This window comes from Calliopsis andreniformis, chromosome 7, assembly GCF_051401765.1.
Source record: "Calliopsis andreniformis isolate RMS-2024a chromosome 7, iyCalAndr_principal, whole genome shotgun sequence".
NCBI lineage: Eukaryota > Metazoa > Arthropoda > Insecta > Hymenoptera > Andrenidae > Calliopsis > Calliopsis andreniformis.
Window position 1 is genome coordinate 131 of NC_135068.1, and position 72,089 is coordinate 72,219.

Sequence of the window (72,089 nt, forward strand, 5' to 3'; positions counted from 1 at the left end):
ATGCACGTATCTTTAGTAACATTAATACAGATCGTACGTCCGCCTCCACATGAAAACTTTAAAACTTGCTCCACTACATTACGCAGTGACTTAAACAATTGCTTTTTATTTGCTCTTTCCTTCCCTGTAATTACTTTTAATTGCTCATTCGTAATCTTCTAAAACTTTCGGAAAAATGCTCTTGCAATTACAACTGCGTTTAGTTGGCAGTACATATCAGTTTACAATTATACAAGTTTCCAAAAAATTGCCCTATCTTACTGCAAAATGGCTTAAGAAATTGCTCTTTCCTTGCCCATTATTGCTCTGTAATTAGTTTTAATTGCTCACCTCTAGTTTTCGAGAAATCTGTGAAAAAAACATCGTGCTATTCGCACCGACGCGAAATTGGTCGCACGTGTCAATCTGCTAGGTTACACCGACGCATAAAATTTGTCGTTTCTCAATAAATGACAACTTAAACAATTGCTCTTTATTTCCTCCTTCCTGTCTTGTAATCAATTTTAATTATTTAGCTAAATTTTTGCGAGGGATGTCCAAAAACCAATCTGGGGGTTATGATCAATTGAAGTCGGTAACGATGCAAGTCTGGTATTTTCAAGAGTTTTGGACTATGTGCACATATATACTATGTTTTTCTACTAATTATTTAATGTGCAATAATTGAAGCTGATTGAGTAAGTTAACGATGACTGATATGAAAGATATGTGTATTGTGTCGAATTTTTAATGTTGTGTTACATAAATAAGGTTATATCTAAAGATCATGTTTATGTATGGTATGAGGTATTCTCAAAAACAAATAAAACGATTGCATCTATTAACTATAAAATGTAAGCTACAAGTAATTAAGGTTTACCGTATTATGGAAAACCAGGAAACTTTAAGCATCCTGTTGGAGTCAGTATTTTGTCTAATTGCAATAAATGATCTAATACAGTTAAATCTTTTGGATGAAAAGGAAAGGAACAGACAGAATTTAGGACAGAGTTTGAATATAGTTTTTAGTAGAGTAATGGATCATTTAATAAACAGTTGTTTTAATATTATTAAGATACATAATATTTTTTGCAAAGGTCGTATTATAGTAAAATGTTAAATGATATGTGAAAGCTTATATAAAAAACTTGATAAAACCTTATATAGTTTACGCTTGACATGCAAATAAGATTACCAACAAATGTTTTACAGGTATTTCATTTAGGTACTATTATTTCTAAGTTAATTTTAAATGAATCTAATATTTAACTTTTTCAGAGTAGTTTTAACTTTTTAACTTTTTTAACTTTTTCAGAGTAGAGTAGTTTTTCGTAGTTCAAGAGTTATTTGAACTCAGCAGAGATTTCAATTTCAATAACTGAGATAACATGGAATAATGAATTTATTTTTTTACTGTGTGTGCTGGTAACACTGTGCAAGGTGCATGAATAAATATACTAAATCAAAGTTATTTTTATTGTAAAATATTTTTATTTATTATTTTTGAATATTTGTCACATGTAAAAATAGTCTTAGTAAATTTTGCTGATTCTTTTGCGCCTGACGGTGACGCCATCTGGCGTAACTTTGTACGCCCCTTCGTTGATTTCCTGCACAGATAAAAGCACTGATATTATTAAGAGGGCATACACTACGAGCAATATAGTGATGTAAGTTAACAACTTGCACACTCGCTCTTTTGAGGACAAATAATAAAGACTTAAAAGCAAGATCCACAAAGAAAGAAGTACATTAGCAGTAAAAAATATAAAAGGTACTCACGATTTCGCCTCGGCTGCTGCTGCTGCTGTCGCTGCTGTTGAGGCTGCAGCTGCCGTCGCTGCAGCTGCTGTTGCTCCTGCTGAGGCTGCAGCTGCTGTTGCTGCTGCTGAGGATGCAGCTGCTGTCGCTCCTGCTGAGGCTGCAACTGCTGTTGCTGCTGCTGAGGCTACTGCGGCTGTTGTAGCAGCCGTAGCTGCTGCAGCTGTTTGCTGATGTCTTCCTCCTTTTTCAGCTGTTCCTCCCTTTCTTACTGCAACCGCTGCAGCTGGCTACGTATTTCTAGCTGCGGCAGTTGCAGCTGCTCCAGTGGTGTCTTATGCGACATTTCTATATCTTCAGTATCGGTCATTTTTTCTGAAACAGAATACATATGTACATACATTAATCAGTGAAAATCGTTTACTACAAATATAAAAAAAAAAAAAAAAAAAAAAAACGAAAAGGTTGCAAAAGTCGGACACTTTTTGGAGTAACATTTTGGATTTTTTTCAAAGGGCCTAGCCGAATAAGGAGGTCAAAAGTGATTTTAAAAATGTATCAGATCGAATTTAAGAATGTTATTGATCTCTTTAAGGCAACAGACACTAATATTATTTTCTTTATCTACAAGTTCTGCTAAATACGAAATCGCTTGTGATAACTGATAAGAACCGATAAACAGAATTTTGAAATCTTTCTCGGTTATTTCCGGAAAATTAAGTACTTCGGAAGCTGAAAGCAGTTTGAAACCTATCCTTATCCCCTCCTGATGGAAAGAAACCCACCACCTTACCGTGGTTTCCATCGAACAATAATACTTTTTCCACAAATAAGTAACGAACAATAAAACATGTAGTGCAAAATGTGATTATTTTAAGAAAGTGTTATTGGCCGAGAGGGTAAATATACAGATTAGGGGAGCCACCTCCGATTTCAGTGACCTTGGAATATGTTGTCAAGGTCATCATTCTGAACTACTTTTCCCTATACATATACAAGGAGATCTCTTTTAGTTTTCGAGATATTCGCAAAGAAAGTTTTCAATATTGAAAAGAGTGATCGAAATAGGTCTGGGTTGTTAGATTCGTTAGCGAGAGCTGTTTATTGAAATCGGAGGTGGCACCCCTAATCTGTATATTTACCAACACCTATAACATACATTTTTCGAACAGAGAGGGAGAGAGGGAGAGATTGATTTAAAAGAACACTAGAAATAACAGCAAAATACACAATTAAAGTTGTAATTCGTTCATAATTTATGTGATATGAATTTAAGTGACAATATATATGATAAGAAAAATGGAATCGTGAAAAGCACTCCAAAATTATTTTTATAGATATTTCAGATTACAATATTTTTAAATGCTCTCAAAAAACATTTAAAAGTTAATGTTGATCATTATTAGATGTTTACGATGTTACGTACCGAACATAAAAAATTTAAATTTCTTTTTTTTATATATATATAACTCGGTTGAATTGCGTCTCGATAATGCAAAGCATTGTGGGAACTTCCCTAATCGAGCGTAATCTTGGCCTTTGAGTTTACGAAATTAAATATCTCTTTCGGCGGCGCGATCGACTTGTTAACATAACGCATTCCTTCCTTGAAATCAACGTGGTCCTATTGCGCAGCGTATAGTCTCACCAAAGCGTAATCTCACAAATGCGTAGTATGAAATTAAGAATCATATTGTATACGCGGTGACACGTTCTGAATATAATTTTTCATTTGTCAAATATGTATAAATGAGATTCGGAATTTGACACTCTTAGTTAAGGTCATACTTTTACAATTCTTGGTTATTGAAAATTTGGCAACGCATAAGCGTTGTGGGAAACCTTGCCAAATGAATATTTAAATTTAAAATTTAAAGAACACCCGTTAGACCACTGAGGGTCAGCTTCCTCGAATCTCTGTGGACGATGTTTAAAAATCTTTCGGCTAATTGGTTATTGTAAAGCGATACACCAGATATATACAAAAGATTGTCATGGGTTGGGTGGTGCGTCGCGTGAGAAAATTTATAATGTGAAAGAGAGAATTGGAATGTTCACACATACACATTACTCAGACTTCTTTAACCTTAGAACTTGACCAATCACGGGCTCGGTAGGGCCAAAAGCACACTCTAATTAGCTAATGAAGCAGCGGCATAACCCTTCCATAATCGGAATGATTGATCCTGGATCCCTCCGAAGGCGTGATACCGCTTCACTTGTCGACGTAGAATCGCGAGGTGCGTGTCGTAAGTCCGCGATCTTCTAAAGATAGAGTTTTCTTCTATTTCTTAAAATCACTAAGTAGGAAGAAAAGGACTTAGGAAGTTCGTGTGAATTCAAATTTTTTTTGTTTGTTCTTTTGTTATAATTTGGTTTATATATATAAATATATATATTACACTGTTCAACAAATTTTGACTTTTTTTCGATTTTGTAAACGTGAATAAACATTTCTTATAGATTTTGACGTGCTGATTACGAATCTGCAAACCGTTTTGTTCCAGAACGTACAGTTTTTGAAAAAATCAATTTTGAAAAAAATGACAAATTTTCAACTTTGGGATTTTTCTGTGCTTTTGCCGTAGTAGTTATTTAGTTGCTCTTTGCACGAAATGATTCTGTGAACTCTCCCGAATAAAATAATATAAATAGTTATTAGATTATAAACATCTAAATAGGTTTAAATAACAATTAAAGTGAAAAGGACACCCAAAACGCACCCATTTTTGCTGATATTTTTCACTTTATTTCAGAAAGTAAAGGTCTAGGAGAAAATTTGACTATAACACGCGATAGAGCAAACCTTTCTACTAAGGAAAGCATCAAGCGAATGTTCAAAATTATTTTTGTTTTCAATATAGAAATAAAATAGTTTGGCGAAACGCGCGCCGGCGGCAGTGGTACTCAATGACGTCAATGCGTATAGGGTCCGCGGAACGGCAGGCGATAGGCGAGGCGTCCACCGGCGCGCGCCGCCGTCATTGAGTACCACTGTCGCCGCCGCGCGTTTCACCAAACTATTTTATTTCTATATTGAAAACAAAAATAATTTTGAACATTCGCTTGATGCTTTCCTTAGTGGAAAGGTTTGCTCTATCGCGTGGTGTAGTCAAATTTTCTCCTAGAGCCTTACTTTTTGAAATAAAGTGAAAAATATCAGCAAAAATGGGTGCGTTTTGGGTGTCCTTTTCACTTTAATTGTTATTTAAACCTATTTCGATGTTTATAATCTAATAACTATTTATATTATTTTATTCGGGAGAGTCCACAGAATCATTTCGTACAAAGAGCAACTAAATAACTACTACGGCAAAAGCACAGAAAAATCCTAAAGTTGAAAATTTGTCATTTTTTTCAAAATTGATTTTTGCAAAAACTGTACGTTCTGGAAAAAAACGGTTTGCAGATTCGTAATCAGCACGTCGAAATCTATAAGAAATGTTTATTCACGCTTACAAAATCAGACCCGTGTTGAACAGTGTTATTTTCAATCTATTCCATATAAAATAGCTGATTAATTAAGAATTAAATTCATAGTGTGTGTATGTGCGAATAAGTGTCTAATTCTTTCTTCCATACAGGGTTAACCAGTATCTAAAAATTTAAAAGTGAGACGTCAAAATTATTTTTGAGATTTTTTTTTTTTTTTTTTAAAAAAAGGAAAAGAAATTCTACTGGTGAGTCCTTTAAATTAATATTGTTTCCTTCTTTCGTTTTGAAATTTTAAAATTAATCATTTTAGAACGAGTGGCAATAGTTTCAGATAGTCTAAAGACTGTGGGAATTTCTCTGGTCTGAATTATTCCACTATAATTTCTGATATTTCTGTTCCTATACTCTTATACGTATATATACTTTTTATATTATCTATCTACATATTTTTATATATATTCATTTTTATACACGTTCTTATTAAAACATTTTACTATTCGATCTTTAATTAGATTCATCAATAAATACAATTTACGTATTTTATATTCTTTATTTTTAATTTTTTTTCGGCCTTTATCCTGTTCGGATTTGGAATACAGCTGATCAAGGACCCGTATGGGACTGTAGCACCACCGATCCCTTTAACTACTCGAAATAATCTCTCAAGTTTTATTTACTTTTAAATTCAAACCCTTCTCATCCTCTCTTACGTACATTAGAAACAAGAATTTTATAAATGTTCGCGCTCGGGCGTCTCAACCAGCTCGGCGCGTAACAATTTCATATTCTCCGTCATGAACTATCACCGGATTTATACCAAGCTGCATTAATAAGACAACATTATGCACAAAAGTATAGAATAGTGTTTCATCTCAGATCGTTACGCTGCCACATTTAATGATAAAAGTTTCAGCCACAAAGCTAGGTACGTTAGACAGCACTTCAAGTAATATTTCTGTAGGATGTGAGCACTGACGCGAGTGCGAGTGTGTGTGTTTGAGAGTGTGCGTGTGTGTGTGTGCGCGCTAGAGTATGTGTTGTTTGTGTATACGCCGCGACATCATCATCGACGCGTAACGACCGGTTACGCACCTAATTCGAAAAGGATACCGAGAATAGGCGAGAATATGCGAGAAGATGCGAGAACGTTCGATCGGCGGAAAACAAAAGGCCGCACCCGCGGCGCGCGGGGTCAGAGCTACGCGAGTCAACGAACGAGTACGAAAACGATACGGTAGATCGATCACGACGACAACGACTTTGAAGTTCACGGGACGGTTTCGGCTTAACGGCGGTGCTTGAACGGATTTTTGCCGATCGCATACGCATATTAATCCTACTTTTCTGTCGCGTGCTTGCCCAATAAATAGATACAAACAATTCTATTCCTACAAGTGGGGGCTCGTCTGGGATCAAAACAAGTAGCGAGTTCGCGACGGGAAGTTACAGTTAGGAAAAGTGATTAGTGCAACGAGTCAAACCACCCACGGTTTGAAACGAAATGGAGGACGTGAACTGGCAAGACCTCACCACCGCACGCTTGAAAGAGATGCTGAGGGAGCGATCTCTCTCAACCAGTGGAACAAAGAACGAGCTGGTCGCAAGGTTACTTGAGCACGGCGGCGAGACGGACGGTGTTTTCGATGGAGCTGGGACGTCGGACAAAGGTGACAAAAAAATAGGGCCGACACTCCGCGACTCAGCCCAAGCTACGGAGTTGGAGCTATTGAGGCTGCGACTGGAGCTTGTGGAGAAAGAAAGGGAGATGGCCATCCGGGAAGCAGAGCTGGCCAAACGCGAGCTGGAACTTTTGCGACTGGCACCAGCTAGTGACGAGCTGCGGTCAACGAGAACAGAGGTTGCAGCCGCGACGTCCGAACCCCTCCGCATGAGCATCACGGCCATTGCGGAGCTCCTGAGTTACTTCGATGGTTCGGAGGGCACGTTCGAGACGTGGACGAGGCAGTTCCGACTCCTAAGCAACGTTTATGGGTTGCGAGACGACGCGTGTCGCATTCTCATCGTGTCCAGGCTGCGAGGAAAGGCCCTAGATTGGTTCCATTCTCGACCGGAGTACACGGTAATGGCGATCGAGACCTTGCTGGAGCATATGAGTTCCATGTTTTATCAACGACCCAACCGGCTATTGGCAAGGCGACGATTCGAGGAGAGGACGTGGCAGCGGGGAGAAACCTTCGCCGATTACCTCCACCAAAAGGTGATCCTGGCGAACCGTATCCCCATAGACGGAGAGGAACTCATCGACTGCATCATCGATGGGATACCCGACCCTGTCTTTCAGGACCAGGCGCGCCTCCAAAGGTTCCGGACGAACGCCGATCTGCTGGAAGCGTTCGGCAAGATTTCGCTCAGGCAGAAGACAGCCAGCGCAACGCCTAAGGGAGGGGACCCGATGTCGAGGACCAAGGGCGACGGTCCAGCGAGCTCAGCGACGGCAGCGAAAAGATGCACCAACTGCGGCGACCGAGGACATCCAGCGTCGAAATGTCCCACACAGAACAGAGGTCGTAAGTGCTTTCAGTGTAACGATTATGGTCACATTTCGCGCGATTGCCCGACGAAAAAACAGGCCCCGAAGAACGTCCTCGCTGTCGCGGAATCGGCGGAAACTAAATTCCGAAAAGATGTTCGTGTAAACGGGTGCGCCGCGGTGGCCGTTCTTGACACAGGTAGCGATGTCTCTCTAATTCGGGAAAGCGCATACTTCGACGTCGGGGCACCGCCGCTGACAAACGAAATAATACATCTCCGGGGAATAGGCTCGCAAGAGTATCGGACTCTCGGGAAGTTTGACGCGGAGATCATAATCGACGACGAGATACGCGAAGCTACATTGCACGTTGTAGAAAACACGGTCCTGAATTATGGAGTGTTGCTCGGCTATGATTTCATAAATGCCGCGGAGTGGACGGTAAGAGACGGCACGATGACACTGGCGAAACGGTCGAATACGCAGACTATCGTACCCGAAGTTTTATACGTTGGCCACGAACAGGAACACGACGCGATCGACCTATCTCACGTGAAAGACGCGAAATTACGAAAAGAGATCGAGACGGTCGTTCGCGAGTACAAGCTCGACAAAAGCCACGACGTCGGGGTAACAATGAGAATTATTGTCAAGGACGACGAGCCGGTGTATCAGCGACCGAGGAGACTATCTCCCTCTGAGAGAGAGACGGTTAATCGGCAAATAAACGAGTGGATATGCGACGGCATAATACAACCCTCTCTTTCGGAGTATGCAAGCCCAGTGGTTCTCATAAAAAAGAAGGACGGTACTTCTCGCTTGTGCGTCGATTACCGACAACTGAACGCTAAAATCGTTCGCGACCGATACCCCCTTCCACTGATCGAGGATCAATTAGATTTTTTACGGGATGCAACCATTTACAGCACGTTAGATTTGCGAAACGCGTTCTTTCACGTCACAGTCGAACCAGAAAGCCGAAAATACACGTCCTTCGTAGTACCCGACGGGCAATACGAATTTCTAAAAGTACCATTCGGCTTATGTAACTCGCCTGCTGTTTTTCAAAGGTTCGTGAACGTTGCGTTTAAAGACCTCATTGCGGAGAGGGTCGTCTTAACGTACATCGACGATTTGGTAGTACCCGCGACAGATTACGAAAGCGCCAAGCAACGATTGAAAAGCGTCCTTAAACGAGCGTCGGAATGCGGTCTAGTAATAAACTGGTCCAAATGCGAAGTTTTGAAAACGCGGGTGGAGTACCTCGGACATGTAGTGGAGGGAGGTACGGTGCGCCCTTCGGAGAACAAAACGAAGGCTGTAGCCCGTTTCCCCGCACCGACGACGATTAAACAACTGCAGAGCTTTCTTGGGCTAGCCGGATACTTCCGGAAATTCATTCCGGAATATTCTACAATGGCGCGTCCACTAACACGACTATTAAAAGCCGATGTGCCCTTCCGGTTCGGGTCGGAAGAGCAGAACGCATTTCAATCGCTCAAGGAAGCTCTACTCAAGAAACCAGTTCTGCGAATTTACTGGCCCGAGCGGGAAACAGAGCTACACACAGACGCATCTATACACGGCTACGGGGCAATATTATTACAGCGTGATAGCGAGGACGGTGCGTTTCATCCCGTATATTACGCGAGCGGGATGGCAACAGCAGCGGAACAACGATATCCGAGCTACGAGCTAGAAGTGCTGGCAATCGTGAGGGCATTAAAGAAATTCAGGGTTTATTTGCTCGGCATTCCATTCAAAATAGTGACAGATTGTCGGGCATTCGCGTTGACCATGCGGAAAAAAGACCTCTGTGTTCGGGTGGCACGCTGGGCGTTACTGCTCGAGGAATTCGAATACTCGATCGAACACCGACCCGGAACCGCGATGAAACACGTTGACGCGCTTAGTCGTAATCCCACGTTGGGCTGTCTCGCGGTAGAGAGCGAAGACAGTGTTACGGCGCGAATCCGTAAGGCCCAGGAACGCGACGACGACCTACGGAAAATAATACAGGGCGTTAACGAACGAGGAATCGACGGCTACGTGACGAAACGAGGGCTTCTCTTACGCGAAGTAGACGGCGAGTTGCGCATCGTGGTACCTAAGGAAATGCAAACGCAGGTCACTCGCAGGGCACACGAGAACGGACATTTTTCGATCGCGAAGACGGAGGCGCTATTACGACGCGACTATTGGTTCCCCGCCATACGTTCAAAGATCAAAAAAATCGTGAATAACTGCGTGGATTGCATCCTCGCGGAGCGTAAGAAGGGATGACAGGAAGGGTTGTTGCACGCGATCGAGAAGGGAGACCGACCGCTCGAAACGTACCACGTTGACCATCTCGGCCCCCTTCCCTCCACCAAGAAACAATATGCGCATATCTTCGTCGTGGTAGATGCGTTCACGAAATTTGTGTGGCTGTACGCTACGAAGACGACGAATTCCACGGAGGTCACGGACCGATTACGAAAGCAGGCGACCGTTTTCGGAAATCCGCGGCGGATAATTTCCGACCGGGGAACGGCATTCACCTCACAGGTCTTCAAGGACTACTGCCGTGACCAAGGGATCGAACACGTCCTTATCGTTACCGGCGTACCGCGAGGAAATGGGCAGGTGGAACGAGTAAATCGGACGTTGATACCGCTCCTGACGAAAGTGTCCGCCCCGCACCCCGCAGAATGGTATAAGCACCTCCCAACGGTGCAGCAGTTCTTGAACAGCACCACCCACCAGAGTACGGAAGTATCCCCTTTCTCCCTGCTCTTTGGGACGCGAATGCATTTGAAGAGTGATCCGCAGGTAAAAGAGCTCATCGAGGATGAGCTAACGAACTTGTTTCAGGCCGACCGCGATGAAATACGCCAGCAGGCGAAAGAGAGACTGCAACGTATCCAGCAGGAAAATCGTAAGCAGTACGATAAGCGACGGAAAAGAGCCAGAGTCTACCAGGAAGGCGACCTGGTGGCGATCCAGCGGACGCAGTCCGCTCCCGGGCTAAAGCTGGCCGGAAAATTCCTGGGTCCGTATGAGATCACGCGGGCACTGCGAAATGACCGCTACCTGGTGGCTAAGGTTGGCGAGCATGAGGGACCACGGTCAACGTCAACGTCCGCGGACCATCTGAAACCGTGGATCGAGGACAGTGACGATAGCGGGGAAGGAGACGAAGACAATGAAGTTGAAGACGGCATCTGAGACCATATGCCTCTTCAGGACGGCCGAGTGTAGGATGTGAGCACTGACGCGAGTGCGAGTGTGTGTGTTTGAGAGTGTGCGTGTGTGTGTGTGCGCGCTAGAGTATGTGTTGTTTGTGTATACGCCGCGACATCATCATCGACGCGTAACGACTGGTTACGCACCTAATTCGAAAAGGATACCGAGAATAGGCGAGAATATGTGAGAAGATGCGAGAACGTTCGATTGGCGGAAAACAAAAGGCCGCACCCGCGGCGCGCGGGGTCAGAGCTACGCGAGTCAATGAACGAGTACGAAAACGATACGGTAGATCGATCACGACGACAACGACTTTGAAGTTCACGGGACGGTTTCGGCTTAACGGCGGCGCTTGAACGGATTTTTGCCGATCGCATACGCATATTAATCCTACTTTTCTGTCGCGTGCTTGCCCAATAAATAGATACAAACAATTCTATTCCTACATTTCTGCTTTTTGTTCAAATGATACTTTACCCTTTAAAAATTCGCTACTTCTCATTTTTTTATCTTGTAAACTTGAAAAACTTATCTCTTTACTTGATTATTTTATGCTTAACACGGATGCTTATTTGATGAATTGACACATTCACATTATTAATCCATTTTTGAGTATCTTCTAGAATGGCATCTAGGCCTTCTTGACTCACCCTATCTATTTTTGTTAGCACAACGTTAAAGTTAATATTATTATACATTAACCGATAAATGAAGTCTTTGTCTATTCCTTTTAATTCTACCTTGCTATCTATCAACACAAACACACTTCTTAAATTTTTTCTTTGAATTAGATAATACTCAATTAAGTTTAAATATTGTATAATTTCCTCCTTACCTGTATGAGAGTAACCATACCCTGGTAGGTCTACAAGTCTGAACATATCCTTGTACATAGAATAAAAATTTATTTGTCTAGTGCATCCAGATTTAGCGGAAACTCTGGCAGCTTTTTTGCTGTTTATCAGTAAGTTGATCAGACTGGATTTTCCTACATTTGTTCTACCAGCAAATGCAATCTTTGAAGCCGACTCATCAGGTAATGATTTTATGTCCGAAGCTCCAAATATGAAATTGCAGCTTGATATTATCTGTCTTGCCATTATACTCAAGTAGGAGGTAGTAGATATATTATAGTGTTATTGCTTGATATAAGAAATTTTTTATTTCAGTACATATTACTTAGTTAAAATACTAGATCTGTACTATATGAATATAGCGAATAATTTACAAGACTTAAAAAAAAAATTCAGTGATATAGAAAGGAACTTGAAAAACCCTACCAATTTAAGTCAAAAAGAATTTATTACCCTTTCAAAGGAATACTCTGAGCTCAGGCCAATAATCAAAATAATTGATGAATATAACACGCTGAAAGGGGAAATCTTAGACTTAGAGGAAATAATGAAAGATGAAAACAGCGAAGGTCATATACAAGAGTTAGCAAAAGAAGAATTTTTCGAAAAGCACAAGGTATTATTACCAAATGTAAAAGCAAAACTAAAGTTAGCATTATTGCCTAAAGATGAAGATGACTCAAGAAATGCAATATTGGAAATCAGAGCAGGTACAAGAGGAGAAGGAGCAGCATTATTTGCAGCAATGTTATTTCGTATGTATCCAAAATATGCAGAAAGAAGAAATTGGAAGTTCGAGCCAATAAGCATTTCTAATACAGGTTTAGGTGGCTATAAGGAAGCTTCTGCACTCATTAATGGAACAGAAGTTTTTGCAAGGTTGAAATTTGAATCAGGAGCACACAGAGTACAGAGAGTGCCAGAAACTGAATCCTCAGCAAGGTTAGATACTTCTGCCGCTACTGTTGCGATATTACCTGAAGTAGAAGAAGTTGAGTTTAAAATAGAAGAAAAAGACTTACGAATAGATGTTTATAGATCCAGGGGTCCTGGAGGGCAATCAGTGAATACAACTGACAGCGCAGTAAGGGTCACCCACTTGCCAACAGGGATAATTGTAATACAGTAAAATGAAAAACCGCAGCATAAAAATGAAGCTAAATCGCTTAAAGTATTGAGGGGAAGGCTATACGAAATTGAAAGACAAGAAAAAGAAATGGAAAGGTCAACATTGAGAAAAAGTCAGATTGGCTCTGGTGATCGTTCCGAGAGCATAAGAACATATTATTTTCCACACTCCAGAATAACAGATCACAGAATTAATCTAACTTCACATCGGCTAGAGCAGATTATAAAAGAATGTGAACTAGGTGAATTTATTGAGGCATTAATTTCAGGTAATGAGGCAGAAAGATTGGCCGGGGAAAGTTAATCGCTCACATCTGTAAAAAGATCAATAGTTATACCGGATCTTTTAAAAACAATAAACAGGCAGTAAAAACAAGTTTTAGTACTATCGCGGATAGAACAAGCACAAGGACACTAATTGCTTGACCATTGTAAACGAAGCTTTTTAAGCCGGTAAAAATAGCCATGATAAATGCTCTAATGAACGAGACTGTAGAAGAAGCTGTGCCTTTAATTTCAGGGAAAACATTTATTGATGCATTAAAAATCACTGGCTGGCAAATTGCACAACCGATAGAAAAAATAATCATAGGCAGTGTTACTGAATAGAAAGAGTGGGGTACAATTATACTGAATATTACAAGCAATAGAGACCCAATAGCACCCACGCTCGGACCAGAAATTACACACTTTATTGTTCGAAGTTTCTGCAAGGTTTTGCCATCAAATAGACTGATGAGTGAGAAGCACCAAAATATTGCACCCTGATGTAGTGCATAAGTAGTCCTAGATAAACCAAAAGTCTTCATATACAGAAAAGGTGCACAAATGATGAATGACATACAAGCAGCAGAAAAGAGGCTTGACATCAAAGACAACGTAACAAACTTCGGAGTAGATAGTAGTTTTCTGTAGTCATTCATTATTGTTTTCAAACTGAAAGCATCGCGATCCCTTTTTGTTTCTGGTAACAGAAAAAGCAGCAAAACCCAAGAGATTAATCAAATTACCACAACACTTACATAACTGCCACACTATCCTACAATTTCATTGAAGAAACTGCCTAACACAGGCGCAATTACCATGACAGCTGTAAGAACAGAATATAGCTGCCTGCAGCGATTGCAAACACAACTACAAATGTGCTGACACCAATGCCCTGAACAAAGCGAGATATTAAAAGCCAAAAAATCGACGGTGCAAAAACGCAACCAACAGCGCCGATTAATAACAAAGTGTTACCTATGATCATAATCCCTCTTCTGCCATAGCATTCAGACAACGGACCAAAAAACAACCCTCCTATGCAAAAGCCTAGGAAATTATAAGCAATAGTTAACTGAATTGTGCCTTCTGATACGTTAAAATAGCGCACCATATAAGGAAAACTAGGTACGGAAATGTCAATTTTAATGAACTTAGCAATTAGAGACAGGATTAATAAAAAGGGTAGTAACATTTGCAATTTTTAATTAATGAATGAAAATATCACATTTAAAGCGTTAAAGGAAGAACATACTTTACTGTTATTAAAATGGTTAGAAATACCTCATGTGAAGTTATGGTGGGTAAATTGGACACTAGGGTTAATTAAAGAAAAATATGACAACTATGTTAAAGCCCTTACTCTCTGTCCTAACTTTACTTATTTCCTCTTAATTTTTCAACAGTCCGTCTACATTACCAAAAGCAGTTTAATTTTTCATCATTATTCAAAAATATGCAAGAAGCTTTATAGAAACTTAACATAATTTTATCACAAAAATGTCATCCTTAAGTCCAATGTAAAAATGAATTTTGGCACTAAGTAAATCTTTTTTAATTAACTATGAGCTGGATAAATTGGAAAATAAATTTTGATTACTTTTATAATACCTTAAGATCGAATATCACTTTATCAGTCAAAATTATCACAATAGGCTAGTATATTCCTTACTTTTTTCCTAAAAATATTACCTATTTATATTACAATATTTATTGGTTATTTAGAAGGAAAATGTTTTAAAATTGACAGAAACGCTATATCTCAAGTACTCTTGTATATAGCTAATCCAATAGTGATCTTATATGGAGTTTCTCATACAGAAGTTAATTTAAAAGTAATTTCTCTGCCGATTTTTGGATATGGTCTATAGGTAGCACTGTGTCCTTATCATTATCTTTCTTCTTCTTTATTTAAGGATAATACGAGAAACATATTAACGTTTAGCTGGGGCAGCACAAGTATGGGTTATTTTGTCCTGCCGATTGCCATGGCTTTGTATGATGAAGATTCAAAATCTGTATATGTTGTTTGTTATATAGCAATGGCGTTGTTTGAAAATAGCTTAGGATTTTACATATCTGAAAACAGTATTTATACCGCAAAAGAATGCATATTAAAGTTGTTCGAACTTCCTTCGCTTTATGCGATGGTTCTGGGCTTCTTTTTAAGTATATATGATATACAAGTACCTACTTTTTTAACAGATGTTATGATGAATATTAGAAGTACATTTGTCACATTAGGGACGATGCTACTTGGTGTAAGCATTGCAAATATTACAAGCTTTAAAGTAGATTGGAAGCTTGCTTTGATCATTATAAAGCAAAGTACGTATTTTGGCTACTGTTTGTTTTAGGAATTGTTCTTCTAGACAAACATGTAATAGGTGTATACGACGAGAGCATATATAAAGCACTGATGTTGCTGGCTATTATTCCATTTTCTGGGTCCAGTATAATTGTTTAAAAAATATTAATATAATGAACTGTATCTCGTTCGCGAAAACCGTTGTATGTTGATCTACGTGACCAACCGAAGGTCGTCTTCTATTACAGTTGAATTCGAACAGGTGAACGACCTGTGTCAGCTGTTTGAATTTCAAGCCCGACGTCGAGTGGGAACGTCGAGCCTGAAAGTTGTCGAATATTGGAAAAAGATAAAGTATGATAAGCGAGTGCCGCGTAGCGGCCAATTAGCGTATTCCGCGCATTCGCGGAGACACGCGCAAGTCTCGCAGTCAGTCCTGTTCCAGTCTTTGACAGGAAACATTTCGATCAGCAGAAGTCTAGCCATTTGGACATTACTTCGAATAGAGCTTCTTGGTTTCTCCAACGAGTTCAAAGTGCTCGAAGAGCAGAGTCCTCACTGATCGAAGGACTTTCTCTTGTGGCTTAATCTATTCGTCTGTTTGGTTAACACGTGTTACACGTGTGACAGACGAATCAGCTTGCAAAAAAGAGATTGCTGTAGCGATTGAATGCCTTCTTGGAATCGGTGATTTTCACGATTCTTTGAGTTTGCTTATCGCCGGAAGAGCATCGACCCCACTGCTCAGGAGCATTGGTTGACGGGTACATCCAGATAGAGTAAACGTAAGTGCTTATCACCTCTGCGTTACTCGCGCTTTACTACCCGTTTAGAAGCAACCCCCGTGTGACGAATAGATGCACACGGAGCGGCGAACGGCGTCGTATTGCCTCTGGCCGTCACCAGCCTCGGAGCCTAGCACCAGCTAGGAATAGTGCATCTCACAGCTCGGGAATCTCTGCTCCCGCAGGGATTCACCCGACGCAAACCTTTTTATAAAGTGCATAAGACGTAGAGAAGAGGTTCCTCCACTCTGCGCATTCGTCGGTCGACGATCCTTTTAATTGTAAAGGAAAGTCGATCATACAGTCCACTGCATTACCTTCGCGTTACAGGTAAGGTATTGCTGTCCCTTCGATATAGGCTTATTGTCACAGCCAGGAGTCGGGAATATTCGGCACAGCTTGACTTACACTCTCGCTTACCGTCGCGGTTCCGCCGCTATTTTCTTTCCAGATGCCGGCGTCGCTAACCGACGTCGTTCGGACGAGGGCCTCCTCCACCGACAGCCACTACGCAAGCCCGCCACGGACGAGGAGCCCACCGTCCAGGATACCAGCAGACCCTCGCCACGCTCGTAAAGTATTCAGGAAAGGTGGTATTTAAGTCCTTGTAAGGGCCGGCTCGAATTTAATCGAGTGTGCTTGTTTCTTTCTCTATACCCTCATTCTCTCCTTGTCCGGACCCCAGTTAGATCACTTCCTTTAAGCGATTCTAACAATAATACTTACTAATATTTCGAATTATCAACCAGATACAGCTACTCTGTGCTTCTAATTAGTACTGCAGTGGGACTATTTTATGTTTCACTAATAATATCATTATTTTTTACCTAACTTATTCTTTTTTGGTCAAGCGGTAGATAAAACTTAAATTTAGAATAGCTTCTTGCATAATCGCATAAAAAACCTACTCTTTTTTGTCACTCCAGCGCGTGACGCTGGAATCTAGTTTCACTTTATGATGATGTCATGAAAGTAACTGGCAGTGGGATCCAGAAAAAAGAATGACGTCATGAAAGTAGCTGACACTGATTCACTCTATAATTATGTCATTCCAGTGACAAGAAAGGGGCTTGAATAACAGGAGGCAACGCAAGAAGTCTACTGCTATTCCATGTCAAGAACAACCATAAGTTCATTAGGGTTCACATAACATAAAGTATTTTTTGCTTGGTCATCAAGCAGATTTAAATCTAAGCTTTTTTCATATAAACCAAATACTTTATTGTCCAACTTTTCCTTTTCAGAAGAGACATCCTTTAGCAAAAGCTTATTATACTCAATCTCTTTTTTTAAATCGAACAACGTCTATAAGCCACGTTTACCTGTAATTGTGCTAATGCCAAAATATAATGTAAGAGAAGAAATGAATGAGGCTGCACTTAAACACAGTAACACTTTTGCTTCTTTTTAGGTATAAGCACTGTACTTTCATATACAAGAAATATATAACATGGAATGGTGAACAAAAAGCTAGGAACCTTGACGCGCTTTACACCTTGGCTTTACCTTGTTTATAATGTAAACCTTACCATCCCTTTTCACAACTTTACAATTTTTATCTGTGTTACGATGAGATATTAGCGACTCTTTGACTTTCATATCTATAAGAATTAAATTACCTTACATTATGGTCACTTACAGAGAGTTAGTCAATTGATAAATTTCTCACATTTTATTAAAATACTGTATAATTGTTGCTGATACTTCGTCGATTGACTTTTGCGCGACATCAATAATTAGTCAGTTATTTTGCTTAAATAGTTCCTCTGCTCCTCTAATTTCCTTTTCTACTTTCTCAGGGTTAGCATATGTATTATTATCTTCATTGTCAATTAAAGTAAGTCTATTTTTGCAAAATTCTATTAGCCTACTTACGTCTATTGTTACGCCTATCGTTAGTTTATTTTTTAATTTTGCCAAGTCAATATAAAAGTGTACTAAACTAACAAAAGGAATATTTGCAACCTTATAGCCTGGATAAGCTAAATACATACTGGCGGGAGATTTTGATGTACCTAAAATTCCAACCAAAATTATAGCTGCTCTATTAATACCTTGAATACTTTGTCCATCACCCTGATTAATAGTGTAGTTTATTTCCTCAATGCGCAGGAAATATTCGTTATTTATCTCAGTATGCAAGTCAACCTTTTCGTTGTTACGTTCCGAACAGGAAAATTTTCGGAATTTTGACTTTCGGCCATTACGTCGGCCGGGGTGTGACACGACAATGCTTTGTCATTATGGAATTTCCTAGTCTGGCACATTCTGGCCTTTGACGTTCAAAATTCTAAATTATAATTGTTGTGATTGTATTATACGCTCTCCTTGGAATCGTCGTCGAAATTCGGCGACGCGAGTGTGTGTGAATGTGTGAGAGTTGTGAGGATGTATGTGTGCGTGTGTGTGTTCTTCTGAAGCCTCGAGAAGGAGAGCATGAACACCTTAGCCGTAACAACTATCGTTACATTACGATGTTTGGAATTGCGGGTTCTCATGCGCTTGAATGAGTGTGCACCGAGAGTGTGGTCAACACCTTCCGTTGCAAGTCAAGCATCTTGTTGTCCGTGATGCCTGTTGGAGATAATTGCAAATTGTTCATAGGGTTCCAATGCACCTGGATCTTGCATGAATTGGGACGGTTGCGAGTAATTGCGGAAATCTTTGTAATGTGATGGCGTGTCAAGAATTTGGAATGAGAACCTTTCGCGTTTGGTTTTGGAATTCGCACAAAAACTGTATACAGCGCGCGACACGACGCGACGCGCGAGCGACGATACCATGCGACGAAAACGCCGAGCGTTTCCCGCGAAAGTGTGAAAAACTTGTGTAAATTATTACAACAAGTTTAATAATTATTGACCGTCGTTAATTGTAAGGAGTAATAGAGGATGTTGTTCATGTGTAGCATTGCGCAAAATATTGAGCAACCTGTGAATTGTGAAGAAAACCGGAAATAGAGCACACGCGATATATCGAAATGCGAGTTGACAAATCGCGCAACGGCTCCCGCACGCTGCCTCACCTGATTCGTCAGGACCTCTCACGGATACGGCAGAAGATCACTGCATTGGTGATCCTCGAAGGATCCTGCCTATCCTGATTTCCGTGATCGATCACTCTTCGTCGACAAGTCGCGAGGTGCGTGAAGGGAGACCGTGGGTTTAATTATATTCTATTTCTTTCTTTCCCTCTATCTTTTTGTTCTTTTCTCAATTATTAATTGTTTCGAGCGTAGATTCACGGGAGTGAATGGACTCAATCGCCCACGAAAAAAAATTCGGCAACTCGTTCAGAAAACCATAGTTCGATATAAAATTCAATTCTCCAACCATTCCGCGTGTGCTCTCTTTTTCTTTACAGTATTATCATCATTCATAGCTACATTGTATCGTACTGCATCTTACAACCGAACTGGCATACTTTAAGGATGTGATTTGGCTCATTATTGGATTTGTTATCTGGAAAAGGATTGATTACGTTGATTTCTTCAACTGCGTGAGTCTTTTGAATATTGTCTGATTTTGATTTATATATATAATTGTCTGGAATTGTTTCATATTCTTTGTGTATTGATTATATATTGATTTCTCATTGTTGTACATGAATTATCGCCTTTTGTTTCGCCACGTGGTTTGAGGGACATCGATATCGCCAGTCGATATCGTGGATTTACCTTGGTGTCCTTACGGCCACCTTGGCGCGGGATAGTCCACGTGCACAGCACGGTTTAATATCTCGGTTGCGATCACATATGTGAATATTTTCTTTTCTTTCTTTTATACGATGCGTGCATTTATTAACGTCATATAATTGTGATTAATATCTTATTATATTATATAATAATTATTGTAATTATTTTACGGTTGTGTGCTCATTCACCGTGGTGCATTTCAATTCTTTCCTCTTCAATTTTCTTTGTTTATGCATACGATTATCTGTTGTTAATCTTGTTGTTAATTCAACAACAACTTGTTACAATCTCAGAGACTATAATATATTTATTTTTTTTTCCTTTTGTCTTCATATATACTTTGTGCTGATTACTTCACCTTTCCAAATGCAGTATTAGCATAAGCCTCCACCTCTCGGGAAAATCGATCACGCATAGCGGGGCCCGTATGGGACTAGATGGTTTCCTAACCCATTTACCTTTATCCTCCTTGGATATTTCATTAATAGAAGTTTAGATATACTCGCGCATCGTGGCCGAGCTTCCTTTTCACAGCCGCTCTGTTATCGCGACCACACTACCATTTCGCACTGTCTCGGCACATTTAATTCACAGACAGAGTAGTGGCTCGGACTAGACGTTAGAACGCATAGAAGTATATTTTTCTCTATAAAAATACCTCCCATGACTGACCTGTGGGGTGATTGTTTATGTGACGGACGGAGTTACGAATTCTGTTCGTAAGAGAAGCGATACGAGCGAACGGAGTTACGGACTGCGCCCGTAACATCGTCTTTTGCAATTTCAAGGCAGGACGAAATTTCTCTAATAATATGTGATAATATTGTTGTATAGGAAATTTTCTACTTTATACAGTTATCTTTTAGATATTTTCTTAGCTCATCGTCAGTAATAGTGCATGTAACAAAGTTATGCTCATCACTTTTCTTATTAATTTCCTCCAAAATTTTGTCAAGCTGCTCTTCTCCTTTCACAAAAGACCAAACGTATTCGATTGTCTCTACAGAACAAAAGTGTTTCAGAGCTGATTTTGCAACTGATATAACAGTTTCACCACTTGAATCTGATACTAAGTGTAAATTAAGCTTTTTAAGGGTCATGTTTTATATAATGTTATACTAAAAATAATAGCAAGCAATCGGCTACTAAAATTGTGCTAATTTGTTAATCTATGTCAATGCAGAAGAACTATCCTGTTGATAAAACTCAAATTAATTGGTAAATTCTTAACACAATTATTCTCAAAGTGAATGTTTTTATTAAAGCCTACAAATTTCACTTCTTTTTCTAAAAAAGCACTATCTTGGATTGGGATTATTTGTTTCGCATGTTTTTAGCATTATTCTTCTCCCCAGAAGATTATAGAAAAGGAGAAATTGTACGAATGATGTACATTCATGTGCCTTCCGCATGTCCTGCTCTTGGAATATATGGACATATTACATCACTTAGTTTCATTTCATTAGTGTGGAACAATAGCATTGCTAGTATCTTGGCACATGCTGCTGCTCCTGCAGGGACAGTCTTTTCTGCAATATGATTAATCACAGGTAGTATCTGGGCAAAAGATACCTGGGACACTTGGTGGGTATGGGATGCAAGGCTTACTTCAATGCTAATTATATTTTTCCTATATGTTGGCTACCTTTCATTCTGGAGCGCTTTCGGTAATGAAGCGAGGGCAGAAAATTCCGCAGCAGTATTTGCCATTTTTAGTGCTATAAATATCCCCGCAGTAAAATTTTCTGTGAATTTATTGTCTACTCTACACCAGCCAGCATGCATTTTGAGAAGAAGTGGAGTAGCAATAGGAAGTTCTTTGCTGTTGCCACTCATTGTAATGTTTATGTTTTATGCCACTTTTTTAGTAGTGTGGATACTGTATTCGCTTTACATAATTAATTTGTACAAAATAAAGAGAGAAATCAGTATGCGGTATTAGGTAGCTTTGTAAGTACACAGGTAAATATGCTAGAGAAAATTGGGAAAAATACCTTTGGTCACTTTAAGTACTTGCCTGCTAAAACTGAAGAACGTGCTATGTTATGTGATCTAACTAATTCTAAAAGCAGCAATAACCAACGAACTTGAATAGATTAGGTATTGAATCGAGATCAACTTGAACATTTCACCAACGTCCTCGAAACATATGCAACGGCACATAGCTTTTACGATTAGGTGCATTGTAAAATAGCAACCGTTGCAACCATGAACTCTAAAATATTCAAGGGGCCTACCAGATACTGTCTTACATGTCAATAAAAAAAATCACAAAAATAAAAAATATATAAAACTTGAATTCAAATTGTCTAACTGTTGACGAACAGACCGTTGTTCATATCAACGCGTTATTTCGCGAAATTAACTTTGAAATAACTAGTTAACTCTATCACGAACGCTTGATAGAGGAGTCGTTCCCACGAATCGGTTGGGACTTTTTCGGAGATGTTTAAATGACTCGTTAGTCTTTCTCCTGATCGGTTGAATCGTAGCCTTATTCGTTCGAATCGTATCGTTTCGTTTCTTCGTTGAACCGTTTCGTTGTTCGTTCGTATCGTTTCTGATTTTTGTCTCCGGAGTTCGATTCCCCCTCAACTCTTCTTCCCCCGATTCGCGCGTTCGGGGGTGTCAAAGTTTTTTGGGCGTTGACGAAAGATTGCAATCGATTTGTCTATCGACCTGAGGAAAGAGGATCCCTAGTCGCTCGGATATGGGTGGAACGGCTCCTCCTGGTCACTCCGCGGCGGTGGTGGTAGAGGAACCTCTCCCTCAGGTCGAAGGTTCGCGAAGATTGGGGAGGAAGAACGAGCTCCGGAATAACCCGGCTCGAACGGGCCCACGCGAGTGTTTTCCAGATGTTTTTATGGCGGTATTGTCCCGCGAGTCGGCGTCAACCCTCCGATAATTCGAAGGGACGATGAGTTGTCGTAACGGTACCGACTACGGTGCAATACAGCCTTCGATGGTTATAACTCGGAAGGAACACGCCGCTCGACGAAAGCACGAAATTGCTTTATGAATTGCCAGATGTGGAACTTTCGAACGGACGACTCAATAGACAATTGTCTAAATGAATCTCGGATTCTCACATCTGGCAACAATAAACAACGATTACCTCGCCGAACGGAACACTCACTGAATTCTGAAATCAAAAATACTTACAATTCTTTTTTTTGTACAATATACGGAATAGTTCCTAATTAAATTCTTTTGATTCACGGATATGTGGATAAGTAAATATCTACCACTATTTTATCTTGGCAGCTCTGGTTTACTTATCCACATATTCACAAACCCACCAAATTCCATAAATTTATGATGGAGACGAAACTGTTCAAATACTATTTTACATAAGATGAATTGAAAGCATTTTGGATTTCAAGGCACTAGAAACAATATTAAGGCACAGCAGTACCAACAATTGTCAATCCTTTAAGCTTTTGCAAAAACTATAACAATAGAATTTAGCTACTATCCAAGAAAAATAAAGAGCTCGACGTAATACCACCTTTCATGTAAAATAGACTATTTTGTCAAATCACCATGGAATGGTTGATTCTTTCCAAGAGTACAAAAAAATATATGCATTAGTTTTCTCATCGACGCAACAATTGTATCCTTGGGACATTTTCCTTTGCTTGCCAAACATTGGCAAAACTTTTCAAAGTAAGAATTACGATTCTTGACTACTATAGCTGAAAAATAAAGAGCTTTGCGGATACGTTCAGATCCTATTTTACATATTCGACTCTTTTTGCTTACTGATGACCCTGATTGGTAATGTTCAGGATTTAGACCAGCAAAAGCTGTGAATTTTATAGCATTATCAAAATTATCAGCTGATGGCATCTCTGTAACAACAGCAACGGCGGTAAGATTCCTACACCTCTTACAGTCTTGATGTTTTCTATCATACCTTTCATGCTGATGTTTTCTATCATACATTGACATGCTCATCAATCTCTTTTTCTAGAGCAGCAATTTGTGTGTCTATTATAGCAATTATCTCAAGTATCGCCTTTTTACAACGCGAATCCATATTTTTATTTTCATCAGATGCTGCTATGATCGCTAGGTTTTGTATTGCTAATAAACCTAACCTTTCGAAACCAGCACCTCTTGAAGTTAGAAGTTTAAGAGATCTTTATCGTTGTTTGCAAGCACTTATAGATGATAAATTGCATCAGATGAATTGTGATTTATCTGTTTTATTTCTAAGCAGCTCACTCTTGCTGAAAGCTTTGATTTGGGCTGGGTTTACCACACTTACATTATGTTCCATGTCATACATAAAATTAACTAAATCTTCACTACAACAACCGGTTGCTTCGAGACACAGATGAATAAGTTCTGCTCCATGATGATTGCACTAAGCCATAAGCTTTTCAAAATCATCACGATCATTTTGAAAGACTTTGGGTCGTTCTTTGTTGCCTACCAATAAACAAACATCAAATTTCTTTTTAGAAATGTCCACACCTAAAACAGCATTTGCTTGCATAAAATTGCCTCCAAGACTATAACAAATTAAAAGTTATACTAACCTTGCATACGGGATAGAATTCCAAAGATACTGTTCTATCTTTTAACTCCGTTGGGAAGGATGCAAAATCTGGGAGTCGGCCTTATTGGCAATAGTATCCTTTCGGCTTCACCTTCCCTTGTAAGATATTTTAGCTCTATTATCTTACGTTATGAAGATGGAAGTATCTTCAAAGTAAATGTTCTTGTGATTCCACAGATAATTTCTGTTTTTTGACTCTATCTGTCCATTTATCATTTTCTATATCTTGTTTGTTGGTTGCTCTCTTTCCTTGCTCAACAATTGCCTTATCAACATTCTTATAAATTGCATCAATTGCATTAATTGCATTTGTTTCTTTTTATACTTTACTTTTCCCTTCAATAATGAACTTAATAAAAGTATTTACAACAGTCTGCACTTGATTATGATTAACCTGACCTTTTATCAAAGAAGGTAAAGAGCCTAATTCCATTAATACTTCTGGTGCTGTTTTATCTTGAGTGGAAAGCCCTAAATTATCTACAACTTCACTTATTAATAACTTCCTGTGTTCTTTATTATCTTCCAATTTAGCATAATCACTCAGTAGACCTATAACGGTAGACACTCTGACTTCAACAATATCATCAGCATCCTCATCTTCTAGATCAACTCCTGACCTCAATAACTTCTCTCTGAGATTTTCGCTTAAAATATTGATAAATTCTTCATTTGCATCTGATCTTGTAGTAGATATTATGCCATCTAAATAGTTACTTTGAGTACCTAAATCATGTCCTATTTGTATCTTTGTCTCATGTTTAAATCCTAATTTCGCACAGAATTTGTGAAAATATTCTTTAATAATGTCAAACAAGCTCTTGTCATTATTTTTATAATTTTTTAACTCTTTAGGAATAGTAAGTGACAATTTACCATCTCTGTATGTTACAAAGTCTTTACCATCTTGAGACTCAGGTGTAAATTCTAATGAGTTAGACAGATCACATATCTTATCACCATGCATAACTTGATTTTTAACAGAGAGTATTGGTAGCCTCATATCAGATCTAATTTTCACATTATTTTGGTTAGCACAATCAATGATTAATACTTTTTTAGAATTTTCTACTATGAACGACTGTCCAAGTGCAAGTTGGGTTTGTACAAATGGAGCAGCCTCATGCCCTGCTTGATTACAATTGGTGACTAGCTCTTTTAAAATAACATCACTTGGAACTTCTGCCACATTTTTTTGAAAACTTCATTTGCAAAGGAACGGTAATCCTTGTTTTCACCTCTCTCCGTAGGTAATAGATGGATATACTCGTGGTCAGCATTGTAAAATTCTTCAAGTTCTATCTTATATGAATTAGTTTTATGATGATTGGCAGTTTTAGGATCTTTAAAGTATAGCTTATACAATGTATCACTTACAAGCTCTTTCTCAATACCTTCAAATACTGAAGCAACAAATGCTTTTCCATGATCCGTATCTATTTCTCTTGTTCCTTTTTTGTTAAATATTTCGTCATTATATGTATCATCACTATTAACAAGTTCGCATTTGCGGTTCTTAGCTCCTTCCTGAAATGCAATAATAACATTTTTATCTATTTCTTTTCCGTTAATAATAAAATTCATCATTTGAAAATCTAAGAACGTTGTTTCACCAGAATTTTCTAATTCATTATCTTGATCTGCTCTTAATTTACTAAAATTGAACTCTTTAGCTGTGACCTTTAATCTAACTACTGGTATCTTATTATTTTTCCTTTTGTCTCTTTCATAAATAACACCTTTGTTTAAAAAAGCGTTAATATAATGAGAACTCTATCTCGTTCGTGAAAAACTGTTGAATGTTGATCTACGTGCCCAACCGAAGGTCGCCATCGATTGGAGATTCCGTGTCACTAATAACGAACACGGTGAATTTGATGAAGGACTCGTTTTTAGATAATTACTGTTGAACTCGAACAGGTGAACGACCTGTGTTTGCTGTTCGAATTTCAGGCCCGCCGTCGAGTGGGAGCGTCGAGCCTGAAAGAGAGAGAGAGAAAGTTGTCGAATATTAAAGAAGGACACAGTATGATTAGCGAGCGCCGCGTAGCGGCTAATTAGCGTATTCCGCGCATTCGCGGAGACACGCGCAAGTCTAGCAGTCAGTCTTGTTCCAGTGATTCCAGTCTCTGACAGGGAACAGTTCGAGTAGTAGAAGTATAGCCATTTCGAGATTACTTGGAACAGAGCTTCTTGGTTTCTCCAACAAGCTCGAAGTACTCGAAGAGCAGAATCCTCACTGACCGAACGATTTTCTCTTGCGGCTTAATCTATTCGCCTGTTCGGTTAACACGTATTATACGTGCGACAGACGAATCAGCTTGCAAAAAAGAGATTGCTCTAGCGATTGAATACACTCTTCGAATCGGTTATCTTCTCGATTCCTTGAACTTGCTTATCGCCGGAAGAGCATTGAGTCCACTACTCAGAAGCATTGGTTGACGGGTAAATCCAGATAGAGTAAACGTAAGTGCTTATCACCTCTGCGTTACTCGCGCTGTACTACCCGTTTAGAAGCAACCCCCGTGTGACGAATAGATGCACACGTTGTGGTGAACTGCGTCGCGGAGCCTCTGGCTGTCACTTACCTCTGAGCCAAGCACCAGCTGGGAACAGTGCATCTCTCCGCTCGCGAATCTCTGCTCTCGCAGGGATTCACCCGACCTTTTTATAAGATGTATAAGACTCAGAGAAGAGATTCCTCCTCTCTACGCATTCGCGAATGTCGACGACCCCTTTTAATTGTAAAGGAGAGTCGACCATACAGTCCACTGCATTACCTTCGCGTTACAGGCAAGGTATTGCTATCCCCTCCATACAGGTTTGTTGTCACAGCCAGGAGTCGGGAATATTTGGTATAGCTTGACTTACACTCTCGCTTGCCGTCGCGGTTCTGGCGCTATTTTCTTTTCCAGACGCCAGCGTCGCTGACCAGCGTCACAGGACCAGGCCCTCGATCCACTGGCATCCACCAGGAGCCGCCGAGGATCAGAGGAGCCCCCATACCTTACGACAAAAAGATTAAAATAAACGTCGTATCTATGCCCTTGCAAGGGCCGACTCAAATTTAATCGAGTGTACTTGATTCTTTCTATACCTTCAGTCTCACCTTGTCCGGACCCCAGTTAGATCACTTCCTTTAAGGAATTCTAACAACCTTACTGTAAATATGTTGTAAGGTGTATCACATAATGATGGAAATTTGGTAATATACTAAGTAAATCGACAGTATGTTTCTTTATTTAGGAAGAGCAGGAAACGCGCAGATTTCTCTTTCCATTTGTAGCGTACTGCATTAATATTTGTACATTAATTTAGAAAATAATGATGAATAACATTATAATTGTTGGTCTGTAATGGGGTGATAAAGGCAAGGGCAAAATAGTAGATTATCTTCCTGAGAATGCCGAAGTAGTTGTGAGATTTCAGGGAGGAAATAATGCAGGGCACACTATAGTAATAGACAATGAGGTTTATAAATTATATTTACTATCCTCTGCTATTTTGAGAACGGGCAAAATGTTCATCATAGGAAGCGGTATTGTTCTTGATTCACATGCTCTAACCCCTGAAATTGAGTTATTGTATGTTAAAGGAGTAGACGTAAGCTATAACAACTTGATGGTATCCGAGAGCTGTCCATTAATACTTAACGTACATAAGGACAAGGAAAAGCTGTTTGAATATTTAAATGGAAATCACAAAATTGGCACAACAAACAAAGGGATAGGACCATGTTAGGAAGATAAAGTTGGAAGGACAGCTATACGCCTTTGTGATTTAGAAAACGCAGATGAGATCAATAAAAGAGAGGATCTCTTCTGTATTACCATAACGCTATCAGAAAAGGCCTTGACTACCAGGTGGCAAAAAAGAAGAAATATTAAAAGAAATTCAAGGGACTTCAAAAAAAATTTGTTTCCTATAAAAAACCAGTGTGGAAGATGTTAAATGACTTTGTGAAAGAAGGTAACAAAATAATATTTGAAGGTGCCTAAGGCACATTTTTAGATATCGACCACGAAACTTACCCTTTTGTTAGTTTAAGTAGTACCGTAGCGTCGCAAGCAATAACAGGCTCAGGATTAGGCGCCAGTGCTTATGGTGAGTAGTGTAGAATGAAAGACAAAAGCTTGAGTTTAACACTTGCAGTTATTTTCAACAGAATTAAGTTAATAATAAAAGTTAGTGTAAAATGTGGCTTTGCAGTTTGATTTTTTTGAACATATGTTAATTGGTTTAATATAAATGTAGTTAAAGAAGGTGTGTTATTATTGGAGGTTTTACTAAGGAAGAAAAAACAGCAGAGGCAGAAGAGGGTTTTGGTATTAAATCAATCGCATTATGTGCTTGGAGTGCAATAAATCGCTTGTTGGTGTTACGTATCGAAAATATAAAAAATTGAATTTCTTTTTATACATACAACTCGGTTGATTTGCCTCTCGATAATGCAATGCAATAATGCAATTTGGGGAATTTCCCTAATCGAACGTAATCCTGGCCTTTGAGTTTATGAAATTAAATATCCCTTTTGGCAACGCGATCAACTTGTTAATATAACACATTCCTTTCTTGAAATCAACGTGGTCCCATTGCGCAGCGTACAGTATCACCAACGCGTTATCTCACAAATGCGTAGGATGAAATCAAACAATTTGTTAAGTTTCTATTGTGATGTTGCTCATAGCGCCGTCCCCGTTTTGCCAAAGTAAGCGAAAGTAGTGAAAAGAAGGACCGAACGACCCTCTTGCGAAACACATGCCGAGAGACACCTCCTGGGGAGAAATATCATGAATTTGCAATCACCGCTAATTCCGGGTGCCGTCGTTCCGAGGGCGCACGACGTTTGAGGGCCATAGAGGAAACCTGAGGGACCCTGAGCCCGTACCCGTCCCCTGGCCGTGCAGTTTCCGGATTCAGGCGTCGTGTCTATACCGGAGGGTAAAGGGGCCCTCCACCCTCGGTGTCCAGAGACTTGCCGCTTCTGCGGAGGACCAGGGACCCGACGGAAAGTCTGCCTACATCAAGCTAAGGGATGGGCCCGAAGTTCTGCCCTCCTACAACGGCTCAAGCGGAGGGCGAGTGTGGAGGAGAGTCCGGAGATCTTTGTCCAGGCGGCAGGAGCCAGAGGAAGTCCTGCGGATGTCTCCACGATCCCGAGAAGAAGCGTATAAGCTTGATTCCTCTGCGGGTCGAACCACGACCTTTCCTCTCCGAGCTAGTCGACGTTTGCCGCCGCACCTGAACTGCAAGTGTCTCATATCGCTGTTGGTTTTTCGATATAATTGGCCCGAAAGTGCATGGCGCCCATCTGGACGTCTGTCCATTCTGTCGAGCGACTTGCAGGGCAGGTACCGCGAAGTAGTCAGGCTGTCCTGCCTCGTGCTCATGGCAACTCGACGCAGGAAAACCTCTCGGAAAACATCTTACCAAGAAAAAAGAACTGATACTATAAATGGGATTCGGAATTCTGACACTCTCAGTTAAGTTCATACTTCTATAGTTTTGGTTACTGATAATTTGGCAATGCATAAGCGTTGTGGGAAACCATCCCAAATTAATATTTAAATTCAAAATTTAAGAACACCTAGTATAACACTGAGGGTCAGCTTCCTAGGATATCTGAGGGCGATATTTAAAGCTCTTTCGGCAAATTAGCTATTGTAAAGCGATACACCGGTTGTATATTTTAGATTGCCGTGAGTCGGGTGGTGCTTCGCGTGAGAATTGGGAGAATTGGAATGTTCACAATTACACATTACTCAGACTTCCTTAAACATAGAGCTTGACCAATCGGGGACTTGGTAGCGCTAAAAACATGCTTTCATTAGCGAATGAAGCGATGGAATAACCCATCCATAGTCGGAATGATTGTTCGTGGAGCTTTCCGAAAGGGTAATGCCGCGTCACTTGTCGACGTACAATCGCGAGGTACGTGTCGTAAGTCCGCGATATTATCGAGACACAGCTTTCTTTTATTGCTTATACCACTAAGTAGGAAGAAAAGGACTCAGGAAGATCGTATAAATTCATATTTTTGTTCGTCATTTGTTATAATTTTCCTATTACACATATACAGGGCGTTTCGAAATTCGTGGGAAAACTCGGAGATGTAGGTAGAAGACAAGAAAATAAACCGAAAACTTAATTTGCAACATGCTCGGTATCGATTAGTTTGTAAGTTATACGCGATTATATATATTCTAAAATACCGACGTAACAGTGAGCCATTCCTTTTAAAAGCAGTGTCCGGGATTCGACGAGGCCTCGAGCTTCTAAGGATATCAGTAATCAATCCTCAATACCTTAATCTTTAGTACTTAATCGTCAATATCTTAATCTTTAGTACTTAATCCACAATCCTCAATTATTAATACTCAATCCACAATCACCAACCCTCATTCCTCAATCCACGTAAATCGACAATCCGCATACATCTGTCATCTATCCTCAATCGTCAATCCTCAATCCTCAATCCTTAATCCTCAATCCTCAATTCTCAATCTTCTATCCCCAATCCCCAATCCTGAATCCTCCAGTCTCTATTTGCTAACCTCGATCCTCCAACCTCAATCATCAATCCTCAAACCTCAATCCTCAATACCCAATCCTCAATCCTCAATCCTCAATCCTCAATCCTGAACCGTCAATTCTCAATCCTCCATCTTCAGTCCTCAATCCTCAGTCCTCAATTCTCAATCCACAATTCTCCATCCTCAGTCCTCAACCCTCAATCCCCAATTCTCAATCCTCAATCCTCAATTCTCAATCCTCAAGCTTCAGTCCTCAATCTTCAATACTCAATCCTCAAACTTCAAACATTAATCCCCAATCCTCAGTCCTCAAACATCAATCCTCAATATTCGATGCTCAATCCTCAATTCACGACACTCAATCCTCAACTCTCAGTCCTCAATCCTCAATCCTCAATCCTGAATCCTCAATCTACAATCCTCAATCCTCAACCGTCAACACTCAATCCTCAATCCTCAATCGTCAATCCTGAATAAAATATCCTCAATTTTCAGTTTTCAGTACTCAATCCTCAATATCCAAATCTCAATCTACAAACAACAATTCTCAACACTCAATCCTCAACCATCAGTCCTAAATCTTCAATCCTCAATCCTCAATCCTCAATCCTCAGTCTCCAATCCTCAATCCTCAATCCTCAATCCTCAATCCTCAATCCGCAATCCTCAATCCGCAATCCTCAATCCTCAATCCTCAGTCCTCAATCCTCAATCCTCAGTCCTCAATACTCAATCCTCTATACAATATCCTGAATTCTCAGTCTTCAGTCCATAGTCATCAATCCTCAATCATCAAACATCAATCCTCAATCATCCAGGCTCAATGTTCCATACTAAATCCTCAATACCCAATCCTCAATTCTCAACACTCAATAAAATATCCTCAGTTCTCAGTTTTCGAACCTCAATTCTCAATGCTCAATCCTCAATCTTCAAGCCCCAATCCTCAATCCTCAATACTCAATACTCAAACCACAACACACAATCCTCAACCCTCGATCCTTATTCCTCAATCCTCAACCCTCAATCCTCAGTCCTCAATGTTCAATCGGCAATCCTCATTCCTCAATCCTCAGTCCTCAGTCCTTAGTCCTCAATCCTCTATACAATATCCTCAATTCTCAGTCTTCAGTCCATAATCATCAATCCTCAATCATCAAACCTCAATCCTCAATCATCCAGGCTCAATGTTCCATACTAAATCCTCAATACTCAATCCTCAATTCTCAACCCTCAATAATATATCCTCAGTTCTCAGTTTTCGCACCTCAATTCTCAATGCTCAATCGTCAATCTTCAAGCCTCAATCCTCAATCCTCAATATTCAAATCTCAATCCTCAAACCTCAATCCTCAATGCTCAATCCTCACTCCTCAATCCTCAATCCTCAATCCTCAATCCTTAGTCCACAACCTTCAATTCTCAATATTCAATGCCCAATCCCCAATTCACAGCACTCCGTCCTCAATCATCAGTACTCAATTCTCAATCCTCAACAGAATATCCTCAATTCTCAGTTTTCAATACTCGATCCTCAATCTTCAATATTCAAATCTCAATCCTCAAACCCTATTCCTCAATGCTCAATCCTCAATCCTCAATCCTCAGTCCACAAACTTCACTCCTCAATATTCAGTGCTCAATCGTCAATTCACAGCACTCAATCCTCAATCATGAGTACTTAATTCTCAATCCTCAACCCTCTATCCTCAACCCTCAATGTTCAATCCTCAATCCTCAATGTTCAACCCTCAATCCTCAAGCCTCACTCCTCAAACCTCAATCCTCAATCTTCAAACCACAATCCTCAAAGTCAATACTCAATGTTCAATTCTCACTGCTCAATCCTCAATCCTCAATCCTCAACACTCAGTCCTCAAACCCCAACCCTTAGTCCTCAATTCTGAGTCTCAGACATAAATCCTCAATCCCCAATTCTCAATCCTCAATCCTAAATCCTCAATCCTCTATACTCAATCCTCAATCCTCAATCCTCGATCCTCAATCCTCAATCCTCAATCCTCAGTCCTCAAACTTCAATCCTCAATATTCAATGCTCAATCCTCAATGCTCAATCCTCAATCCTCATTCCTCAGTCCTCGACACTCAATCCTCATTCCTCAATCCTCAATCCTCAATCCTCGATGCTCAATCCTCAATCCTCAATCCTCAATCCACAATCCTCAATCCTCTATCCTCATTCCTTAATCCTCAATAGTCAATTCTTAATCCTCAATCTTCAATCCTCAATCCTTAATCCTCGATCCTCAATCCTCAATCCTCAATCCTCAATCCTCAATTCTCAATCCTCATTGGAATACCCTGGATTAGAATACCCTGAACAATGGTATCGCTATCTCGAACTGGTCCAAAAATATCTAAATGCGACGCCAAACAGGAGCATCGATACTTCACCCTTTAATCTATTATTTGGTGCGCCGACGAGAATCCAAGAAAACCAATCGGTATGGTCGATTATCGAGGAAGATTGGAGAGGCATGTTCCAGGAAAATCGGAAGGAGTTGGGAAAGCATGCGAAGCAGGCTATCCTCAAGGTCCAGGAGGAAAATCGAAAAGGCTTCAACAGGAAGCGGACTGCGGCCAAACGGTATGAGGTGGGAGAAATGGTCGCGATCCGTAGGGCACAATTCGGTTCAGGCTTAAAATTATACCCTAAATACTTGGGGCCCTATGAGGTACTAAGAGTCCTGAAAAACGATCGTTACGTGGTACGGAAAATCGGTGAGCATGAAGGGCCTGACACAACGACTACTGCAGCAGACTCAATGAAACCATGGAGCAGTGTGAAGCCTAGGTTGTCCGGAACGTAGAAATGACCATTACAATAACACCCGTTGCATCTGATCCTGTCATACGTTCGCAAACCTGTTGTATTTATTTTGTATTTCAATCATGTGCCGACGATATCTAAGGCCCAAACTCATCCATCTGGTGATGCAACGTCCTCGGTTGAAGCCTAGGTTGCCTGGAACATTGAAATGACCTTTACGTTCACACTGGTACCAATTATTCCTCTTATACGTTTGAAAATCTGCTGTATTTATATTGTATTCTAATCCTCTGGCGTTGATTTCTAAGGCCCAAACTCATCCACCTGGAGAGGCGACGCCCTATAGTAAAGCCTAGGTTGCCCGCATGTAGAAATGACCATTACTTTCGCACTGGTTGCAATTACTCCTCTTATACGATTGAAAATCTGCTGCATTTATATTGTATTTTATGCTCCTGGCGTTGACTTCTAAGGCCCTAACTATTCGATCTGGTGGAGCAACGCCCTGGAGTGAAGCCTAGCTCACCCGGAACGTAGAAATGACCATTACTTTGACTTCCGTTGCATCTGCTCCTGTCATGCGTTCGCAAACCTGTTGTATTTATTTTGTATTTTAATCTTGTGGCGATGATTTCTTAGTTCCGAACTCATCCACCTGCTGAGGCAACGCCCTAGAGTGAAGCCTAGGTTGCCAGCATGTAGAAATGATCATTACTTTCACACTGGTTGCAATTATTCCTGTTATACGGTGGGAAATCTATTGTATTTATATTGTACTTTATGCTTCTGGCGTTGACTTCTAAGACCCTAACTGTCCGATATGGTGGAGCAACGCCGTACAGTGAAGGCTAGGTTGCTCGGAATGCAGAAATGGCCATTACTTTCACACTGATGGCTATTACGCCTTTTAGTCAATTGAAAAACTGTTGAATTTATATTGTATTTTATGCTTCTGGCGTTGACTTCTAAGGCCCTAACTATTCGATCTGATGGGGCAACGCCCTTGGTTGAAGCCTAGGTTGCTCGGAACGTTGAAGTGACCTTTACGTTCATACTGGTAGCAATTATCCCTCTTATACGATTGAAAATATGCTGTATTTGTATTGTATTTTATTCCTCTGGCGTTGATTTCTGAGGTCCAAACTCATCCACCTGGTGGTGCAAGACCCTAGAGCGAAGCCTAGGTTGCCCGGGACGTAGAAATGACCATTACTTTCGTACTCGTTGCAATTATTCCTTTTATACGATGGGAAATCTGTTGTATTTATATTGTATTTCATGCATCTGGCGTTGACTTTTAAGGCCGTAACTATTCGATCTGGTGGAGCAACGCCCTAGAGTGTAGCGTAGCTTGCCCGGAACGTAGAAATGGCCATTACTTTGACATCCGTTGCAGCTGCCCCTGTCATACGTTCGCAAACCTGTTGTATTTATTTTCTATTTTAATCTTGTGGCGATGATATCTAAGGCCCAAACTCATACATCTGGTGAAGCAACGCCCTTGGTTGAAGTCTAGGTTGCACGGAGCGTTGAAATGACCTTTACGTTCACACTGGTAGCAATTATCCCTCTTATACGGTTGAAAATCTGCTGTATTTGTAGTGTATTTTAATCCTCTGGAGGTTGATATCTGAGGTCCAAACTCATCCACCTTGTAATGAAACACCCTAGAGCGAAGCCTAGGTTGCCCGGAACGTAGAAATGTCCATTACTTTCGCACTGGTTGCGATTATTCCTTTTATACGATTCGAAATATGCTGTATTTATATTGTATTTTATGCTTCTGGCGTTGACATCTAAGGTCCAAACTCATCCACCTGGTGAGGCGTCACCCTAGTGCGAAGCCTAGGTTGCCGGAACGTAGAAACGACCATTACTCTCGCACTGGTTGCAATTATTCCTTTTATACGATGGGAAATCTGTTATATTTATGTTGTATTTTACGCTTCTGGCGTTGACTTCTAAGGATCCAACTATTCGATCTGGCGGAGCAACGCCCTGGAGTGAAGTCTAGGTTGCCCGGAACGTAGAAATGGCCATTACTTTGACATCCGTTGCAGCTGCCCCTGTCAGACGTTGGCAAACCTGTTGTATTTAATTTGTATTTTAATCTTGTGACGTTGATTTCTAGGGTCCAAACTCATCCACCTGGTGAGGCAACGCCCTAGAGTGAAGCCTAGGTTCCCTGCGCATAGAAATGACCATTAGTTTCGCACTGGTTGCAATTATTCCTTTTATACGATGGGAAATCTGTTGTATTTATATTGTATTTTATGCTTCTGGCGTTGACTTCAAAGGCCCTAACTATTCGATCTGATGGGGCAACGCCCTGGAGTGAAGTCTAGGTTGCCCGGAACGTAGAAATGGCCATTACTTTGACATCCGTTGCAGCTGCCCCTGTCATACGTTGGCAAACCTGTTGTATTTAATTTGTATTTGAATCTTGTGACGTTGATTTCTAGGGTCCAAACTCATCCACCTGGTGATGAAACACCCTAGAGCGAAGCCTAGGTTGCCCGGAACGTCGAAATGACCATTACTTTCGCACTGGTTGCGATTATTCCTTTTATACGATGGGAAATATGCTGTATTTATATTGTATTTTATGCTTCTGGCGTTGACTTCTAAGGTCCAAACTCATACACCTGGTGAGGCGTCACCCTAGAGCGAAGTCTAGGTTGCCCGGAACGTCGAAATTACCATTACTTTCGCACTGGTTGCAAATATTCCTTTTATACGATGGGAAATCTGTTGTATTTATGTTGTATTTTATGCTTCTGGCGTTGACCTCTAAGGATCTGACTATTCGATCTGGTGGAGCAACGCCCTGAAGTGAACAGTGAGCTGCCCGGAACGTAGAAATGACCATTACTTTGACTCCAGTTGCATCTGCCCACGTCATACGTTCGCAAACCTGTTGTATTTATTTTGTATTTTATTCTTGTGGCGATGATTTCTAAGGCCCAAACTCATCCATCTGGTGAAGCAACGCCCTTGGTTGAAGTCTGGGTTGCCCGCAACGTTGAAATGAATTTTACGTTAACACGGGTAGCAATTATTCCTCTTATACGATTGAAAATCTGCTGGATTTATATTGTACTTTATGCTCCTGGCGTCGACTTCTAAGGCCCTAACTCTTCGATCTGGAGGAGGAACGCCGTAGAGTGAAGGCAAGGTTGTCCAGAATGTAGAAATGGCCATTACTTTCACACTGATGGCAATTGCTCCTTTTATTCAATTGAAAAACTATTGAATTTATATTGTACTTCATGCTTCTGGCGTTGACTTCTAAGGCCCTAACTATTCGATCTGGTGGTGCATCGCCCTAGAGTGAAGCCTAGGTTGCCCAGAACGTAGAAGTGACCATTACTTTGATACCCGTTGTATCTGCACGTGTCACACGTTCGCAAACCTGTTGTATTTATTTTGTATCTTAATCTTGTGGCGATGATTTCTGAGACCCAAACTCATCCATCTGGTGAAGCAACGCCCTTGGTTGAGGCCTAGGTTGCCCGGAACGTTGAAATGACCTTTACGTTCACACTGGTAGCAATTATACCTCTTATACGATTCAAAATCTGCTGTATTTAAATTGTATTTTATGCTCCTGGCATTGACTTCTAAGGCCCTAACTCTTCCATCTAGATGTGCAATGCCCTAGTGCGAAGCCTAGGTTGCGCGGAACGTAGAAATGACAATTACTTTGACACCAGCTGCATCTGCCCATGTCATACGTTCGCAAACCTGTTGTATTTATTTTGTATTTTAATGTTGTGGCGATGATTTCTAAGACCCAAACTCATCCATCTGGTGAAGCAACGCCCTTGGTTGAAGCCTACGTTGCCCGGAACGTTGAAATGACCTTTACGTTCACACTGGTAGCAATTATTCCTCTTATACGATTGAAAATCTGCTGTATTTATATTGTATTTTAATCCCCTGGCGTTAATTTCTAGGGTCCAAACTCATCCACCTGGTGAGGCAACGCCCGAGAGCGAAGCCTAGGTGGCCCTCACGTAGTAATGACCATTACTTTAGCGCTGGTTGTAATTACTCCTTTTATACGGTGTGAAATCTGTTGTATTTATATCGTATTTTATGCTCCTGGCGTTGGCTTCTAAGGCCCTAATGATTCGATCTGGCGGAGCAACGCTCTATAGTGAAGCCTAGCTTGCCCGGAACGTAGAACTGACCATTACTTTGACATCCGTTGCATCTGCTCCTGTCATACGTTCGCAAACCTGCTGTGTTAATTGATATTTTAATCATGTGGTGATGATTTCTGAGCACCGAACTCATCCATCTGGTGAACCAACGCGCTTGGTTGAAGCCTCGGTTGCCCGGAACGTTGAAAAGACCTTTACGTTCACACTGGTAGCAATTATTCCTCTAATGCGATTGAAAATCTGCTGTATTTATATTGAATTTTATGCTCCTGGCGTTGACTTCTAAGGCCCTAACTCTTCGATCTGGAGGAGCAACGCCGTAGAGTGAAGCCTAGGTTGCCCGGAATGTAGAAATGGCCATTACTTTGACACCAGTTGCATCTGCCCATGTCATACGTTCGCAAACCTGTTGTATTTATTTTGTATTTTATTCTTGTGGCGATTATTTCTAAGGCCCAAACTCATCCATCTGGTGAAGCAACGCCCTTGGTTGAAGTCTAGGTTGCACGGAACGTTGAAATGACCTTTACGTTCACATTGGTAGCAATTATTCCTCTTATACGATAGAAAATCTGCTGTATTTATATTGTATTTTAATCCTCTGGCGTTGATTTCTACGGTCCAAACTCATCCACGTGGTGAGGCAACGCCCTAGTGTGATGCCTAGGTTCCCTGCGCGTAGACATGACCATTAGTTTCGCACTGGGTGCAATTATTCCTTTTATACGATGGGAAATCTGTTGTATTTATATTGTATTTTACGATTCTGGTGTTGACTTCTAAGGCCCTAACTATTCGATCTGATGGAGCAATGCCCTAGAGTGAAGCATAGATTGCCCGGAACGTAGAAGTGACCATTACCTTGACACCCGTTGCATCTGCACCTGTCATACGTTCGCAAACCTGTTCTATTCATTTTGTATTTTAATCCTGTGGCGATGATTTCTAAGGCCCAAGCGCACGCATCTGGTGAAGCAACGCCCTTGGTTGAAGCCTAGGTTGCACGGAGCGTTGAAGTGACCTTAACGTTCACACTGGTAGCAATTATCCCTCTTATACGATTGAGAATCTGCTGTATTTGTATTGTATATGAATCCTCTGGCGTTGATAAATGAGGTCCAAACTCATCCACCTGGTGATGAAACACCCTAGAGCGAAGCCTAGGTTGCCCGGAAAGTAGAAATGTCCATTACTTTCGCACTGGTTGCGATTATTCCTTTTATACGATTCGAAATATGCTGTATTTATATTGTATTTTATGCTTCTGGCGTTGACATCTAAGGTCCAAACTCATCCACCTGGTGAGGTGTCACCCTAGTGCGAAGCCTAGGTTGCCCGGAACGTAGAAACGACCATTACTTTCGCACTGGTTGCAATTATTCCTTTTATACGATGGGAAATCTTTTACATTTATGTTGTATTTTATGCTTCTGGCGTTGACTTCTAAGGATCCAACTATTCGATCTGGCGGAGCAACGCCCTGGAGTGAAGTCTAGGTTGCCCGGAACGTAGAAATGGCCATTACTTTGACATCCGTTGCAGCTGCCCCTGTCATACGTTGGCAAACCTGGTGTATTTAATTTGTATTTTAATCTTGTGACGTTGATTTCTAGGGTCCAAACTCATCCACCTGGTGAGGCAACGCCCTAGAGTGAAGCCTAGGTTCCCTGCGCGTAGAAATGACCATTAGTTTCGCACTGGTTGCAATTATTCCTTTTATACGATGGGAAATCTGTTGTATTTATATTGTATTTTATGCTTCTGGCGTTGACTTCAAAGGCCATAACTATTCGATCTGATGGGGCAACGCCCTGGAGTGAAGTCTAGGTTGCCCGGAACGTAGAAATGGCCATTACTTTGACATCCGTTGCAGCTGCCCCTGTCATACGTGTTCAAACCTGTTGCATTTATTTTGTATTTTAATCTTGTGGCGATGATTTCTAAGACCCAAACTCATCCACATTGTGAAGCAGCGCCCTTGGTTGAAGCCTAGGTTGCCCGGAACGTTGAAATGACCTTTACGTTCACACTGGTAGCAATTATTACTCTTATACGATTGAAAATCTGCTGTATTTATATTGTATTTTAATCCCCTGGCGTTAATATCTAGGGTCCAAACTCATCCACCTGGTGAGGCAACGCCCGAGAGCGAAGCCTAGGTGGCCCTCACGTAGTAATGACCATTACTTTAGCGCTGGTTGCAATTACTCCTTTTATACGATGTGAAATCTGTTGTATTTATATCGTATTTTATGCTCCTGGCGTTGGCTTCTAAGGCACTAATGATTCGATCTGGCGGAGCAACGCTCTATAGTGAAGCCTAGCTTGCCCGGAACGTAGAAATGACCATTACTTTGACATCCGTTGCATCTGCTCCTGTCATACGTTCGCAAACCTGCTGTATTAATTGATATTTTAATCATGTGGTGATGATTTCTGAGCACCGAACTCATCTATCTGGTGAACCAACGCGCCTGGTTGAAGCCTCGGTTGCCCGGAACGCTGAAAAGACCTTTACGTTCACACTGGTAGCAATTATTCCTCTAATACGATTGAAAATCTGCTGTATTTATATTGTATTTTATGCTCCTGGCGTTGACTTCTAAGGCCCTAACTCTTCGATCTGGAGGAGCAACGCCGTAGAGTGAAGTCTAGGTTGCCCGGAATGTAGAAATGGCCATTACATATACACGGATGGCAATTACTCCTTTTATTCAATTGGAAAACTGTTGAATTTATATTGTATTTTATGCTTCTGGCATTGACTTCTAAGGCCCTCACTATTCGATCTGGAGGTGCATCGCCCTGGAGTGAAGCCTAGGTTGCCCGGAACGTAGAAATGACCATTACCTTGACACCGCTGCGTCTGCCCCTGTCACACGTTCGCAAACCTGTTGTATTTATTTTGTATTTTAATCTTGGGGCGATGATTTCTAAGACCCGAACTCATCCATCTGGTGAAGCATCGCCCTTTGTTGAGGCCTAGGTTGCACGGAACGTTGAAATGACCTTTACGTTCACACTGGTAGCAATTATACCTCTTATACGATTCAAAATCTGCTGTATTTAAGTTGTATTTTATGCTCCTGGCATTGACTTCTAAGGCCCTAACTCTTCCATCTGGAGGTGCAACGCCCTAGTGTGAAACCTAGGTTGCCCGGAACGTAGAAATGACAATTACTTTGACACCGGCTGCATCTGCCCATGTCATACGTTCGCAAACCTGTTGTATTTATTTTGTATTTTAATGTTGAGGCAATGATTTCTAAGACCCAAACTCATCCATCTGGTGAAGCAACGCCCTTGGTTGAAGCCTAGGTTGCCCGGAACGTTGAAGTGACCTCGACGTTCACACTGGTAGCAATTATTCCTCTTATACGATTCAAAATCTGCTGTATTTATATTGTATTTTATGCCTCTGGCGTTGATTTCTTAGAACCTAACTATTCGATCTGGTGGAGCAACGCCCTAGAGTTTAGCCTAGCTTGCCCGGAACGTAGAAATGACCATTACTTTGACACCGCTGAATCTGCCCATGTCATACGTGCGCAAACCTGTTGCATTTATTTTGTACTTTAATCTTGTGGCGATGATTTCTAAGACCCAAACTCATCCACCTTGTGAAGCAACGCCCTTGGTTGAAGCCTAGGTTGCCCTGAACGTTGAAAGGACCTTCACATTCACACTGGTAGCAATTATTCCTCTTATACGATTGAAATTCTGCTGTATTTGTATTGAGTTTTATGCTCCTGGCGTTGACTTCTAAGGCTTTAACTGTTCGATCTGGAGGAGCAACGCCGTACAGTGAAGCCTAGGTTGCCCGGAATGTAGAAATGACCATTACATACACACTGATGGCAATTACTCCTTCTTTCAATGTAAAAACTGTTGAATTTATATTGTATTTTACGCTTCTGGCGTAGACTTCTAAGGCCCTAACTATTCGATCTGGTGGTGCATCGCCCTAGAGTGAAGCCTAGGGTGCCCAGAACGCAGAAGTGACCAGTACTTTGACTCTCGTTGCATCTGCCCCTGTCACACGTTCTCAAACCTGATGTATTTATTTTGTATTTTAATCTTGGGGCGATGATTTCTAAGACCCAAAGTCATCCATCTGGTGAAGCACCGCCCTTGGTTGAGGCCTAGGTTGCACGGAACGTTGAAATGACCTCTACGTTCACACTGGTAGCAATTATTCCTCTTATACGATTCAAAATCTGCTGTATTTATAGTGTATTTTAATACCCTGGCGTTAATTTCTATGGTCCAAACTCAGCCACATGGTGAGGCAACACCCTAGAGCGAAGCCTATGTTGCCCGCACGTAGAAATGACCATTACTCTAGCGCTGGTTGTAATTATTCCTTTTATACGATGGGAAATCTGTTGTATTAATATTGTATTTTATGCTTCTGGCGTTGACTTCTAAGGCACTAACTATTCGATCTGGTGGTGCATCGCCCGAGAGTGAAGCCCAGGTTGCCCAGAACGTAGAAGAGACCATTACTTTGACAGCCGTTGCATCTGCCCCTGTCATACGTTCGCAAATCTGTTGTATTTATTTTGTATTTTAATCTTGTGGCGACGGTTTCTAAGGCCCAAACTCATCCATCTGGTGAAGCAACGCCCTTGGTTGAGGCCTAGGTTGCCCGGAACGTTGAAATGACCTTTACGTTCACACTGGTAGCAATTATACCTCTTATACGATTCAAAATCTGCTGTATTTAAATTGTATTTTATGCTCCTGGCATTGACTTCTAAGGCCCTAACTCTTCCATCTGGAGGTGCAACGCCCTAGTGTGAAGCCTAGGTGGCCCGGAACGTAGAAATGACAATTACGTTGACACCCGCTTCATCTGCCCATGTCATACGTTCGCAAACCTGTTGTATTTATTTTGTATTTGAATCATGTGGCGATGATTTCTGAGGACCAAGCTCATCCATCTGGTGAAGCAACGCGCTTGGTTGAAACCTAGGTTGCCCGGACCGATGAAATGACCTTAACGTTCACAATGGTAGCAATTATACCTCTTATACCATTGAAAATCTGCTGTATTTATATTGTATTTCAATCCCCTGGCGTTAATTTCTAGGGTCCAACCTCATCCACCTGGTGAGGCAACGCCCGAGAGCGAAGCCTAGGTGGCCCTCACGTAGTAATGACCATTACTTTAGCGCTGGTTGTAATTATTCCTTTTATACGATGTGAAATCTGTTGTATTTATATCGTGTTTTATGCTCCTGGCGTTGGCTTCTAAGGCCCTAATGATTCGATCTGGCGGAGCAACGCTCTATAGTGAAGCCTAGCTTGCCCGGAACGTAGAAATGACCATTACTTTGACATCCGTTGCATCTGCTCCTGTCATACGTTCGCAAACCTGCTGTATTAATTGATATTTTAATCATGTGGTGATGATTTCTGAGCACCGAACTCATCCATCTGGTGAACCAACGCGCTTGGTTGAAGCCTCGGTTGCCCGGAACGTTGAAAAGACCTTTACGTTCACACTGGTAGGAATTATTCCTCTAATACGATTGAAAATCTGCTGTATTTAAATTGTATTTTATGCTCCTGGCATTGACTTCTAAGGCCCTAACTCTTCCATCTGGAGGTGGAACGCCCTAGTGTGAAGCCTAGGTTGCCCGGAACGTAGAAATGACAATTACTTTGACACCGGCTGCATCTGCCCATGCCATACGTTCGCAAACCTGTTGTATTTATTTTGTATTTTAATGTTGAGGCGATGATTTCTAAGACACAAACTCATCCATCTGGTGAAGCAACGCCCTTGGTTGAAGCCTAGGTTGCCCGGAACGTTGAAGTGACCTCTACGTTCACACTGGTAGCAATTATTCCTCTTATACGATTCAAAATCTGCTGTATTTATATTGTATTTTATGATCCTGGCGTTGACTTCTAAGGCCCTAACTTTTCGATCTGGAGGAGCAACGCCGTAGAGTGAAGGCTGGGTTGCCCGGAATGTAGAAATTGCCATTACTTACACACTGATGGCAATTACTCCTTTTATTGGATTGAAAAACTGTTGAATTCATATTGTATTTTATGCCTCTGGCGTTGATTTCTTAGAACCTAACTATTCGATCTGGTGGAGCAACGCCCTAGAGTTTAGCCTAGCTTGCCCGGAACGTAGAAATGACCATTACTTTGACACCGCTGAATCTGCCCATGTCATACGTTCGCAAACCTGTTGCATTTTTTTTGTGTTTTAATCTTGTGGCGATGATTTCTAAGACCCAAGCTCATCCACCTTGTGAAGCAACGCCCTTGGTTGAAGCCTAGGTTGCCCGGAACGATGAAATGACCTTTACGTTCACAATGGTAGCAATAATCCCTCTTACACGACTGAAAATCTGCTGTTTTTATATTGAATTTTATGCTCCTGGCGTTGACTTCTAAGGCCCTAACTCTTCGATCTGGAGGAGCGACGCCGTAGAGTGAAGGGTAGGTAGCCCTGAATGTAGAAAAGGCAATTACTTTCACATTGATGGCAATTACTCCTTTTATTCAATTGAAAAACTGTTGAATTTATATTGCATTTTATGCTTCTGGCGTTGACTTCTAAGGCCCTAACTATTCGATTTGGTGGTGCATCGCCCGAGAATGAAGCCTAGGTTGCCCAAAACGTAGAAGTGACCATTACTTTGACACCCGTTGCATCTGCTCCTGTCATGCGTTCGCAAAACTGTTGTAGTTAATTTGTATTTTAATCATGTGGCGATGATTTCTAAGGAACAAACTCATCCATCGGGTGAAGCAACGCCTTTGGTTGAAGCCTAGGTTGCTCCGAACGTTGAAATGTCTTTTACGTTCACACTGGTAGCAATTATTCCGCTTATACGATTGAAAATCTGCTGTATTCATTTTGAATTTTATGCTCCTGGCGTTGACGTCTAAGGCCCTAACTCTTCGATCTGGAGGAGCATCGCCGTAGAGTGAAGCCTAGGTTGCCCGGAATGTAGAAATGGCTATTACTTACACACTGATGGCAATTACTCCTTTTATTCAATTGAAAAACTGTTGAATTTATATTGTATTTTATGCTTCTGGCGTTGACTTCTAAGGCCCTAACTATTCGATCTGGTGGTGTATCGCCCTAGAGTGAAACCTAGGTTGACCAGAACGTAGAAGTGACCATTACTTTGACACCCGTTGCATCTGCCCCTGTCATACATTCGCAAACCTGATGTATTTATTTTGTATCTTAATCTTGTGGCGATGACTTCTAAGGACCGAACTCATCGATCTGGAGAAGCAACGCGCTTGTTTGAAGCCTAGGTTGCCCTGAACGTTGAAATGACCTTCATGTTCACACTGGTAACAATTATTCCTCTTATACGATTGAAAATCTGCTGTGTTTATAATGTATTTAATGCTTCTGGCGTTGACCTCTAAGGCCCTAACTATTCGATCTGGTGGAGCAACGCCATAGAGTGAAGCCTAGCTTACCCTGAACGTAGAAATGACCATTACTTCGACATCCGTTGCATCTGCTCCTGTCATAAGTTCTCAAACCTGTTGTATTTATTTTGTATTTTAATCATGTGGCGATGATTTCTAAGGACCAAACTCATCCATCTGGTGAAGCAACGCGCTTGGTTGAAACCTAGGTTGCCCGGACCGATGAAATGACCTTTACGTTCACAATGGTAGCAATAATTCCTCTTATACGATTGAAATTCTGCTGTATATATATTGAGTTTTATGCTCCTGGCGTTGACTTCTAAGGCTCCAACTGTTCGATCTGGAGGAGCAACGCCGTATAGTAAAGCCTAGGTTGCCCGGAATGTAGAAATGACCATTACATCACACTGATGGCAATTACTCCTTTTATTCAATGTAAAAACTGTGGAATTTATATTGTATTTTACGCTTCTGGCGTTGACTTCTAAGGCCCTAACGATTCGATCTGGAGGAGCAACGCCGTAGAGTGAAGCCTAGGTTGCCCGGAATGTAGAAATGGCCATTACAAATACACTGATGGCAATTACTCCTTTTATTCAATTGAAAAACTGTTGAGTTTATATTGTATTTTATGCTTCTGGCATTGACTTCTAAGGCCCTAACTATTCGCTTTGGTGGAGCAACGCCCTAGAGTGAAGCCTAGGGTGCCCAGAACGCAGAAGTGACCATTATTTTGACTCCCGTTGCATCTGCCCCTGTCACACGTTCGCAAACCTGTTGTATTTATTTTGTATTTTAATCTTGTGGCGACGGTTTCTAAGGCCCAAACTCATCGATCTGGTGAAGCAACGCCCTTGGTTGAAGCCTAGGTTGCCCGGAACGTTGAAATGTCCTCTACGTTCCCACTGGTAGCAATTATTCCTCTTATACGATTCGAAATCTGCTGTATTTATATTGTATTTTATGCCTCTGGCGTTGATTTCTAAGAACCTAACTATTCGATCTGGTGGAGCAACGCCCTAGAGTTTAGCCTAGCTTGCCGGGAACGTAGAAATGACCATTACTTTGACACCGCTGAATCTGCCCATGTCATACGTGCGCAAACCTGTGGCATTTATTTTGTATTTTAATCTTGTGGCGATGATTTCTAAGACCCAAACTCATCCACCTTGTGAAGCAACGCCATTGGTTAAAGCCTAGGTTGCCCGGAACGTTGAACTGACCTTTACGTTCACAATGGTAGCAATAATCCCTCTTATACGATTGAAATTCTGCTGTATTTATATTGAATTTTATGCTCCTGGCGTTGACGTCTAAGGCCCTAACTCTTCGATCTGGAGGAGCGACTCCGTAGAGTGAAGGGTAGGTAGCCCGGAATGTAGAAAAGGCAATTACTTTCACATTGATGGCAATTACTCCTTTTATTCAATTGAAAAACTGTTGAATTTATATTGCATTTTATGCTTCTGGCGTTGACTTCTAAGGCCCTAACTATTCGATCTGGTGGTGCATCGCCCTAGAGTGAAGCCTAAGGTGCCCATACGCAGAAGTGACCATTACTTTGACTCCCGTTGCATCTGCCCCTGTCACACGTTCTCAAACCTGTTGTATTTATTTTGTATTTTAATCTTGCGGCGATGATTTCTAGGACCCAAACTCATCCATCTGGTGAAGCAACGCCCTTGGTTGAGGCCTAGGTTGCCCGGAACGTTGAAATGACCTTTACGTTCACACTGGTAGCAATTATACCTCTTATACGATTCAAAATCTGCTGTATTTAAATTGTATTTTATGCTCCTGGCATTGACTTCTAAGGCCCTAACTCTTCCATCTGGAGGTGCAACGCCCTAGTGTGAAGCCTAGGTGGCCCGGAACGTAGAAATGACAATTACGTTGACACCCGCTTCATCTGCCCATGTCATACGTTCGCAAACCTGTTGTATTTATTATGTATTTTAATCATGTGGCGATGATTTCTGAGGACCAAGCTCATCCATCTGGTGAAGCAACGCGCTTGGTTGAAACCTAGGTTGCCCGGACCGATGAAATGACCTTTACGTTCACAATGGTAGCAATAATTTCTCTTATACGATTGAAATTCTGCTGTATTTATATTGAGTTTTATGCTCCTGGCGTTGACTTCTAAGGCTCTAACTGTTCGATCTGGAGGAGCAACGCCGTACAGTGAAGCCTAGGTTGCCCGGAATGTAGAAATGACCATTACATACACACTGATGGCAATTACTCCTTCTTTCAATGTAAAAACTATTGAATTTATATTGTATTTTACGATTCTGGCGTTGACTTCTAAGGCCCTAACTATTCGATCTGGTGGTGCATCGCCCTAGAGTGAAGCCTAGGGTGCCCAGAACGCAGAAGTGACCATTACTTTGACTCCCGTTGCATCTGCCCCTGTCACACGTACGCAAACCTGTTGTATTTATTTTGTATTTTAATCTTGGGGCGATGATTTCTAAGACCCAAGCTCATCCATCTGGTGGAGCAACGCCCTTGGTTGAGGCCTAGGTTGCCCGGAACGTTGAGATGACCTTTACGTTCACACTGGTAGCAATTATACCTCTTACACTATTCAAAATTTGCTGTATTTAAATTGTATTTTATGCTACTGGCATGGACTTCTAAGGCCCTAACTATTCGATCTGGTCCTGCATCGCCCGAGAATGAGGCCTAGGTTGTCCAGAACGTAGAAGTGACCATTACTTTGGCACCCGTTGCATCTGCTCCTGTCATACGTTCGCATACCTGTTGTATTTATTTTGGATTTTAATCATGTGGCGATGACTTCTAAGGACCGAACTCATCCATCTGGAGAAGCAACGCGCTTGGTTGAAGAATAGGTTGCCCTGAACGTTGAAATGACCTCTACGTTCACACTGGTAGCTATTATTCCTCTTATACGATTCAAAATCTGCTGTATTTATATTGTATTTTATGCGTCTGACGTTGATTTCTTAGAACCTAACTATTCGATCTGGTGGAGCCACGCCCTAGAGTTTCGCCTAGCTTGCCCGGAACGTAGAAATGACCATTACTTTGACACCGCTGAATCTGCCCATGTCATACGTGCGCAAACCTGTTGCATTTATTTTGTATTTTAATCTTGGGGCGATGATTTCTAAGACCCGAACTCATCCATCTGGTGAAGCATCGCCCTTGGTTGAGGCCTAGGTTGCACGGAACGTTGAAATGACCTTTACGTTCACACTGGTAGCAATTATATCTCTTATACGATTCAAAATCTGCTGTATTTAAATTGCATTTTATGCTCCTGGCATTGACTTCTAAGGCCCTAACTCTTCCATCTGGAGGTGCAACGCCCTAGTGTGAAGCCTAGGTTGCCCGGAACGTAGAAATGACAATTACTTTGACACCCGCTGCATTTGCCCATGTCATACGTTCGCAAACCTGTTGTATTTATTTTGTATTTTAATGTTGTGGCGATGATTTCTAAGACACAAACTCATCCATCTGGTGAAGCAACGCCCTTGGTTGAAGCCTGGGTTGCCCGGAACGTTGAAATGACCTCTACGTTCACACTGGTAGCTATTATTCCTCTTATACGATTCAAAATCTGCTGTATTTATATTGTATTTTATGCCTCTGACGTTGATTTCTTAGAACCTAACTATTCGATCTGGTGGAGCCACGCCCTAGAGTTTCGCCTAGCTTGCCCGGAACGTAGAAATGACCATTACTTTGACACCGCTGAATCTGCCCATGTCATACGTGCGCAAACCTGTTGCATTTATTTTGTATTTTAATCTTGTGGCGATGATTTCTAAGACCCAAACTCATCCACCTTGTGAAGCAACGCCCTAGGTTGAAGCCTAGGTTGCCCGGAACGTTGAAATGACCTTTACGTTCACAATGGTAGCCATAATCCCTCTTACACGATTGAAAATCTGCTGTATTTATATTGAATTTTATGCTCCTGGCGATGACTTCTAAGGCCCTAACTCTTCGATCTCGACGAGCGACGCCGTAGAGTGAAGGGTAGGTAGCCCGGAATGTAGAAAAGGCAATTACTTTCACATTGATGGCAATTACTCCTTTTATTCAATTGAAAAACTGTTGAATTTATATTGCATTTTATGCTTCTGGCGTTGACTTCTAAGGCCCTAACTATACGATCTGGTGGTGCATCGCCCGAGAATGAAGCCTAGGTTGCCCAGAACGTAGAAGTGACCATTACTTTGACACCCGTTGCATCTGCTCCTGTCATACGTTCGCATACCTGTTGTATTTATTTTGTATTTTAATCATGTGGCGATGACTTCTAAGGACCGAACTCATCCATCTGGTGAAGCAACGCGCTTGGTTGAAGCCAAGGTTGCCCGGAACGTTGAAATGACCTTTACGTTCACACTGGTAGCAATTATTCCTCTTGACCATTGAAAATCTGCTGTATTTATATTGTATTTCAATCCCCTGGCGTTAATTTCTAGGGTCCAACCTCATCCACCTGGTGAGGCAACGCCCGAGAGCGAAGCCTAGGTGGCCCTCACGTAGTAATGACCATTACTTTATCGCTGGTTGTAATTATTCCTTTTATACGATGTGAAATCTGTTGTATTTATATCGTGTTTTATGCTCCTGGCGTTGGCTTCTAAGGCCCTAATGATTCGATCTGGCGGAGCAACGCTCTATAGTGAAGCCTTGCTTGCCGGAACGTAGAAATGACCATTACTTTGACATCCGTTGCATCTGCTCCTGTCATACGTTCGCAAACCTGCTATATTAATTGATATTTTAATCATGTGGTGATGATTTCTGAGCACCGAACTCATCCATCTGGTGAACCAACGCGCTTGGTTGAAGCCTAGGTTGCACGGAACGTTGAAATGACCTTTACGTTCACAATGGTAGCAATAATTTCTCTTATACGATTGAAATTCTGCTGTATTTATATTGAGTTTTATGCTCCTGGCGTTGACTTCTAAGGCTCTAACTGTTCGATCTGGAGGAGCAACGCCGTACAGTGAAGCCTAGGTTGCCCGGAATGTAGAAATGACCATTACATACACACTGATGGCAATTACTCCTTCTTTCAATGTAAAAACTATTGAATTTATATTGTATTTTACGATTCTGGCGTTGACTTCTAAGGCCCTAACTATTCGATCTGGTGGTGCATCGCCCTAGAGTGAAGCCTAGGGTGCCCAGAACGCAGAAGTGACCATTACTTTGACTCCCGTTGCATCTGCCCCTGTCACACGTACGCAAACCTGTTGTATTTATTTTGTATTTTAATCTTGGGGCGATGATTTCTAAGACCCAAACTCATCCATCTGGTGGAGCAACGCCCTTGGTTGAGGCCTAGGTTGCCCGGAACGTTGAGATGACCTTTACGTTCACACTGGTAGCAATTATACCTCTTACACTATTCAAAATTTGCTGTATTTAAATTGTATTTTATGCTACTGGCATTGACTTCTAAGGCCCTAACTATTCGATCTGGTCCTGCATCGCCCGAGAATGAGGCCTAGGTTGTCCAGAACGTAGAAGTGACCATTACTTTGGCACCCGTTGCATCTGCTCCTGTCATACGTTCGCATACCTGTTGTATTTATTTTGAATTTTAATCATGTGGCGATGACTTCTAAGGACCGAACTCATCCATCTGGAGAAGCAACGCGCTTGGTTGAAGAATAGGTTGCCCTGAACGTTGAAATGACCTTCACGTTCACACTGGTAGCAAATATTCCTCTTATACGATTGAAAATCTGCTGTATTTATATTGTATTTTATGTTTCTGGCGTTGACTTCTAAGGCCCTAACTATTCGATCTGGTGGAGCAACGCCGTAGAGTGAAGCCTAGCTTACCCTGAACGTAGAAATGACCATTACTTTGACTCCCGTTGCATCTGCCACTGTCATACGTTCGCAAACCTGTTGTATTTATTTTGTATTTTAATGTTGTGGCGATGATTTCTAAGACATAAACTCATCCATCTGGTGAAGCAACGCCCTTGGTTGAAGCCTGGGTTGCCCGGAACGTTGAAATGACCTCTACGTTCACACTGGTAGCAATTATTCCTCTTATACCATTGAAAATCTGCTGTATTTATATTGTATTTCAATCCCCTGGCGTTAATTTCTAGGGTCCAACCTCATCCACCTATTGAGGCAACGCCCGAGAGCGAAGCCTAGGTGGCCCTCACGTAGTAATGACCATTACTTTAGCGCTGGTTGTAATCATTCCTTTTATACGATGTGAAATCTGTTGTATTTATATCGTGTTTTATGCTCCTGGCGTTGGCTTCTAAGGCCCTAATGATTCGATCTGGCGGAGCAACGCTCTATAGTGAAGCCTTGCTTGCCCGGAACGTAGAAATGACCATTACTTTGACATCCGTTGCATCTGCTCCTGTCATACGTTCGCAAACCTACTGTATTAATTGATATTTTAATCATGTGGTGATGATTTCTGAGCACCGAACTCATCCATCTGGTGAACCAACGCGCTCGGTTGAAGCCTCGGTTGCCCGGAACGTTGAAAAGACCTTTACGTTCACACTGGTAGGAATTATTCCTCTAATACGATTGAAAATCTGCTGTATTTAAATTGTATTTTATGCTCCTTGCGTTGACTTCTAAGGCCCTAACTCTTCGATCTGGAGGAGCAACGCCGTAGAGTGAAGCCTAGGTTGCCCGGAATGTAGAAATGGCCATTACAAATACACTGATGGCAATTACTCCTTTTATTCAATTGAAAAACTGTTGAGTTTATATTGTATTTTATGCTTCTGGCATTGACTTCTAAGGCCCTAACTATTCGCTTTGGTGGAGCAACGCCCTAGAGTGAAGCCTAGGTTGCCCGCAAACTAGAAATGACCATTAATTTGACATCCGTTGCATCTGCACCTGTCATACGTTCGCAAACCTGTTGTATTTGTTTTGTATTTTAACCATGTGGCGATGATTTCTAAGGCCCAAACTCATCAATCTGGCGAAGCAACGCCTTTGGTTGAAGCCTAGGTTGCCCCGAACGTTGAAATGACCTTTACGTTCATACTGGTAGCAATTCTTCCTCTTATACGATTGAAAATCTGCTGTATTTATATTGTACTTTATGCTCCTGACGTTGACTTCTAAGGCCCTCACTTTTCGATCTGGTGGAGCATCGGCGTAGAGTGAAGGCTGGGTTGCCCGGAATGTAGAAATGGCCATTATATATACACGGATGGCAATTACTCCTTTTATTCAATTGAAAAGCTGGAGAATTTATATCGTAATTTATGCTTCAGGCATTGACTTCTAAGGCCCTAACTATTCGATCTGGAGGTGCATCGCCCTAGAGTGACGCCTAGGTTGCCCGGAACGTAGAAATGACCATTACTTTGACACCGCTGCGTCTGCCCATGTCATACGTTCGCAAACCTGTTGTATTTATTTTGTATTTTAACCTTGTGGCGATGATTTCTAAGGCCCAAACTCATCCGCCTGGTGAAGCAACGCCCTTGGTTGAAGCCTAGGTTGCCCTGAACGTTGAAATGACCTTTACGTTCACACTGGTAGCATTAATTCCTCTAATACGATTGAAAATCTGCTGTATTTATATTGTATTTTATGCTTCTGGCGTTGACTTCTAAGGCCCTAACTATTCGATCTGGTGGAGCAACGCCGTAGAGTGAAGCCTAGCTTACCCTGAACGTAGAAATGACCATTACTTTGACATCCGTTGCATTTGCTCCTGTCATAAGTTATCAAACCTGTTGTATTTATTTTGTATTTTAATCATGTGGCGATGATTTCTAAGGACCAAACTCATCCATCTGGTGAAGCAACGCGCTTGGTTGTAGCCAAGGTTGCCCGGAACGTTGAAATGACCTTTACGTTCACACTGGTAGCAATTATTCCTCTTATACGATTGAAAATCTGCTGTATTTATATTGTATTTTAATCCCCTGGCGTTAATTTCTAGGGTCCAAACTCATCCACCTGGTGAGGCAACGCCCGAGAGCGAAGCCTAGGTGGCCCTCACGTAGAAATGACCATTACTTTAGCGCTGGTTGTAATTATTCCTTTTATACGATGTGAAATCTGTTGTATTTATATCGTATTTTATGCTCCTGGCGTTGGCTTCTAAGGCCCTAATGATTCGATCTGGCGGAGCAACGCTCTATAGTGAAGCGTATCTTGCCCGGAACGTAGAAATGACCATTACTTTGACATCCGTTGCATCTGCTCCTATCATACGTTCGCAAACCTGCTGTATTAATTGATATTTTAATCATGTGGTGATGATTTCTGAGCACCGAACTCATCCATCTGGTGAACCAACGCGCTTGGTTGAAGCCTAGGTTGCCCTGAACGTTGAAATGACCTTTACGTTCACACTGGTAGCATTAACTCCTCTAATACGATTGAAAATCTGCTGTATTTATATTGTATTTTATGCTTCTGGCGTTGACTTCTAAGGCCCTAACTATTCGATCTGGTGGAGCAACGCCCTAGAGTGAAGCCTAGCTTACCCTGAACGTAGAAATGACCATTACTTTGACATCCGTTGCATCTGCTCCTGTCATAAGTTCGCAAACCTGTTGTATTTATTTTGTATTTTAATCATGTGGCGATGATTTCTAAGGACCAAACTCATCCATCTGGTGAAGCAACGCGCTTGGTTGAAAGCTAGGTTGCCCGGACCGATGAAATGACCTTTACGTTCACAATGGTAGCAATAATTCCTCTTATACGATTGAAATTCTGGTGTATATATATTGAGTTTTATGCTCCTGGCGTTGACATCTAAGGCTCCAACTGTTCGATCTGGAGGAGCAACGCCGTATAGTGAAGCCTAGGTTGCCCGGAATGTAGAAATGACCATTACATCACACTGATGGCAATTACTCCTTTTATTCAATGTAAAAACTGTGGAATTTATATTGTATTTTACGCTTCTGGCGTTGACTTCTAAGGCCCTAACGATTCGATCTGGTGTTGAAACGCCCTAGAGTGGAGCCTAGGTTGCCCGCAACATAGAAATGACCATTACTTTGACATCCGTTGCATCTGCTCCTGTCATACGTTCGCAAACCTGCTGTATTAATTGATAGTTTAATCATGTGGTGATGATTTCTGAGGACCGAACTCATACATCTGGTGAACCAACGCGCTTGGTTGAAGCCTAGGTTGCCCGGAGCGTTGAAATGACCTTTACGTTCATACTGGTAGCAATTATTCCTCTTATACGATTGAAAATCTGCTGTATTTATATCGTATTTTATGCTCCTGCCGACGACTTCTAACGCCCTAACTTTTCGATCTATAGGAGCAACGCCGTAGAGTGAAGGCTGGGATGCCCGGAATGTAGAAATGACCATTACTTACACACTGATGGCAATTACGCCTTTTATTCAATTGAAAAACTGTTGAATTTATATTGTACTTTATGCTTCTGGCGTTGACCTCTAAGGCCCCAACTATTCGAAACTGGAGGTGCAACGCCCTAGAGTGAAGCCTAGGTTGCCCGGAAGGTAGAAATCACCATTACTTTGACACCCGCTGCATCTGCCCATGTCTTACGTTCGCAAACCTGTTTTATTTATTTTGTATTTTAATGTTGTGGCGATAATTTCTGAGGCCCAAACTCATCCATATGGTGAAGCAACGCCTTTGTCTGAAGCCTAGGTTGCCCGGAACGTTGAAATGACCTTTACGTTCACACTGGTAGCAATCATTCCTCTTATACGATTGAAAATCTGCTGTATTTATATTGTATTTTAATCCTCTGGCGTTGATATCTAAGGTCCAAACTCATCCACCTGGTGAGGCAACACCCTACAGCGAAGCCTAGGTTGCCCGGAACGTAGAAATGACCATTACTTTCGCACTGGTTACAATTATTCCTTTTATGCGATGGGTAATCTGTTGCATTTATATTGTATTTTCTGCTTCTGGGGTTGACTTCTAATGCCCTAACTATTCGATCTGGTGGTGGTTCGCCCGAGACTGAAACCTAGGTTGCCCAGAACGTAGAAGCGACCATTACTTTGGCACCCGTTGCATCTGTTCCTGTCATACGTTCGCAAACCTGTTGTATTTATTTTGTATTTTAAACTTGTGGCGATGATTTCTAAGGCCCAAACTCATCCATCTGGTGAAGCAACGCCTTTGTCAGAAGTCTAGGTTGCCCGGAACGTAGAAATGACCATTACTTTGACTCCCGCTGCATCTGCCCATGTCTTACGTTCGCAAACCTATAGTATTTATTTTGTATTTTAATCTTGTGGCTATGATTTCTAAGGCCCAAACTCATCCACCTGGTGAAGCAACGCCCTCGGTTGAAGCCTAGGTTGCCCGGAACGTTGAAATGACCTTTACGTTCACACTGGTAGCAATTAGTCCTCTTATTCGATTGAAAATCTGCTGTATTTATATTGCATTTTAATACTCTGGCGTTGATTTCTAATGTCCAAACTCATCCACATGGTGAGGCAACGCCCTTGGTTGAAGCCTAGGTTGCCCGGAACGTTGAAATGACCTTTACGTTCACACTGGTAGCAATTATTCCTCTTATACGATCAAAATCTGCTGTATTTATATTGTATTTTATGCTCCAGTCGTTGACTTCTAAGGCCCTAACACTTCGATCTGGAGGAGCAACGCCATACAGTGAAGCCTAGGTTGCTCGGAATGTAGAATTTGCCATTACATACACACTGATAGCAATTACTCCTTTTATTCAATTGAAAAACTGTTGAATTTATATTGTATTTTATGCTTCTGGCGTTGACTTCTAAGGCCCTAACTATTCGATTTGGTGGTGCAACGCCCTAGAGTGAAGCCTAGGTTGCCCGCAAACTAGAAATGACCATTAATTTGACATCCGTTGCATCTGCACCTGTCATGCGTTCGCAAACCTGTTGTATTTATTTTGTATTTGAACCATGTGGCGATGATTTCTAAGGCCCAATCTCATCAATCTGGCGAAGCAACGCCTTTGGTTGAAGCCTAGGTTGCCCCGAACGTTGAAATGACCTTTACGTTCATACTGGTAGCAATTCTTCCTCTTATACGATTGAAAATCTGCTGTATTTATATTGTACTTTATGCTCCTGACGTTGACTTCTAAGGCCCTAACTTTTCGATCTGGTGGAGCAACGGCGTAGAGTGAAGGCTGGGTTGCCCGGAATGTAGAAATGGCCATTACTTGCACACTGATGGCAATTACTCCTTTTATTCAATTGAAAAACTGTTGGATTTATATTGTATTTTATGCTTCTGGCGTTGTCTTCTAAGGCCCTAACTATTCGATCTGGTGGTGTATCGCCCTAGAGTGAAGCCTAGGCTGCCCGCACGTAAAAATGACCATTACCTTCGCACTGGTTGCAATTATTCCTTTTATACGATGTGAAATCAGTTGTATTTATATCGTACATTATGCTTCTGGCGTTGACTTCTAAGGCCCTAACGATTCCGTCTGGTGGAGCAACGCTCTATAGTGAAGCCTAGGTTGCCCAGAACGTAGAAGCGACCATTAATTTGACACCCGTTGCATCTGCCCCTGTCATACATTCGCAAACCTGTTGTATTTATTTTGTATTTCAATCTTGTGGCGATGATTTCTAAGGCTCAAACTCATCCATCTGGTGGAGCAACGCACTTGGTTGAAGGCTAGGTTGCCCCGAACGTTGAAATGAGCTTTACGTTCACATTGGTAGCAATTATTCCTCTTATACGATAGAAAATCTGCAGTACTTATATTGTATTTTAATCCTCTGGCGTTAATTTCTAAGGTCCAAACTCATCCACCTGGTGAGGCAACACCCTAGAGCGAAGCGTAGGTTGCACGGATCGTAGAAATGATCATTACTTTCGCACTGGTTTCAATTATTCCTTTTATACGATGGGAAATCTGTTGTATTTATATTGTATTTTATGCTTCTGGCGGTGACTTCTAATGCCCTAACTATTCGATTTGCTGGAGCAACGCCCGAGAGTGAAGCCTAGCTTGCCCTGAACGTAGAAATGACCATTAATTTCACATCCGTTGCATCTGCTCCTGTCATACGTTCGCAAACCTGTTGTATTTGTTTTGTATGTTAACCATGTGGCGATGATTTCTATGGACCAAACTCATCAATCTGGCGATACAACGCCCGTGGTTGAAGCCTAGGTTGCCCGGAACGTAGAAATGACAATTACTTTGACACCCGCTGCATCTGCCCATGTCTTACTTTCGCAAACCTGTTTTATTTATTTTGTATTTTAATGTTGTGGCGATAATTTCTGAGGCCCAAACTCATCCATATGGTGAAGCAACGCCTTTGTCTGAAGCCTAGGTTGCCCGGAACGTTGAAATGACCTTTACGTTCACACTGGTAGCAATCATTCCTCTTATACGATTGAAAATCTGCTGTATTTATATTGTATTTTAATCCTCTGGCGTTGATATCTAAGGTCCAAACTCATCCACCTGGTGAGGCAACACCCTACAGCGAAGCCTAGGTTGCCCGGAACGTAGAAATGACCATTACTTTCGCACTGGTTACAATTATTCCTTTTATGCGATGGGTAATCTGTTGCATTTATATTGTATTTTCTGCTTCTGGGGTTGACTTCTAATGCCCTAACTATTCGATCTGGTGGTGGTTCGCCCGAGACTGAAACCTAGGTTGCCCAGAACGTAGAAGCGACCATTACTTTGGCACCCGTTGCATCTGTTCCTGTCATACGTTCGCAAACCTGTTGTATTTATTTTGTATTTTAAACTTGTGGCGATGATTTCTAAGGCCCAAACTCATCCATCTGGCGAAGCAACGCCTTTGTCAGAAGTCTAGGTTGCCCGGAACGTAGAAATGACCATTACTTTGACTCCCGCTGCATCTGCCCATGTCTTACGTTCGCAAACCTGTAGTATTTATTTTGTATTTTAATCTTGTGGCTATGATTTATAAGGCCCAAACTCATCCACCTGGTGAAGCAACGCCCTCGGTTGAAGCCTAGGTTGCCCGGAACGTTGAAATGACCTTTACGTTCACACTGGTAGCAATTAGTCCTCTTATTCGATTGAAAATCTGCTGTATTTATATTGCATTTTAATACTCTGGCGTTGATTTCTAATGTCCAAACTCATCCACATGGTGAGGCAACACCCTACAGCGAAGCCTAGGATGCCCGGAAAGTAGAAATAACAATTGCTTTGACGCCCGTTGCATCTGCCCCTGTCATACGTTCACAAATCTGTTGTATTAATTCTGTATTTTAACCTTGTGGCGACGATTTCTAAGGCCCAAACTCATCCACCTGGTGAAGCAACGCCCCTGGTTGAGGCCTAGGTTGCCCGGAACGTTGAAATGACCTTTACGTTCACACTGGTAGCAATTATTCCTCTTATACGATTGGAAGTCAGATGTATGTATATTGTATTTTAATCCTATGGCGTCGATTTCTAATGTCCAAACTCATCCACCTGGTGAGGCAACACACTAGAGCGAAGCCTAGGTTGCCCGCATGTAAAAATGACCATTACTTTCGCACTGCTTGCAATTATTCCCCTTATACGATGTGAAATCTGCTGTATTTATATTGTATTTTATGCTCCAGTCGTTGACTTCTAAGGCCCTAACACTTCGATCTGGAGGAGCAACGCCATACAGTGAAGCCTAGGTTGCTCGGAATGTAGAATTTGCCATTACATACACACTGATAGCAATTACTCCCTTTATTCAATTGAAAAACTGTTGAATTTATATTGTATTTTATGCTTCTGGCGTTGACTTCTAAGGCCCTAACTATTCGATTTGGTGGAGCAACGCCCTAGAGTGAAGCCTAGGTTGCCCGCAAACTAGAAATGACCATTAATTTGACATCCGTTGCATCTGCACCTGTCATGCGTTCGCAAAACTGTTGTATTTATTTTGTATTTGAACCATGTGGCGATGATTTCTAAGGCCCAAACTCATCAATCTGGCGAAGCAACGCCTTTGGTTGAAGCCTAGGTTGCCCCGAACGTTGAAATGACCTTTACGTTCATACTGGTAGCAATTCTTCCTCTTATACGATTGAAAATCTGCTGTATTTATATTGTACTTTATGCTCCTGACGTTGACTTCTAAGGCCCTAACTTTTCGATCTGGTGGAGCAACGGCGTAGAGTGAAGGCTCGGTTGCCCGGAATGTAGAAATGGCCATTACTTTCACACTGATGGCAATTACTCCTTTTATTCAATTGAAAAACTGTTGGATTTATATTGCATTTTATGCTTCTGGCGTAGATTTCTAAGGCCCTAACTATTCGATCTGGTGGTGCATCGCCCTAGAGTGAAGCCCAGGTTGCCCAGAACGTAGAAATCACCATTGCTTTGACACCCGTTGCATCTGCCCCTGTCATACGTTCGCAAACCCGTTTTATTTATTTTGTATTTTCATCTTGTGGCGATAATATCTGAGGCCCAAACTCATCCATCTGGTGAAGCAACGCCCTTGGTTAAAGCCTAGGTTGCCCGGAACGTTGAAATGACCTTTACGTTCATACTGGTAGCAATTATTCCTCTTATACGATTGAAAAGCTGCTGTATTTATATCGTATTTTATGCTCCTGGCGACGACTTCTAAGGCCCTAACTTTTCGATCTAGAGGAGCAACGCCGTAGAGTGAAGGCTGGGATGCCCGGAATGTAGAAATGACCATTACTTACACACTGATGGCAATTACGCCTTTTATTCAATTGAAAAACTGTTGAATTTATATTGTACTTTATGCTTCTGGCGTTGACCTCTAAGGCCCCAACTATTCGAAACTGGAGGTGCAACGCCCTAGAGTGAAGCCTAGGTTGCCCGGAACGTAGAAATCACCATTACTTTGACACCCGCTGCATCTGCCCATGTCTTACTTTCGCAAACCTGTTTTATTTATTTTGTATTTTAATGTTGTGGCGATAATTACTGAGGCCCAAACTCATCCATATGGTGAAGCAACGCCTTTGTCTGAAGCCTAGGTTGCGCAGAACGTTGAAATGACCTTTACGTTCACACTGGTAGCAATTATTCCTCTTATTCGATTGAAAATCTGCTGTATTTATATTGCATTTTAATACTCTGGCGTTGATTTCTACTGTCCAAACTCATACACATGGTAAGGCAACACACTACAGCGAAGCCTAGGATGCCCGGAACGTAGAAATCACCATTGCTTTGACACCCGTTGCATCTGCCCCTGTCATACGTTCGCAAATCCGTTTTATTTATTTTGTATTTTCATCTTGTGGCGATAATATCTGAGGCCCAATCTCATCCATCTGGTGAAGCAACGCCCTTGGTTGAAGCCTAGGTTGCCCCCAACGTTGAAATGACCTTTACGTTCACACTGGTAGCAATTATTCCGCTTATACGACTGAAAATCTGCTGTATTCATATTGAATTTTATGCTCCTGGCGTTGACGTCTAAGGCCCTAACTCTTCGATCTGGAGGAGCAACGGCGTAGAGTGAAGGCTGGGTTGCCCGGAATGTAGAAATGGCCATTACTTACACACTGATGGCATTTACTCCTTTTATTCAATTGAAAAACTGTTGAATTCATATTGTATTTTATGCTTCTGGCGTTGTCTTCTAAGGCCCTAACTATTCGATCTGGTGGTGTATCGCCCTAGAGTGAAGCCTAGGCTGCCCGCACGTAAAAATGACCATTACATTCGCACTGGTTGCAATTATTCCTTTTATACGATGTGAAGTCAGTTGTATTTATATCGTACATTATGCTTCTGGCGTTGACTTCTAAGGCCCTAACGGTTCCATCTGGTGGAGCAACGCTCTATAGTGAAGCCTAGGTTGCCCAGAACGTGGAAGCGACCATTAATTTGACACCCGTTGCATCTGCCCCTGTCATACATTCGCAAACCTGTTGTATTTATTTTGTATTTCAATCTTGTGGCGATGATTTCTAAGGCTCAAACTCATCCATCTGGTGGAGCAACGCACTTGGTTGAAGGCTAGGTTGCCCCGAACGTTGAAATGAGCTTTACGTTCACATTGGTAGCAATTATTCCTCTTATACGATAGAAAATCTGCAGTACTTATATTGTATTTTAATCCTCTGGCGTTAATTTCTAAGGTCCAAACTCATCCACCTGGTGAGGCAACACCCTAGAGCGAAGCGTAGGTTGCACGGAACGTAGAAATGATCATTACTTTCGCACTGGTTTCAATTATTCCTTTTATACGATGGGAAATCTGTTGTATTTATATTGTATTTTATGCTTCTGGCGGTGACTTCTAATGCCCTAACTATTCGATTTGCTGGAGCAACGCCCGAGAGTGAAGCCTAGCTTGCCCTGAACGTAGAAATGACCATTAATTTCACATCCGTTGCATCTGCTCCTGTCATACGTTCGCAAACCTGTTGTATTTGTTTTGTATGTTAACCATGTGGCGATGATTTCTATGGACCAAACTCATCAATCTGGCGATACAACGCCCGTGGTTGAAGCCTAGGTTGCCCGGAACGTAGAAATGACAATTACTTTGACATACGCTGCATCTGCCCATGTCATACGTTCGCAAACCTGTTGTATTTATTCTGTATTTTAATCATGTGGCGATGATTTCTAAGGCCCAAACTCATCCACCTGGTGAAGCAACGCCCCTGGTTGAGGCCTAGGTTGCCCGGAGCGTTGAAATGACCTTTACGTTCATACTGGTAGCAATTATTCCTCTTATACGATTGAAAATCTGCTGTATTTATATCGTATTTTATGCTCCTGGCGACGACTTCTAACGCCCTAACTTTTCGATCTATAGGAGCAACGCCGTAGAGTGAAGGCTGGGATGCCCGGAATGTAGAAATGACCATTACTTACACACTGATGGCAATTACGCCTTTTATTCAATTGAAAAACTGTTGAATTTATATTGTACTTTATGCTTCTGGCGTTGACCTCTAAGGCCCCAACTATTCGAAACTGGAGGTGCAACGCCCTAGAGTGAAGCCTAGGTTGCCCGGAAGGTAGAAATCACCATTACTTTGACACCCGCTGCATCTGCCCATGTCTTACGTTCGCAAACCTGTTTTATTTATTTTGTATTTTAATGTTGTGGCGATAATTTCTGAGGCCCAAACTCATCCATATGGTGAAGCAACGCCTTTGTCTGAAGCCTAGGTTGCCCGGAACGTTGAAATGACCTTTACGTTCACACTGGTAGCAATCATTCCTCTTATACGATTGAAAATCTGCTGTATTTATATTGTATTTTAATCCTCTGGCGTTGATATCTAAGGTCCAAACTCATCCACCTGGTGAGCAACACCCTACAGCGAAGCCTAGGTTGCCCGGAACGTAGAAATGACAATTACTTTCGCACTGGTTACAATTATTCCTTTTATGCGATGGGTAATCTGTTGCATTTATATTGTATTTTCTGCTTCTGGGGTTGACTTCTAATGCCCTAACTATTCGATCTGGTGGTGGTTCGCCCGAGACTGAAACCTAGGTTGCCCAGAACGTAGAAGCGACCATTACTTTGGCACCCGTTGCATCTGTTCCTGTCATACGTTCGCAAACCTGTTGTATTTATTTTGTATTTTAAACTTGTGGCGATGATTTCTAAGGCCCAAACTCATCCATCTGGTGAAGCAACGCCTTTGTCAGAAGTCTAGGTTGCCCGGAACGTAGAAATGACCATTACTTTGACTCCCGCTGCATCTGCCCATGTCTTACGTTCGCAAACCTGTAGTATTTATTTTGTATTTTAATCTTGTGGCTATGATTTATAAGGCCCAAACTCATCCACCTGGTGAAGCAACGCCCTCGGTTGAAGCCTAGGTTGCCCGGAACGTTGAAATGACCTTTACGTTCACACTGGTAGCAATTAGTCCTCTTATTCGATTGAAAATCTGCTGTATTTATATTGCATTTTAATACTCTGGCGTTGATTTCTAATGTCCAAACTCATCCACATGGTGAGGCAACGCCCTTGGTTGAAGCCTAGGTTGCCCGGAACGTTGAAATGACCTTTACGTTCACACTGGTAGCAATTATTCCTCTTATACGATCAAAATCTGCTGTATTTATATTGTATTTTATGCTCCAGTCGTTGACTTCTAAGGCCCTAACACTTCGATCTGGAGGAGCAACGCCATACAGTGAAGCCTAGGTTGCTCGGAATGTAGAATTTGCCATTACATACACACTGATAGCAATTACTCCTTTTATTCAATTGAAAACCTGTTGAATTTATATTGTATTTTATGCTTCTGGCGTTGACTTCTAAGGCCCTAACTATTCGATTTGGTGGTGCAACGCCCTAGAGTGAAGCCTAGGTTGCCCGCAAACTAGAAATGACCATTAATTTGACATCCGTTGCATCTGCACCTGTCATGCGTTCGCAAACCTGTTGTATTTATTTTGTATTTGAACCATGTGGCGATGATTTCTAAGGCCCAATCTCATCAATCTGGCGAAGCAACGCCTTTGGTTGAAGCCTAGGTTGCCCCGAACGTTGAAATGACCTTTACGTTCATACTGGTAGCAATTCTTCCTCTTATACGATTGAAAATCTGCTGTATTTATATTGTACTTTATGCTCCTGACGTTGACTTCTAAGGCCCTAACTTTTCGATCTGGTGGAGCAACGGCGTAGAGTGAAGGCTGGGTTGCCCGGAATGTAGAAATGGCCATTACTTGCACACTGATGGCAATTACTCCTTTTATTCAATTGAAAAACTGTTGGATTTATATTGTATTTTATGCTTCTGGCGTTGTCTTCTAAGGCCCTAACTATTCGATCTGGTGGTGTATCGCCCTAGAGTGAAGCCTAGGCTGCCCGCACGTAAAAATGACCATTACCTTCGCACTGGTTGCAATTATTCCTTTTATACGATGTGAAATCAGTTGTATTTATATCGTACATTATGCTTCTGGCGTTGACTTCTAAGGCCCTAACGATTCCGTCTGGTGGAGCAACGCTCTATAGTGAAGCCTAGGTTGCCCAGAACGTAGAAGCGACCATTAATTTGACACCCGTTGCATCTGCCCCTGTCATACATTCGCAAACCTGTTGTATTTATTTTGTATTTCAATCTTGTGGCGATGATTTCTAAGGCTCAAACTCATCCATCTGGTGGAGCAACGCACTTGGTTGAAGGCTAGGTTGCCCCGAACGTTGAAATGAGCTTTACGTTCACATTGGTAGCAATTATTCCTCTTATACGATAGAAAATCTGCAGTACTTATATTGTATTTTAATCCTCTGGCGTTAATTTCTAAGGTCCAAACTCATCCACCTGGTGAGGCAACACCCTAGAGCGAAGCGTAGGTTGCACGGATCGTAGAAATGATCATTACTTTCGCACTGGTTTCAATTATTCCTTTTATACGATGGGAAATCTGTTGTATTTATATTGTATTTTATGCTTCTGGCGGTGACTTCTAATGCCCTAACTATTCGATTTGCTGGAGCAACGCCCGAGAGTGAAGCCTAGCTTGCCCTGAACGTAGAAATGACCATTAATTTCACATCCGTTGCATCTGCTCCTGTCATACGTTCGCAAACCTGTTGTATTTGTTTTGTATGTTAACCATGTGGCGATGATTTCTATGGACCAAACTCATCAATCTGGCGATACAACGCCCGTGGTTGAAGCCTAGGTTGCCCGGAACGTAGAAATGACAATTACTTTGACACCCGCTGCATCTGCCCATGTCTTACTTTCGCAAACCTGTTTTATTTATTTTGTATTTTAATGTTGTGGCGATAATTTCTGAGGCCCAAACTCATCCATATGGTGAAGCAACGCCTTTGTCTGAAGCCTAGGTTGCCCGGAACGTTGAAATGACCTTTACGTTCACACTGGTAGCAATCATTCCTCTTATACGATTGAAAATCTGCTGTATTTATATTGTATTTTAATCCTCTGGCGTTGATATCTAAGGTCCAAACTCATCCACCTGGTGAGGCAACACCCTACAGCGAAGCCTAGGTTGCCCGGAACGTAGAAATGACCATTACTTTCGCACTGGTTACAATTATTCCTTTTATGCGATGGGTAATCTGTTGCATTTATATTGTATTTTCTGCTTCTGGGGTTGACTTCTAATGCCCTAACTATTCGATCTGGTGGTGGTTCGCCCGAGACTGAAACCTAGGTTGCCCAGAACGTAGAAGCGACCATTACTTTGGCACCCGTTGCATCTGTTCCTGTCATACGTTCGCAAACCTGTTGTATTTATTTTGTATTTTAAACTTGTGGCGATGATTTCTAAGGCCCAAACTCATCCATCTGGCGAAGCAACGCCTTTGTCAGAAGTCTAGGTTGCCCGGAACGTAGAAATGACCATTACTTTGACTCCCGCTGCATCTGCCCATGTCTTACGTTCGCAAACCTGTAGTATTTATTTTGTATTTTAATCTTGTGGCTATGATTTATAAGGCCCAAACTCATCCACCTGGTGAAGCAACGCCCTCGGTTGAAGCCTAGGTTGCCCGGAACGTTGAAATGACCTTTACGTTCACACTGGTAGCAATTAGTCCTCTTATTCGATTGAAAATCTGCTGTATTTATATTGCATTTTAATACTCTGGCGTTGATTTCTAATGTCCAAACTCATCCACATGGTGAGGCAACACCCTACAGCGAAGCCTAGGATGCCCGGAAAGTAGAAATAACAATTGCTTTGACGCCCGTTGCATCTGCCCCTGTCATACGTTCACAAATCTGTTGTATTAATTCTGTATTTTAACCTTGTGGCGACGATTTCTAAGGCCCAAACTCATCCACCTGGTGAAGCAACGCCCCTGGTTGAGGCCTAGGTTGCCCGGAACGTTGAAATGACCTTTACGTTCACACTGGTAGCAATTATTCCTCTTATACGATTGGAAGTCAGATGTATGTATATTGTATTTTAATCCTATGGCGTCGATTTCTAATGTCCAAACTCATCCACCTGGTGAGGCAACACACTAGAGCGAAGCCTAGGTTGCCCGCATGTAAAAATGACCATTACTTTCGCACTGCTTGCAATTATTCCCCTTATACGATGTGAAATCTGCTGTATTTATATTGTATTTTATGCTCCAGTCGTTGACTTCTAAGGCCCTAACACTTCGATCTGGAGGAGCAACGCCATACAGTGAAGCCTAGGTTGCTCGGAATGTAGAATTTGCCATTACATACACACTGATAGCAATTACTCCCTTTATTCAATTGAAAAACTGTTGAATTTATATTGTATTTTATGCTTCTGGCGTTGACTTCTAAGGCCCTAACTATTCGATTTGGTGGAGCAACGCCCTAGAGTGAAGCCTAGGTTGCCCGCAAACTAGAAATGACCATTAATTTGACATCCGTTGCATCTGCACCTGTCATGCGTTCGCAAAACTGTTGTATTTATTTTGTATTTGAACCATGTGGCGATGATTTCTAAGGCCCAAACTCATCAATCTGGCGAAGCAACGCCTTTGGTTGAAGCCTAGGTTGCCCCGAACGTTGAAATGACCTTTACGTTCATACTGGTAGCAATTCTTCCTCTTATACGATTGAAAATCTGCTGTATTTATATTGTACTTTATGCTCCTGACGTTGACTTCTAAGGCCCTAACTTTTCGATCTGGTGGAGCAACGGCGTAGAGTGAAGGCTCGGTTGCCCGGAATGTAGAAATGGCCATTACTTTCACACTGATGGCAATTACTCCTTTTATTCAATTGAAAAACTGTTGGATTTATATTGCATTTTATGCTTCTGGCGTAGATTTCTAAGGCCCTAACTATTCGATCTGGTGGTGCATCGCCCTAGAGTGAAGCCCAGGTTGCCCAGAACGTAGAAATCACCATTGCTTTGACACCCGTTGCATCTGCCCCTGTCATACGTTCGCAAACCCGTTTTATTTATTTTGTATTTTCATCTTGTGGCGATAATATCTGAGGCCCAAACTCATCCATCTGGTGAAGCAACGCCCTTGGTTAAAGCCTAGGTTGCCCGGAACGTTGAAATGACCTTTACGTTCATACTGGTAGCAATTATTCCTCTTATACGATTGAAAAGCTGCTGTATTTATATCGTATTTTATGCTCCTGGCGACGACTTCTAAGGCCCTAACTTTTCGATCTAGAGGAGCAACGCCGTAGAGTGAAGGCTGGGATGCCCGGAATGTAGAAATGACCATTACTTACACACTGATGGCAATTACGCCTTTTATTCAATTGAAAAACTGTTGAATTTATATTGTACTTTATGCTTCTGGCGTTGACCTCTAAGGCCCCAACTATTCGAAACTGGAGGTGCAACGCCCTAGAGTGAAGCCTAGGTTGCCCGGAACGTAGAAATCACCATTACTTTGACACCCGCTGCATCTGCCCATGTCTTACTTTCGCAAACCTGTTTTATTTATTTTGTATTTTAATGTTGTGGCGATAATTACTGAGGCCCAAACTCATCCATATGGTGAAGCAACGCCTTTGTCTGAAGCCTAGGTTGCGCAGAACGTTGAAATGACCTTTACGTTCACACTGGTAGCAATTATTCCTCTTATTCGATTGAAAATCTGCTGTATTTATATTGCATTTTAATACTCTGGCGTTGATTTCTACTGTCCAAACTCATACACATGGTAAGGCAACACACTACAGCGAAGCCTAGGATGCCCGGAACGTAGAAATCACCATTGCTTTGACACCCGTTGCATCTGCCCCTGTCATACGTTCGCAAATCCGTTTTATTTATTTTGTATTTTCATCTTGTGGCGATAATATCTGAGGCCCAATCTCATCCATCTGGTGAAGCAACGCCCTTGGTTGAAGCCTAGGTTGCCCCCAACGTTGAAATGACCTTTACGTTCACACTGGTAGCAATTATTCCGCTTATACGACTGAAAATCTGCTGTATTCATATTGAATTTTATGCTCCTGGCGTTGACGTCTAAGGCCCTAACTCTTCGATCTGGAGGAGCAACGGCGTAGAGTGAAGGCTGGGTTGCCCGGAATGTAGAAATGGCCATTACTTACACACTGATGGCATTTACTCCTTTTATTCAATTGAAAAACTGTTGAATTCATATTGTATTTTATGCTTCTGGCGTTGTCTTCTAAGGCCCTAACTATTCGATCTGGTGGTGTATCGCCCTAGAGTGAAGCCTAGGCTGCCCGCACGTAAAAATGACCATTACATTCGCACTGGTTGCAATTATTCCTTTTATACGATGTGAAGTCAGTTGTATTTATATCGTACATTATGCTTCTGGCGTTGACTTCTAAGGCCCTAACGGTTCCATCTGGTGGAGCAACGCTCTATAGTGAAGCCTAGGTTGCCCAGAACGTGGAAGCGACCATTAATTTGACACCCGTTGCATCTGCCCCTGTCATACATTCGCAAACCTGTTGTATTTATTTTGTATTTCAATCTTGTGGCGATGATTTCTAAGGCTCAAACTCATCCATCTGGTGGAGCAACGCACTTGGTTGAAGGCTAGGTTGCCCCGAACGTTGAAATGAGCTTTACGTTCACATTGGTAGCAATTATTCCTCTTATACGATAGAAAATCTGCAGTACTTATATTGTATTTTAATCCTCTGGCGTTAATTTCTAAGGTCCAAACTCATCCACCTGGTGAGGCAACACCCTAGAGCGAAGCGTAGGTTGCACGGAACGTAGAAATGATCATTACTTTCGCACTGGTTTCAATTATTCCTTTTATACGATGGGAAATCTGTTGTATTTATATTGTATTTTATGCTTCTGGCGGTGACTTCTAATGCCCTAACTATTCGATTTGCTGGAGCAACGCCCGAGAGTGAAGCCTAGCTTGCCCTGAACGTAGAAATGACCATTAATTTCACATCCGTTGCATCTGCTCCTGTCATACGTTCGCAAACCTGTTGTATTTGTTTTGTATGTTAACCATGTGGCGATGATTTCTATGGACCAAACTCATCAATCTGGCGATACAACGCCCGTGGTTGAAGCCTAGGTTGCCCGGAACGTAGAAATGACAATTACTTTGACATACGCTGCATCTGCCCATGTCATACGTTCGCAAACCTGTTGTATTTATTCTGTATTTTAATCATGTGGCGATGATTTCTAAGGCCCAAACTCATCCACCTGGTGAAGCAACGCCCCTGGTTGAGGCCTAGGTTGCCCGGAGCGTTGAAATGACCTTTACGTTCATACTGGTAGCAATTATTCCTCTTATACGATTGAAAATCTGCTGTATTTATATCGTATTTTATGCTCCTGGCGACGACTTCTAACGCCCTAACTTTTCGATCTATAGGAGCAACGCCGTAGAGTGAAGGCTGGGATGCCCGGAATGTAGAAATGACCATTACTTACACACTGATGGCAATTACGCCTTTTATTCAATTGAAAAACTGTTGAATTTATATTGTACTTTATGCTTCTGGCGTTGACCTCTAAGGCCCCAACTATTCGAAACTGGAGGTGCAACGCCCTAGAGTGAAGCCTAGGTTGCCCGGAAGGTAGAAATCACCATTACTTTGACACCCGCTGCATCTGCCCATGTCTTACGTTCGCAAACCTGTTTTATTTATTTTGTATTTTAATGTTGTGGCGATAATTTCTGAGGCCCAAACTCATCCATATGGTGAAGCAACGCCTTTGTCTGAAGCCTAGGTTGCCCGGAACGTTGAAATGACCTTTACGTTCACACTGGTAGCAATCATTCCTCTTATACGATTGAAAATCTGCTGTATTTATATTGTATTTTAATCCTCTGGCGTTGATATCTAAGGTCCAAACTCATCCACCTGGTGAGCAACACCCTACAGCGAAGCCTAGGTTGCCCGGAACGTAGAAATCACCATTGCTTTGACACCCGTTGCATCTGCCCCTGTCATACGTTCGCAAATCCGTTTTATTTATTTTGTATTTTCATCTTGTGGCGATAATATCTGAGGCCCAATCTCATCCATCTGGTGAAGCAACGCCCTTGGTTGAAGCCTAGGTTGCCCCCAACGTTGAAATGACCTTTACGTTCACACTGGTAGCAATTATTCCGCTTATACGACTGAAAATCTGCTGTATTCATATTGAATTTTATGCTCCTGGCGTTGACGTCTAAGGCCCTAACTCTTCGATCTGGAGGAGCAACGGCGTAGAGTGAAGGCTGGGTTGCCCGGAATGTAGAAATGGCCATTACTTACACACTGATGGCATTTACTCCTTTTATTCAATTGAAAAACTGTTGAATTCATATTGTATTTTATGCTTCTGGCGTTGTCTTCTAAGGCCCTAACTATTCGATCTGGTGGTGTATCGCCCTAGAGTGAAGCCTAGGCTGCCCGCACGTAAAAATGACCATTACATTCGCACTGGTTGCAATTATTCCTTTTATACGATGTGAAGTCAGTTGTATTTATATCGTACATTATGCTTCTGGCGTTGACTTCTAAGGCCCTAACGGTTCCATCTGGTGGAGCAACGCTCTATAGTGAAGCCTAGGTTGCCCAGAACGTGGAAGCGACCATTAATTTGACACCCGTTGCATCTGCCCCTGTCATACATTCGCAAACCTGTTGTATTTATTTTGTATTTCAATCTTGTGGCGATGATTTCTAAGGCTCAAACTCATCCATCTGGTGGAGCAACGCACTTGGTTGAAGGCTAGGTTGCCCCGAACGTTGAAATGAGCTTTACGTTCACATTGGTAGCAATTATTCCTCTTATACGATAGAAAATCTGCAGTACTTATATTGTATTTTAATCCTCTGGCGTTAATTTCTAAGGTCCAAACTCATCCACCTGGTGAGGCAACACCCTAGAGCGAAGCGTAGGTTGCACGGAACGTAGAAATGATCATTACTTTCGCACTGGTTTCAATTATTCCTTTTATACGATGGGAAATCTGTTGTATTTATATTGTATTTTATGCTTCTGGCGGTGACTTCTAATGCCCTAACTATTCGATTTGCTGGAGCAACGCCCGAGAGTGAAGCCTAGCTTGCCCTGAACGTAGAAATGACCATTAATTTCACATCCGTTGCATCTGCTCCTGTCATACGTTCGCAAACCTGTTGTATTTGTTTTGTATGTTAACCATGTGGCGATGATTTCTATGGACCAAACTCATCAATCTGGCGATACAACGCCCGTGGTTGAAGCCTAGGTTGCCCGGAACGTAGAAATGACAATTACTTTGACATACGCTGCATCTGCCCATGTCATACGTTCGCAAACCTGTTGTATTTATTCTGTATTTTAATCATGTGGCGATGATTTCTAAGGCCCAAACTCATCCACCTGGTGAAGCAACGCCCCTGGTTGAGGCCTAGGTTGCCCGGAGCGTTGAAATGACCTTTACGTTCATACTGGTAGCAATTATTCCTCTTATACGATTGAAAATCTGCTGTATTTATATCGTATTTTATGCTCCTGGCGACGACTTCTAACGCCCTAACTTTTCGATCTATAGGAGCAACGCCGTAGAGTGAAGGCTGGGATGCCCGGAATGTAGAAATGACCATTACTTACACACTGATGGCAATTACGCCTTTTATTCAATTGAAAAACTGTTGAATTTATATTGTACTTTATGCTTCTGGCGTTGACCTCTAAGGCCCCAACTATTCGAAACTGGAGGTGCAACGCCCTAGAGTGAAGCCTAGGTTGCCCGGAAGGTAGAAATCACCATTACTTTGACACCCGCTGCATCTGCCCATGTCTTACGTTCGCAAACCTGTTTTATTTATTTTGTATTTTAATGTTGTGGCGATAATT

At 41.7% G+C, this 72,089-nt stretch overlaps 2 protein-coding genes across 2 annotated transcripts; one reads left to right on the forward strand and one right to left on the reverse strand.

The window, feature by feature from the left end:
• Positions 1-17,970: 17,970 nt before the first annotated feature.
• LOC143181856 (putative pyruvate, phosphate dikinase regulatory protein) lies at positions 17,971-20,589 on the reverse strand. Its single transcript, XM_076382514.1, has 5 exons — positions 20,583-20,589; positions 19,628-19,724; positions 19,497-19,555; positions 18,887-18,933; positions 17,971-18,423 (listed from the first exon to the last, which is right to left on the reverse strand). The coding sequence occupies exons 1-5, from the start codon at positions 20,587-20,589 to the stop codon at positions 17,971-17,973; spliced, it is 663 nt and encodes a 220-aa protein (XP_076238629.1).
• Positions 20,590-21,095: 506 nt separating this feature from the next.
• On the forward strand, positions 21,096-22,102 carry LOC143181857 (heme exporter protein C-like). The gene is made up of 5 exons (XM_076382516.1): positions 21,096-21,142; positions 21,221-21,411; positions 21,475-21,805; positions 21,847-21,995; positions 22,038-22,102. The coding sequence occupies exons 1-5, from the start codon at positions 21,096-21,098 to the stop codon at positions 22,100-22,102; spliced, it is 783 nt and encodes a 260-aa protein (XP_076238631.1).
• Positions 22,103-72,089: the final 49,987 nt, after the last annotated feature.

Excerpts from the sequence above, each read along its gene's own strand:
- LOC143181857 (XM_076382516.1), top strand. The coding sequence starts at position 21,096 with ATGTCAATGCAGAAGAACTATCCTGTTGATAAAACTCAAATTAATTG. Across the intron at positions 21,412-21,474 it reads GTGGAACAATAGCATTGCTA|GTAGTATCTGGGCAAAAGAT; the intron begins GTATCTTGGCAC and ends GATTAATCACAG. Across the intron at positions 21,996-22,037 it reads TCTAACTAATTCTAAAAGCA|ATCAACTTGAACATTTCACC; the intron begins GCAATAACCAAC and ends TATTGAATCGAG.
- LOC143181856 (XM_076382514.1), bottom strand. Across the intron at positions 19,556-19,627 it reads CAGTTCGGTTGTAAGATGCA|AATTGAATTTTATATCGAAC; the intron begins GTACGATACAAT and ends GAATGGTTGGAG. Across the intron at positions 18,424-18,886 it reads ATCACATTACAAAGATTTCC|TCAAAATTCCGAAAATTTTC; the intron begins GCAATTACTCGC and ends AATGGCCGAAAG.